At 47.6% G+C, this 72,089-nt stretch overlaps 1 protein-coding gene and 1 long non-coding RNA gene across 6 annotated transcripts; one reads left to right on the plus strand and one right to left on the minus strand.

The window, feature by feature from the left end:
• Positions 1 to 22,830: 22,830 nt before the first annotated feature.
• Positions 22,831 to 25,304, plus strand: LOC123186734 (uncharacterized). Its single transcript, XM_044598444.1, has 3 exons — positions 22,831 to 23,436; positions 24,042 to 24,277; positions 24,414 to 25,304. Exons 1-3 carry the CDS (start codon positions 22,881 to 22,883, stop codon positions 25,095 to 25,097), a joined length of 1,476 nt encoding a protein of 491 aa, XP_044454379.1. The 5' UTR covers positions 22,831 to 22,880; the 3' UTR covers positions 25,098 to 25,304.
• A 1,646-nt stretch (positions 25,305 to 26,950) lies between these two features.
• On the minus strand, positions 26,951 to 36,473 carry LOC123191204 (uncharacterized). 5 transcript variants are annotated; one of them, XR_006496762.1, is made up of 11 exons: positions 36,121 to 36,466; positions 35,802 to 36,046; positions 35,526 to 35,689; positions 34,589 to 35,402; positions 34,042 to 34,152; positions 33,838 to 33,957; positions 33,111 to 33,466; positions 31,536 to 31,615; positions 30,967 to 31,403; positions 28,385 to 28,498; positions 26,951 to 27,376 (listed from the first exon to the last, which is right to left on the minus strand). It is a non-coding gene; the product is annotated as an uncharacterized lncRNA (long non-coding RNA). The 5 variants fall into 5 exon arrangements; XR_006496764.1 differs by lacking the exon at positions 31,536 to 31,615; XR_006496765.1 differs by having other exon boundaries at positions 30,967 to 33,466; positions 35,820 to 36,046; positions 36,121 to 36,473.
• Positions 36,474 to 72,089: the final 35,616 nt, after the last annotated feature.

Raw genomic sequence — 72,089 nt, forward strand, 5'->3', positions numbered from 1 at the left:
ACGTCAGAGGAGGAGGCTAGTTAAAGAGTTCGCTCTTCAGAAGATGGCCGATGCATTCCGGAACTTCAAGAAAAATTTAACCCGTGACTATGTCAACAAGGGCAAGACTCCGGATTTCAATGGACAATATGAGAAACTGAAAGATGATTGGCCAGAATTTGTGAGGCAAAAGCAATCGGACCATTTCAAGGAAATATCGAAAAAAAATAAGGATAATGCGGCTAAGAAAAAGTACCATCATATTATGGGGCCAGGAGGATACCGCCTTGCGGACCCTAGGTGGCAGAAGATGGAGGAGGACCTGAGGGTGCGAGGAATCCCTCTAGGTACAGAGGGATGGGACCCAAGGGCCAAAAGCTGGTGGTACGGGCATGGGGGATCGCTAGACCCGGAGACAGGGGTGTGTGTTCACCGGCATCGACGCTTTGCTCCGACCCAAGCCCTTATTGACGCAATGACCCAAGCTCAAGCGGGCTTGATCAAGTTCAATAAAGAGAAAGACGCACTGACTTTAGCCCTCGGGAATGATGAACACGGAGGACGTGTACGAGGCAAAGGCAAAGTTTCGTGGAAAGTAGGGTTTTCCCAAGACAATGACCCGTACGGTTACAGAAGCCGTAAGAGAAAGACGGACCGGGATGCAGATCTTATGACGAAGTTTGCATCGGAACTCCATGAGTTGAAGCAGAGCGTGCATGAACTATTGAAAGAAAAATCGGCTGCAGGGCCGCATGAAGATCATGAAGCGGATTGCGGAAGCCAGCAGCGGAGAAGCAGCGTGGCTTCCACGGATGCCCCGCCTGGTGCTAGTGCACCGATGATCGAGATTCGTGCACCGGAGCCTCACTACCCCGTGGATGATGTAAAGAAGATGAAAGACTGTGATCTGCATTATCCCGTGGGGAACATTTCCACGAAGGTAGCTAGCGGCAGTGCTTTACCCTGTAAACCTGGAGCACTCCACCACAACAACCCCATTCCATATGGCTATGCTTGTGTCACGGTGGAAGACATAGTCCAAGGGTTTGAGGACCTGGAGATTGACAAACCTACACCCGAAGGGGATAGCAGACTTGGAGATGTCAAGCGCCAGTTCATTCTATGGAAAAAGAAGTACATAGTGTTTCCAGACGAGGCGCCAAGGCTAGCAAGTCCACCCCCCTCCGATGGTGGTGGTGGTGGTGGCGGTGGTGGCGGTGGTGGTGGTCGTGGTGGTTCACCTACACCTCCTTCACGCCATTCGACGCCGTCCTCCGATCCACAACCTCCGGCGGGTACGACGCCCCCCAATCCTCCTTCGGCGGGTACGACGCCCCCCAATCCACCTCCGGCAAAGAAGCAGAAGCAGGCGGACAGCAAGGAAACCTGCTCCTGGACTATTAACCCGGACCCTTATGTACCTAAGACCACAAGGGTACCGGAGCCATCGCTGAAGCCTCTCCTCCCAAGGCCTGGGGAACTTAGTGAAGCTGACCTCACATTGGCCGCGTCTACTGATTATGAGAAATGGAAGGCGGATATGAAGGCGAAAAAAGTGCCTGAGCCCAAGCAAGTATTCACTGAGAAGCAAAAGAAGTGGGCTAAGGATTTTTTGACGACACCGTCCCAAGCCGAGCTGAATATGCCTGACGACTATGGACATGAACTTCGTAGGCAAGCAAAAATATTGAAGGAGGAAGAAAGTAAAAAAAGCGGGAAACAAGTTGACCAGCTCGGGATGCAGAAGAAACAATCGATCCCCCCGCTCATAGTGAAAGCCGGTCCGGAAGAGGACCCCGAGATCATAGCAGCTGCGGCAGCACTTGGATTGACTGTAGCGGCTGCCATGAAACAAGCGTCCGAGATGGGTTTGACTGTTCGTGCCTTCTTAGGCCTTGAGGAGGCGCCTGTAGGTGAGATAGCATTCCAATATGTGCTGAAGGGGCCTCTCGTCGAGCCTGAGAAGGAAAATAGTCTACCAACACAAATGCGAAATCTGCTACGTTGGTACAAGCAATTCATAACATGGGCCGACAAAGAATATGTTTATGCGGATGTTACACATGAGCATCACATCAAACGGTACTCTGTAGAAGTTCATATGAGTGAATTATTCCAGCTGTTCAATCTGCGCGCCCTCGACAAATCTATGTTGAGTTGCTACGTTCTGTAAGTGATTTATTTCTACCTCATCTCGTTCTTCATTGCCTGCACTATATATATATATATATATATATATATATATTGTCCTAACTATATTGTTGCGTACGCTATTATGCAGATTGAAGATTTGGGAATGCAAAATAAGAAACATCCATGATGTTGGGTTCATTGACCCACATATCGTTAATGGACATGTGTTAGAACATCACCCCAAAGACATGGAGAAAGACCTGTACAAGTTTCTTAAAAAGCATCAACTCAAAAGTCATATTCTATTTCCTTACCATTTTGGGTGAGTGTTTCTCTCTTGTGCCCATTCTATTTTGTTTACTCCATGCATGGTATGTCTAATCGATGAGTTATGCATGACTGTGCATGTAACGTGTCCGCAGGTTCCACTGGATTCTGCTAAATATTGAACTTCACACCTCCACAGTTCTAATCATGGACTCTAAGGATTCGGATCCAAAGCGTTGGGCCGACATGAGAAAAATGCTGCAAAAGTAATTATTTTCAATCATTTGAGCTCTATATCGATCGGTCTCTTCATTTCCTAATATCAACTAACTAATAAATCCCTTATTCATTTAATTTTCTTTGCCCTGTAGGGTTTGGAGACGGTTCTCAGAAGAAACTGTCGGTGAATTCAAACATGAGCTAGATTTCAGAAAGTTAGTTAATGTGGATCAGCAGCCATCGGGGACCGATCTATGTGGATACTATGTTTGTGAGAACATCCGGAGACAAACCACTGAGCGGAAGGCATCAGCTAGCGTGCGGAACGCGACGGATAACTTGCGGAGGAGGCTTAGTCCAGAAGCTCGCTTCCGACCAATTCAAGAAGAATTAGCAGGATTTTTCATGAGGGAAGTCATCAATCCTAAAGGACAACACTATACCGAGGACGAAGAAATTTATATGCATACCCGAGGTTGAAACTTGTTCGAAGTTGTATATGGTCATCCATCCTAATTGTGTATGGAAACTTGTTCGAAGTTGTATATGGTCACCCGAGATTGAATATATATTATATATTCCTCTTGAATTCTTCTTGTTTGAAATTTCATATGCATGTATATAGAAGCGTAGAATATGTGTACTGAAACTTCATCCAAAATAAAATAAAACACAACATAAAATATAAAACAAATAAAACACTACAAATTAAAAAGAAACCAGGTTTAGGGGGGCTAAAACCCTAAACATGCGGAGGAGGCCTTTAGTCCCGGTTGGCCACGAGAGCCGGGACTAAAGGTCCTCGGCCCCGACGGACCACGGGCGCCCACGTGGCGGGCCTTTGGTCCCGGTCAGCCACAAGAACCGGGACTAAAGGCTTTTGTCGCGGTCCGTAAGAGCCGCGTCTAAAGGGGGGGGGGTCTTTAGTCGCGCTTATTTAGTCCCGGTTGCACAGCCGGGACTAAAGGCTGTTGCGAACCGGGACTAAAGGGCTTTTTTCTACCAGTGTGCCGTGCTGTCCGCGACTAAGCTGCACACTGCTATGACTCCTGCTCGCCCAAGATACACCCTTGGACTGAATTATGTGTAAACTTTCATCCGACATACACTTGCTTGTATTCAGAAAAATTTTGTAGCTATATATATATGAGATGTTGAGTTTTTTTAGATATATATGAGATGTTGAGATGAACACATATGACATAGGAGATATATATGAGAATTTTTCAAATGAATATTGTAAATCATTTATTCATTGTGTGAGAAGGAGATGTTAAGATTCTTGTAGATGAATACATACGAGATGTTTAGATGAACACATATGAGATGTTTAGTGTATACCGATATTTTAGATGAATTCATATATGTTTACTGTTTGAACTTTGTAAGGATGGTTTGCCTTCTCGACGATGCCTATGACACACAACACAAGGCCTACATGATGCACGAGAAGGGGGTGGTAATAATGAGTAATCTAAATATTTTACAATTTTGCCTTTAGTTGAAATTGACATGCCCTAAGAATTGTCATTACTCGTTTTTTGAAGAAGCTTAAACCTCTGAAGATTCGGCATCACGGGGTCTCTGGTGCTGCCATGCCCTATGATGAGCGATACACACCCTACATCCAGCAGGCAGGACTCCTCCCGTGGATTCAGTTGGTCAGTCGGTCCACGCGAACATCAACGCTCCACTGGTGTCCTCTCTTGATGATCGGTGGAGGCCGGAGACACACAGTTTCCATCTTCGGACTGGGGAGATGACCGTGACGCTCCAGGATGTCTCCTTGATCACCGATCTTCCTATCGACGGGAGGCCTCTCTGTATGAGCACCGATTCTGATGGGTGGCGCCAGCAGATGATTGCTCTTATCGGTATGGCTCATACCGGGGCTGAGGCTGATTTAGAGGAGGGACAAGAGAAGAAGAAGAAGGAAAGGAAAGCAGCCTGAGCTGCTTTCACGTGGATTCAAGCAAACTTTGCGCATTGCCCTGCGGATGCCACTGATGATGTGATCCAGACACATGCTCGTGTCTATATGTGGTACGTTATATCGAGGACTTTGTTTCCTGACGCCACAGGCAAGAACCCTCCATGGATGTTGCTGAAGGCGTTGACCGTCTTCAATAGCAGATGGAGCTGGGGTTCATCAACTCTTGCTTACTTGTGCCCACAGGTAGTTGGTTTGTTTTGTTATCAATTCATTTCTTCATTAGCAATGCAACCTTGCTGTCAAGTTAACATTGTTTTCTTTTATATGCAACCGGACGATGTGTGCCGCAGGATCACAGATAGTGCATGCATTGGTGGTAATCTGCTTCTACTTTCTGTATGGAGCCAGGAGTGTCTACGTGTTGGAGGCCTGAAGAGCGTCAAGTTTAATTCTTGGGATGAAGATGATGATTTACGGCACCCACTTGGGCTTCCAAGTGGGATGTGGTATCCGATATGACGAACAATGTCAATCTCATGTACCAAAAGTACATCGCTGAGTTGGACATGATTACGCCTGAGCAGGTAACAAGGACATTACATCAGTCATTTCTCATGCTTGCCTGAAAACTTGTCATCAATGTTGTGTTGTTTTCCTATTTCATAGGTGGAATGCCAATCATATGGCGCCAATGACACAGTAGGGTTCACCGATGAGTTTGTCCTCAACCCGATGTGCTTGCGGGGTAGGGATCTCTGGCTTATGTTGTGCCCACTGATATGCAACTGGGCGGTTGAGCTTCATTTGCCACATTGCGTGTATCGTCAGTTTGGTCTGTTCCAGCCTCACCCATCGGCCTCTACCACCACCGCGGCCTCTACCACCACCACGGCCTCTACCACCACCTCCATGTGAAGGAAATATGCCCTAGAGGCAATAATAAAGTTATTATTTATTTCCTTATATCATGATAAATGTTTATTATTCATGCTAGAATTGTATTAACCAGAAACATAATACATGTGTGAATACATAGACAAACTTAGTGTCACTAGTATGCCTCTACTTGACTAGCTCGTTAATCAAAGATGGTTATGTTTCCTAACCATGAACAAGGTGTTGTTATTTGACTAACAAGGTCACATCATTAGTTGACTGATCTGATTGACATGACCCATTTCATTAGCTTAGCACCCGATCATTTAGTATGTTGCTATTGCTTTCTTCATGACTTATACATGTTCCTATGACTATGAGATTATGCAACTCCCGTTTACCGGAGGAACACTTTGTGTGCTACCCAACGTCACAACGTAACTGGGTGATTATAAAGGAGCTCTACAGGTGTCTCCAAAGGTAGATGTTGGGTTGGCGTATTTCGAGATTAGGATTTGTCACTCCGATTGTCGGAGAGGTATCTCTGGGCCCTCTTGGTAATGCACATCACATAAGCCTTGCAAGCATTGCAACTAATGAGTTAGTTACGAGATGATGTATTACAGAACGAGTAAAGAGACTTGCCGGTAACGAGATTGAACTAGGTATTGGATACCGACGATCGAATCTCGGGCAAGTAACATACCGATGACAACGGGAACAACGTATGTTGTTATGCGGTCTGACCGATAAAGATCTTCGTAGAATATGTAGGAGCCAATATGGGCATCCAGTCCCGCTATTGGTTATTGGCCGGAGATTTGTCTCAGTCATGTCTACATTGTTCACGAACCGTAGGGTCCACACGCTTAACGTTACGATGACAGTTATTATGAGTTTATGCATTTTGATGTACCTAAGTTAGTTTGGAGTCCCGGATGTGATCACGGACATGACGAGGAGTCTCGAAATGGTCGAGACATAAAGATTGATATATTGGACGGCTAGATTCGGACACCGGAAGTGTTCCGGATGATTTCGGAGAAAACCGGACTGCTGGAGGGGTTACCGGAACCCCCCGAGGAAGTAATGGGCCTTATTGGGCCTTAGGGGAGAGAGAGGGCTGCGGCCTAGGAGGTGGCGCCCCCCCCCCAAGGGGAGTCCGAATTGGACTAGGGAGGGGCGGGGGGCGCGACCCCTCTTTCCCTCGCCCTCTCCCTCTCTTTCCTTCCCCCTTAGGTTTCCTAATTGGATTAGGAAAGGGGAGTCCTATTCCCACTAGGAGGAGGACTCCCCCTCCCTTGGCGCGCCACATAGGGCCGGCCGGCCTCCTGCTTGCTCCTTTATATACGGGGGCAGGGGGCACCCTAGGACACACAAGTTGATCCACATGATCATTCCTTAGCCGTGTGCGGTGCCCCCTGCCACCATATTCCACCTTGATAATATCGTTGTAGTGCTTAGGCGAAGCCCTGCGTCAGTAGAACATCATCATCGTCACCACGCCATTGTGCTGACGGAACTCATCCCCGAAGCTTTGCTGGATCGGAGCCCGGGGAGCGTCATCGAGCTGTACGTGTGCTAAGAACTCGGAGGTGCCGGAGTAACGGTGCTTGGATCGGTCGGATCGGGAAGACGTACGACTACTTCCTCTACGTTGTGTCAATGCTTCCGCAGTCGGTCTGCGTGGGTACGTAGACAACAGTCTCCCCTCTCGTTGCTGTGCATCACCATGATCTTGCGTGTGCGTAGGAAATTTTTTGAAATTACTACATTCCCCAACAGTGGTATCAGAGCCTAGGTTTTATGGTTTGATGTTATATGCACGAGTAGAACACAAGTGATTTGTGGGCGATATAAGTCATACAGCCTACCAGCATGTCATACTTTGGTTCGGTGGTATTGTTGGATGAAGCGGCCCGGACCGACATTACGCGTACGCTTACGCGAGACCGGTTCTCCCGACGTGCTTTGCACATAGGTGGCTGGCGGGTGTCAGTTTCTCCAACTTTAGTTGAACCAAGTGTGGCTACGCCCCGTCCTTGCGAAGGTTAAAAAGGAGTCTATTTGACAAACTATCGTTGTGGTTTTGATGTGTAGGTGAGATTGGTTCTTACTTAAGCCCGTAGCAGCCACGTAAAACTTGCAACAACAAAGTAGAGGACGTCTAACTTGTTTTTGCAGGGCATGTTGTGATGTGATATGGCCAAGACATGATGCTAAATTTTATTGTATGAGATGATCATGTTTTGTAACCGAGTTATTGGCAACTGGCAGGAGCCATATGGTTGTCGCTTTATTGTATGCAATGCAATCGCGATGTAATGCTTTACTTTATCACTAAGCGGTAGCGATAGTCGTGGAAGCATAAGATTGGCGAGATGACAACGATGCTACGATGGAGATCAACGTGTCGCGCCGGTGACGATGGTGATCATGACGGTGCTTCGGAGATGGAGATCACAAGCACAAGATGATGATGGCCATATCATATCACTTATATTGATTGCATGTGATGTTTATCTTTTTATGCATCTTATCTTGCTTTGATTGACGGTAGCATTATAAGATGATCTCTCACTAAATTATCAAGAAGTGTTCTCCCTGAGTATGCACTGTTGCCAAAGTTCGTCGTGCCCAGACACCACATGATGATCGGGTGTGATAAGCTCTACGTCCATCTACAACGGGTGCAAGCCAGTTTTGCACACGCAGAATACTTAGGTTAAACTTGACGAGCCTAGCATATGCAGATATGGCCTCGGAACACGGAGACCGAAAGTTCGAGCGTGAATCATATAGTAGATATGATCAACATAGCGATGTTCACCATTGAAAACTACTCCATCTCACGTGATGATCGGTTATGGTTTAGTTGATTTGGATCACGTGATCACTTAAAGGATTAGAGGGATGTCTATCTAAGTGGGAGTTCTTAAGTAATTTGATTAATTGAACTTAAACTTATCATGAACTTAGTACCTGATAGTATCTTGCTTGTTTATGTTGATTGTAGATAGATGGCTCGTGCTGTTGTTCCGTTGAATTTTAATGCGTTCCTTGAGAAAGCGAAGTTGAAACATGATGGTAGCAATTACACGGACTGGGTCCGTAACTTGAGGATTATCCTCATTGCTGCTCAGAAGAATTACGTCTTGGAAGCACCGCTGGGTGCCAGGCCTGCTGCTGGAGCAACACCAGATGTTATGAATGTCTAGCAGAGCAAAGCTGATGACTACTCGATAGTTCAGTGTGCCATGCTTTACGGCTTAGAATCAGGACTTCAATGACGTTTTGAACGTCATGGAGCATATGAGATGTTCCAGGAGTTGAAGTTAATATTTCAAGCAAATGCCCGGATTGAGAGATATGAAGTCTCCAATAAGTTCTATAGCTGCAAGATGGAGGAGAACAGTTCTGTCAGTGAGCATATACTCAAAATGTATGGGTATAATAATCACTTGATTCAGATGGGAGTTAATCTTCCAGATGATTGCGTCATTGACAGAATTCTCCAATCACTGCCACCAAGCTACAAGAGCTTCGTGATGAACTATAATATGCAAGGGATGAACAAGACTATTCCCGAGCTCTTCGCAATGCTAAAAGCTGCGGAGGTAGAAATCAAAAAGGAGCATCAAGTGTTGATGGTCAGCAAGACCACTAGTTTCAAGAAAAAGGGCAAAGGGAAGAAGAAGGGGAACTTCAAGAAGAACAGCAAGCAAGTTGCTGCTTAAGAGAAGAAACCCAAGTCTGGACCTAAGCCTGAAACTGAGTGCTTCTACTGCAAGCAGACTGGTCACTGGAAGCGGAACTGCTCCAAGTATTTGGCAGATAAGAAGGATGGCAAGGTGAACAAAGGTATATGTGATATACATGTTATTGATGTGTACCTTACTAGAGCTCGCAGTAGCACCTGGGTATTTGATACTGGTTCTGTTGCTAATATTTGCAACTCGAAACAGGGACTACGGATTAAGCGAACACTGGCAAAGGACGAGGTGACGATGCGCGTGGGAAACGGTTCCAAAGTCGATGTGATCGCGGTCGGCACGCTACCTCTACATCTACCTTCGGGATTAATATTAGACCTAAATAATTGTTATTTGGTGCCAGCGTTGAGCATGAACATTATATCTGGATCTTGTTTGATGCGAGACGGTTATTCATTTAAATCAGAGAATAATGGTTGTTCTATTTATATGAGTAATATCTTTTATGGTCATGCACCTTTGAGGAGTGGTCTATTTTTGATGAATCTCGATAGTAGTAACACACATATTCATAATGTTGAAGCCAAAAGATGCAGAGTTGATAATGAAAGTGCAACTTATTTGTGGCACTGCCGTTTAGGTCATATCGGAATAAAGCGCATGAAGAAACTCCATACTGATGGACTTTTGGAACCACTTGATTATGAATCACTTGGTACTTGCGAACCGTGCCTCATGGGCAAGATGACTAAAACACCGTTCTCCGGTACTATGGAGAGAGCAACAGATTTGCTGGAAATCATACATACCGATGTATGTGGTCCGATTAATATTGATGCTCATGGCGGATATCGTTATTTTCTCACCTTCATAGATGACTTAAACAGATATGTGTATATCTACTTAATGAAACATAAGTCTGAAACATTTGAAAAGTTCAAAGAATTTTAGAGTGAAGTTGAAAATCATCGTAACAAGAAAATAAAGTTTCTACGATCTGATCGTGGAGGAGAATATTGGAGTTACGAGTTTGGTGTACATTTGAAAAATTGTGGAATAGTTTCGCAACTCATGCCACCCGGAAAACCATAGCGTAATGGTGTGTCCGAACGTCGTAATCGTACTTTACTAGATATGGTGCGATCTATGATGTCTCTTACTGATTTACCGCTATCGTTTTGGGGTTATGTCTTAGAGACGGCCGCATTCACGTTAAATAGGGCACCATCAAAATCCGTTGAGACGACGCCTTATGAACTATGGTTTGGCAAGAAACCAAAGTTGTTGTTTCTCAAAGTTGGGGGCTGCGATGCTTATGTGAAAAAGCTTCAACCTAATAAGCTCGAACCCAAATCGGAGAAATGTGTCTTCATAGGATACCCAAAGGAGACTGTTGGGTACACCTTCTATCACAGATCCGAAGGCAAGACATTCGTTGCTAAGAATGGATCCTTTCTAGAGAAGGAGTTTCTCTCGAAAGAAGTGAGTGGGAGGAAAGTAGAACTTGACGAGGTAATTGTACCTGCTCCCTTATTAGAAAGTAGTACATCATAGAAAATTGTACCTCGTAAATCAACCAGAAGGAGATCTGCACCAGAGTGGTATGGTAATCCTGTCCTGGAAATCATGCTGCTAGATCATGATGAACCTACGAACTATGAAGAAGCGATGGCGAGCCCAGATTCGGCAAAATGGCTTGAAGCCATGAACTCTGAGATGGGATCCATGTATGAGAACAAAGTATGGACTTTGGTTGACTTGCTCGATGATCGGCAAGCAATTGAGAATAAATGGATCTTCAAGAAGAAGACAGACGCTGATGGTAATGTTACTGTCTACAAAGCTCGACTTGTCGCAAAAGGTTTTCGACAAGTTCAAGGGGTTGACTACGATGAGACCTTCTCACCCGTAGCGATGCTTAAGTCTGTCCGAATCATGTTAGCAATTGCCGCATTTTATGATTATAAAATTTGGCAGATGGATGTCAAAACTGCATTCCTGAATGGATTTCTGGAAGAAGAGTTGTATATGATGCAACCGGAAGGTTTTGTCAATCCAAAGGGAGCTAACAAAGTGTGCAAGCTCCAGCGATCCAATTATGGACTGGTGCAAGCCTCTCGGAGTTGGAATAAACGCTTTGATAGTGTGATCAAAGCATTTGGTTTTATACAGACTTTCGGAGAAGCCTGTATTTACAAGAAAGTGAGTGGGAGCTCTGTAGCATTTCTGATATTATATGTGGATGACATATTGCTGATTGGAAATGATATAGAACTTCTGGATAGCATAAAGGGATACTTGAATAAGAGTTTTTCAATGAAAGACCTCGGTGAAGCTGCTTACATATTAGGCATAAAAATCTATAGAGATAGATCAAAACGCTTAATTGGACTTTCACAAAGCACATACCTTGACAAGATTTTGAAGAAGTTCAAAATGGATCAAGCAAAGAAAGGGTTCTTGCCTGTGTTACAAGGTGTGAAGTTGAGTCGGACTCAATGCCCGACCACTGCAGAAGATAGAGAGAAAATTAAAGATGTTCCCTATGCTTCAGCCATAGGCTCTATCATGTATGAAATGCTGTGTACCAGACCTGATGTGTGCCTTGCTATAAGTTTAGCAGGGAGGTACCAAAGTAATCCAGGAGTGGATCACTGGACAGCGGTCAAGAACATCCTGAAATACCTGAAAAGGACTAAGGATATGTTTCTCGTATATGGAGGTGACAAAGAACTCACCGTAAAAGGTTACACTGATGCAAGCTTTGACACCGATCCGGACGATTCTAAATCGCAAACCGGATACGTGTTTACATTAAACGGTGGAGCTGTCAGTTGGTGCAGTTCTAAACAAAGCGTCGTAGCGGGATCTACATGTGAAGCGGAGTACATAGCTGCTTCGGAAGCAGCAAACGAAGGTGTCTGGATGAAGGAGTTCATATCCGATCTAGGTGTCATACCTAGTGCATCGGGTCCAATGAAAATCTTTTGTGACAATACTGGTGCAATTGCCTTGGCAAAGGAATCCAGATTTCACAAGAGAACCAAGCACATCAAGAGACGCTTCAGTTCCATCCGGGATCTAGTCCAGGTGGGAGACATAGAGATTTGCAGGATACATACGGATCTGAATGTTGCAGACCCGTTGACTAAGCCTCTTCCACGAGCAAAACATGATCAGCACCAAGACTCCATGGGTGTTAGAATCATTACTGTGTAATCTAGATTATTGACTCTAGTGCAAGTGGGAGACTGAAGGAAATATGACCTAGAGGCAATAATAAAGTTATTATTTATTTCCTTATATCATGATAAATGTTTATTATTCATGCTAGAATTGTATTAACCGGAAACATAATACATGTGTGAATACATAGACAAACTTAGTGTCACTAGTATGCCTCTACTTGACTAGCTCGTTAATCAAAGATGGTTATGTTTCCTAACCATGAACAAGGTGTTGTTATTTGATTAACGAGGTCACATCATTAGTTGAATGATCTGATTGACATGACCCATTTCATTAGCTTAGCACCCGATCGTTTAGTATGTTGCTATTGCTTTCTTCATGACTTATACATGTTCCTATGACTATGAGATTATGCAACTCCCGTTTACCGGAGGAACACTTTGTGTGCTACCAAATGTCACAATGTAACTTGGTGATTATAAAGGAGCTCTACAGGTGTCTCCAAAGGTAGATGTTGGGTTGGCATATTTCGAGATTAGGATTTGTCACTCCGATTGTTGGAGAGGTATCTCTGGGCCCTCTCGGTAATGCACATCACATAAGCCTTGCAAGCATTGCAACTAATGAGTTAGTTACGAGATGATGTATTACAGAACGAGTAAAGAGACTTGCCGGTAACGAGATTGAACTAGGTATTGGATACCGACGATCGAATCTCGGGCAAGTAACATACCGATGACAAAGGGAACAATGTATGCTGTTATGCGGTCTGACCGATAAAGATCTTCGTAGAATATGTAGGAGCCAATATGGGCATCCAGGTCCCGCTATTGGTTATTGTCCGGAGATTTGTCTCAGTCATGTCTACATTGTTCTCGAACCGTAGGGTCCGCACGCTTAACGTTACGATGACAGTTATTATGAGTTTATGCATTTTGATGTACCGAAGTTAGTTCGGAGTCCCGGATGTGATCACGGACATGACGAGGAGTCTCGAAATGGTCAAGACATAAAGATTGATATATTGGACGGCTACATTCGGACACCAGAAGTGTTCCGGATGATTTCGGAGAAAACCGGAGTGCTGGAGGGGTTACCGGAACCCCCCGGGGAAGTAATGGGCCTTATTGGGCCTTAGGGGAGAGAGAGGGCTGCGGCCTAGGAGGTGGCGCGCCCCCCCAAGGGGAGTCCGAATTGGACTAGGGAGGGGGGGCGCGGCCCCTCTTTCCCTCTCCCTCTCCCTCTCTTTCCTTCCCCCTTAGGTTTCCTAATTGGATTAGGAAAGGGGAGTCCTACTCCCACTAGGAGGAGGACTCCCCCTCCCTTGGCGCGCCACATAGGGCCGGCCGGCCTCCCCCTTGCTCGTTTATATATGGGGGCAGGGGGCACCCTAGGACACACAAGTTGATCCACGTGATTGTTCCTTAGCCGTGTGCCGTGCCCCCTGCCACCATATTCCACCTCGATCATATCGTTGTAGTGCTTAGGCGAAGCCCTGCGTCGGTCGGACATCATCATCGTCATCACGTCGTTGTGCTGATGGAACTCATCCCCGAAGCTTTGCTAGATCGGAGCCCGGGGAGCATCATCGAGCTGTACATGTGCTAAGAACTCGGAGGTGCCGGAGTAACGGTGCTTGGATCGGTCGGATCGGGAAGACGTACGACTACTTCCTCTACGTTGTGTCAATGCTTCCGCAGTCGGTCTGCGTGGGTACGTAGACAACACTCTGCCCTCTCGTTGCTGTGCATCACCATGATCTTCCGTGTGCGTAGGAATTTTTTTGAAATTACTACGTTCCCCAACACCATGGCCTCTACCATTACCACGGCCAAGACCATCACCACGACCTCTACGACCACCATGACCTCTTCTAAGACCTAGTTGACTCCCTCTTTGTTCCCTAGTTCCTCGTTGGCTTGGTTGATTTGATAGGTTTGGCACTTGGGCACTTGTTTGGCTTGGTTGGCTACTATTTGGTTAACTTGGTTGGCTACCATTTGCTTGGCTTGTGCTTGCATTATTTTTCTTTGATCTCTTTCTTGGTTTGCTACAAGTTCTTGTGTTGTGTCCCCCATCATTGCACTCCCCACAATGGGATTGCTCACGAGGCTCTTGGAATTGGCTGGTGCCAGATTCTCGACCGCCACCACGGCCCCATCCGTCCATGTCACCTCTAAGACGCTTTGTCTTATGTCTTCCTCGTCTAATGACCTTCAATTCCGGGTCTGGTCATAGTTGAACTCCATGATACTCCGACCATTGTGATTGGTCCAAGTATGGCTGAAACCGGTTAGCCCCTGTATTATTTACCGTCGTGATTGAGAACTCGGACTCCCGCACGGTAAGAGGGTGATTGACATCCACATTCCTAGCACGAGATGCGTTTAACAAGTGCGAGCATGGGAGATGAAGCAACGATGGCCTCATGCAAGTGCAATCACACCGTGTTAGGGAGACCTTGAAAGCCCGGCCTCCGTGTTGGTGGACATTGTTTGTGGTTCCTCTAGGTGTTGGGTAACGTAGTAATTTCAAAAAAATTCCTACGCACACGCAAGATCATGGTGATGCATAGCAACGAGAGGGGAGAGTGTTGTTCACGTACCCCCGTAGACCGAAAGCGGAAGCGTTAGCACAACGCGGTTGATGTAGTCGAACGTCTTCACGATCCGACCGATCCAAGTACCGAACGCACGACACCTCCGAGTTCAGCACACATTCAGCTCGATGACGTCCTGCGAACTCCGATCCAGCAGAGCTTCACGGGAGAGTTCTGTCAGCACGACGGCGTGGTGACAGTGATGATGTTGCTATCGACGCAGGGCTTCGCCTAAGCACCGCTACAATATGACCGAGGTGGAATATGGTGGAGGAGGGCACCGTACACGGCTGGGAGAGATCAACTGATCAACTTGTGTGTCTAGAGGTGCCCCCTGCCCCTGTATATAAAGGAGCAAGGTGGGAGGCCGGCCGGCCCTCTATGGGCGCGCCAGGAGGAGTCCTCCTCCTCCTAGTAGGAGTAGGACTCCCCTTTCCTACTCCTATTGGAGTAGGAAAGGAAGGAGGAGAAGAAGAAGGAAGGAGAAGGAGGAGAAGGAGGAAAGGGGGGCCGGCCCCCTAGTCCAATTCGGTTTGGGCTAGGGGGGGGGCGCCCTGCCTCCTCTCTTCCACCACTTGGCCCATGAGGCCCATTACTTCTTCCTCGTATTCCCGTAACTCCCGGGTACCCCCGAAAATACCCGAATCACTCGGAACCTTTCCGATGTCCGAATATAGTCGTCCAATATATCGATCTTTACGTCTCGACCATTTCGAGACTCCTCGTCATTTCCCCAATCTCATCCGGGACTCCGAACTACCTTCGGTACATCAAATCACATAAACTCATAATACAATTGCACAACTTTAAGCGTGCGGACCCTACGGGTTCGAGAACTATGTAGACATGACCGAGACATGTCTCTAGTCAATAACCAATAGCGGAACCTGGATGCTCATATTGGCTCACACATATTCTACGAAGATCTTTATCGGTCAGACCGCAAAACAACATACGTTGTTCTCTTTGTCATCGGTATGTTACTTGCCCGAGATTCGATCGTCGGTATCTTAATACCTAGTTCAATCTCATTACCGGCAAGTCTCTTTACTCGTTCCATAATACATCATCCTGCAACTAACTTATTAGTTGCAATGCTTGCAAGGCTTAAGTGATGTGCATTACCGAGAGGGCCCAGAGATACCTCTCCGACAATCGGAGTGACAAATCCTAATCTCGAAATACGCCAACCCAACAAGTATCTTCGGAGACACCTGTAGAGCACTTTTATAATCACCCAGTTACGTTGTGACGTTTGGTAGCACACAAAGTGTTCCTCTGGTAAACGGGAGTTGCATAATCTCATAGTCATAGGAACATGTATAAGTTATGAAGAAAGCAATAGCAACAAACTAAACGATCAAGTGCTAAGCTAATGGAATGGGTCAAGTCAATCACATCATTCTCCTAATGATGTGATCCCGTTAATCAAATGATAACTCATGTCTATGGCTAGGAAACATAACCATCTTCGATTAACGAGTTAGTCAAGTAGAGGCATACTAGTGACACTCTGTTTGTCTATGTATTCACACATGTATTATGTTTCCGGTTAATACAATTCTAGCATGAATAATAAACATTTATCATGATATAAGGAAATAATAATAACTTTATTATTGCCTATAGGGCATATTTCCTTCAGTCTCCCACTTGCACTAGAGTCAATAATCTAGATTACACAGTAATGATTCTAACACCCATGGAGCCTTGGTGCTGATCATGTTTTGCTCCTGGAAGAGGCTTAGTCAGCGGGTCTGCAATATTCAGATCCGTATGTATCTTGCAAATTTCTATGTCTCCCACTTGGACTAAATCCCAAATGGAATTGAAGCGTCTCTTGATGTGCATGGTTCTCTTATGAAATCTGGATTCCTTTGCCAAGGCAATTGCACCAGTATTGTCACAAAAGATTTTCATTGGACCCGATGCACTAGGTATGACACCTAGATCGGATATGAACTCCTTCATCCAGACTCCTTCATTTGCTGCTTCCGAAGCAGCTATGTACTCCGCTTCACATGTAGATCCCGCCACGACGCTTTGTTTAGAACTACACCAACCGACAGCTCCACCGTTCAATATAAACACGTATCCGGTTTACGATTTAGAATCGTCCGTATTAGTGTCAAAGCTTGCATCAACGTAACCATTTACGATGAGCTCTTTGTCACCTCCATATATGAGAAACATATCCTTAGTCCTTTTCTGGTACTTCAGGATGTTCTTGACCGCTGTCCAATGATCCACTCCAGGATTACTTTGGTACGTCCCTGCTAGACTTATAGCAAGGCACATATCAGGTCTGGTACACAGCATTACATACATGATAGAGCCTATGGCTGAAGCATAGGGAACATCTTTCATTTTCTCTGTATCTTCTGCGGTGGTCGGACATTGAGTCTTACTCAACTTCACACCTTGTAACACAGGCAAGAACCCTTTCTTTGCCTGATCCATTTTGAACTTCTTCAAAACTTTGTCAAGGTATGTGCTTTGTGAAAGTCCAATTAAGCGTCTTGATCTATCTCTATAGATCTTAATGCCCAATATGTAAGCAGCTTCACCGAGGTCTTTCATTGAAAAACTTTTATTCAAATATCCCTTTATGCTACCCTGAAATTCTATATCATTCCCAATCAATAATATGTCATCCACATATAATATCAGAAATGCTACAGAGCTCCCACTCACTTTCTGGTAAATACAGGCTTCTCCAAAAGTCTGTACAAAACCAAATGCTTTGATCACACTATCAAAGTATTTATTCCAACTCCGAGAGGCTTGCACCAGTCCATAAATGGATCGCTGGAGCTTGCACACTTTGTTAGCTCCCTTTGGATCGACAAAACCTTCTGGTTGCATCATATACAACTCTTCTTCCAGAAATCCATTCAGGAATGCAGTTTTGGCATCCATTTGCCAAATTTCATAATCATAAAATGCGGCAATTGCTAACATGATTCGGACAGACTTAAGCATCGCTACGGGTGAGAAGGTCTCATCGTAATCAATCCCTTGAACTTGTCGAAAACATTTTGCAACAAGTCGAGCTTTGTAGACAGTAACATTACCGTCAGCGTCAGTCTTCTTCTTGAAGATCCATTTATTCTCAATTGCTTGCCGATCAACGGGCAAGTCAACCAAAGTCCACACTTTGTTCTCATACATGGATCCCATCTCAGATTTCATGGCTTCTAGCCATTTTGCGGAATCTGGGCTCACCATTGCTTCTTCATAGTTCATAGGTTCATCATGATCTAGTAGCATAACTTTCAGAACAGGATTACCATACCACTCCGGTGCGGATCTTATTCTGGTTGATCTACGAGGTTCGGTAGTAACTTGATCTGAAGTTTCAAGATCATTATCATTAGCTTCCTCACTAATTGGTGTAGGTATCACAGAAACCGGTTTCTATGATGTACTACTTTTCAATAAGGGAGCAGGTACAGTTACCTCATCAAGTTCTACTTTCCTCCCACTCACTTCTTTCGAGAGAAACCCCTTCTCTAGAAAGGATCCATTCTTAGCAATGAAAATCTTGCCTTCGGATCTGTGATAGAAGGTGTACCCAACAGTTTCCTTTGGGTATTCTATGAAGACACATTTCTCTGATTTGGGTTCAAGCTTATCAGGTTGAAGCTTTTTCACATAAGCATCGCAGCCCCAAACTTTCAGAAACGACAACTTTGATTTCTTGCCAAACCACAGTTCATAAGGCGTCGTCTCAACAGATTTCGATGGTGCCCTATTTAACGTGAATGCAGCCGTCTCTAAAGCATAACCCCAAAACGATAGCGGTAAATCTGTAAGAGACATCATAGATTGCACCATATCTAGTAAAGTACGATTACGACGTTCAGACACACCATTACGCTGTGGTGTTCCGGGTGGCGTGAGTTGCGAAACTATTCCGCATTGTTTCAAATGTAGGCCAAACTCGTAACTCAAATATTCTCCTCCACGATCAGATCATAGAAACTTTATTTTCTTGTTACGATGATTTTCAACTTCACTCTAAAATTCTTTGAACTTTTCAAATGTTTCAGACTTATGTTTCATCAAGTAGATATACCCATATCTGCTTAAATCATCTGTGAAGGTGAGAAAATAACGATATCCGCCACGAGCCTCAATATTCATCGGACCACATACATCTGTATGTATGATTTCCAACAAATCTGTTGCTCTCTCCATAGTACCGGAGAACGGCGTTTTGGTCATCTTGCCCATGAGGCACGGTTCGCAAGTACCAAGTGATTCATAATCAAGTGATTCCAAAAGTCCATCAGTATGGAGTTTCTTCATGCGCTTTACACCGATATGACCTAAACGGCAGTGCCACAAATAAATTGCACTATCATTATCAACTCAGCATCTTTTGGTTTCAACATTATGAATATGTGTATCACTACTATCGAGATTCATCAAAAATAGACCACTCTTCAAGGGTGCATGACCATAAAAGATATTACTCATATAAATAGAACAACCATTATTCTCTGATTTAAATGAATAACCGTCTCGCATCAAACAAGATCCAAATATAATGTTCATGCTCAACGCTGGCACCAAATAACAATTATTTAGGTCTAAAACTAATCCCGAAGGTAGATGTAGAGGTAGCGTGCCGACCGTGATCACATCGACTTTGGAACCATTTCCCACGCGCATCGTCACCTCGTCCTTTGCCAGTGTTCGCTTAATCCGTAGTCCCTGTTTCGAGTTGCAAATGTTAGCAACAGAACCAGTATCAAATACCCAGGTGCTACTGCGAGCTCTAGTAAGGTACACATCAATAACATGTATATCACATATACCTTTGTTCACCTTGCCATCCTTCTTATCCGCGAAATACTTGGGGCAGTTCCGCTTCCAGTGTCTAGTCTGCTTGCAGTAGAAGCACTCAGTTTCAGGCTTAGGTCCAGATTTGGGTTTCTTCTCCTGAGCAGTAACTTGCTTACTGTTCTTCTTGAAGTTCCCCTTCTTCTTCCCTTTGCCCTTTTTCTTGAAACTGGCGGTCTTGTTGACCATCAACACTTGATGCTCCTTCTTGATTTCTACATCCGCAGCCTTTAGCATTGCGAAGAGCTCGGGAATTGTCTTATCCATCCCTTGCATGTTATAGTTCATCACGAAGCTCTTGTAGCTTGGTGGCAGTGATTGAAGAACTCTGTCAATGACACTATCAACAGGAAGATTAACTCCCAGTTGAGTCAAGTGATTATGATACCCAGTCATTTTGAGTATATGTTCACTGACAGAACTATTCTCCTCCATCTTGCAGCTATAGAATTTATTGGAGACTTCATATCTCTCAATCCGGGCATTTGCTTGAAATATTAACTTCAACTCCTGGAACATCTCATATGCTCCATGACGTTCAAAACATCGTTGAAGTCCTGATTCTAAGCCGTAAAGCATGGCACACTGAACTATCGACTAGTCATCAACTTTGCTCTGCCAGACGTTCATAACATCTGGTGTTGCTCCAGCAGCAGGCTTGGCACCTAGCAGTGCTTCCAAGACGTAATTCTTCTGTGCAGCAATGAGGATAATCCTCAAGTTACGGACCCAGTCCGTGTAATTGCTACCATCATCTTTCAACTTTGCTTTCTCAAGGAACGCATTAAAATTCAATGGAACAACAGCACGGGCCATCTATATACAATCAAACATAGACAAGCAAGATACTATCAGGTACTAAGTTCATGATAAATTTAAGTTCAATTAATCATATTATTTAAGAACTCCCACTCATTCGTTGCAATGCTTGCAAGGCTTAAGTGATGTGCGTTACCGAGAGGGCACAGAGATACCTCTCCGACAATCGGAGTGACAAATCCTAATCTCGAAATACGCCAACCCAACGTGTACCTTTGGAGACACCTGTAGAGTTCCTTTATAATCACCCAGTTACGTTGTGACGTTTGGTAGCACACAAAGTGTTCCTCTGGCGAACGGGAGTTGCATAATCTCATAGTCATAGGAACATGTATAAGTCATGAAGAAAGCAATAGCAACATACTAAACGATCGTGTGCTAAGCTAACGGAATGGGTCAAGTCAATCACATCATTCTTCTAATGATGTGATCCCGTTAATCAAATGACAACTCATGTCTATGGCTAGGAAACATAACCATCTTTGATCAACAAGCTAGTCAAGTAGAGGCATACTAGTGACACTCTGTTTGTCTATCTATTCACACATGTATTATGTTTCCGGTTAATACAATTCTAGCATGAATAATAAACATTTATCATGAAATAAGGAAATAAATAATAACTTTATTATTGCCTCTAAGGCATATTTCCTTCACTACGCACACGTGACTTCACATGCTTCAAACCCGTGCCTCCGGAGGCAACATACCAATGCCTTCGTAGTATGCACACATGTGCATGCACGCACAAACCTATATATCGTCAACAAAGCATAGCTCTTAAGTAGACGTGACTGCACATTATTCAAACTTGTGCGTTATGAAACAAAGTAGCTTGCCTTTTGCACGACCTGCTAGGAGGTTCCCTCGCGCCGGAGGCGCCGTGTCACACCGCGATGGACAACGCGTCGCACGAACCAGCACGTTGCACGACCAACACACACTTCGACCTATGCCCCCCCCCCTTCAAGATGTTTATGTAAATTAAACGAGCCGAACGCGAGCAGGAGCTTCCCTCGCGCCGGAGGCGCCGTGTCACACCGCGATGGACAACACGCCGCACGAACCAGCACGCGGCACGACCAACACACACTTCGACCTATGCCCCCCATTCAAGATGTTTATAAAAATTAAACGAGCCGAAGGCGAGCAGGAGGTTCCCTCGCGCCGGAGGCGCCGTGTCACACTGCGATGGACAACACGCCGCATGAACCAGCACGCTGCACGATCAACACACGCTTTGACCTATGCCCCCCCCCCTTCAAGATGTTTATGAAAATTAAACGAGCCGAAGGCGAGCAGGAGGTTCCCTCGGGCCGGAGGCGCCGTGTCACACCGCGGTGGACAACGCGCCGCACGAACCAGCACGCTGCACGACCAACACACACTTTGACCTATGCCCCCCTTCAAGATTTTTATGAAAATTAAATGAGCCGAAGGCGAGCAGGAGGTTCCCTCGCGCCGGAGGCACCGTGTCACACCACGATGGACAACGCGCCGCACGAACCAGCACGCTGCACGAGCAACACGCACTTCGACCTATGCCCCCCTTCAAGTAGTTTATGAAAATTAAACGAGCCGAAGGTGAGCAGGAGGTTCCCTCGCGCCGGAGGCGCCGTGTCACACCGCGATGGACAACGCGCCGCGCGAACCAGCACGCTGCACGACCAACACACACTTTGGCCTATGCATCCCTTCAAGATGTTTATGAAAATTAAACGAGCCGAAGGCGAGCAGGAGGTTCCGTCGCGCCGGAGGCGCTTTTCTTCAATTTAGTAAAGTTATACACCCGTGCTTCTCCTAGTGTTCACCTGTGCCTATAAAGAAGTCACATGATTGAACAATTCTGAAGACTGCCGTTTTACATTAAAAAGTTGCTTTTTTCGTTACTTGAAAGGTCACATTTGATAGTGTTCGTAGTCCCCACCCGTAACTACTCCATAAATCTCAATTACCCCGAAATATAATGAAAACAAAAACGGAAATGAAAAAGGGAAATAGGAAACCAAGCGGTCGTTAACTAGTTGGTCTCGGAGACGCTTCCGAAGGAGCGCTCGTTAACTAGTTGCTATATTACGAATCGCAGCCGGCTTGTCTTGTATCTTGTAAAAAAAACGAATCGCAGCCGGGGAGAATAGTATTTGCGTCCGTTGTAATCGTAGATGGAAACGGATAGGCGATTCCATATCCGAGTTGGTAGTTATGTGCCCCACGCAACTCATCACCGGTGACGTGTTTATATACGCAGGCAGGCTTCGATTGCTAGACACAATACAAATCTTGGAGGAAGAAAATCGCGGGGCCCATGACTGCGCCGATGACCAGTATTCACGAGGAGGAGGACGAGATGGTCGGAGCTACTCAGGGGGAGAAGGAGATGGAGGAACTCTGCTGTGAGCAACAGATCGAGAACGAGGAGAAGAAGGAGGTGCTGACTCATGAGGATGATGAGGAGAGCGAGGTGTCTGATGATGATGATGGAGGCGAATCGAGCTCCATGATCTCCAAGCGCCAGATCAGGAAGCTCTGTGAGGAATTGCAAGCGACCTTGTCTTTGCTGAAGATAGACATCGAGCCAGCAGCCCCGCTAAGGGAAGACGACACCGGCGAGTGGCCGTTGCCGACAATCCACTCCATATTAGAGCAGTTCAAGGATCTGCGCCGCCGCACCTCCAGGCTGAGGGGGAAGCTGCTGCCTTTCGTGGAAAGGTACGAGGAGGAGCAGGCTAAGCGGCACACGTACGAGGGTCTCGACGAGGAAGAGAAGGCGAGGAGGATGATGGAGCGGGAAGAGGAGTTCTTCGACAGCTACCGCCAAGGCACCGAGTTCTCATCCCCCCGCGTCACATTCGAGCAGCAGAGTAAGTCGACGCTGCTAAACACCATAAATATATAGGCAACTACTCCATATATACTCCCTCCGTTCTTAAATATAAGTCTTTTTAAAGATTCCACTATAGAGACTACATTCGGATGTATATAGACGCCTTTTAGAGTATAAATTCACTCATTTTGCTCCTTTTGTTGTCTATAATAAAATCTCTTAAAAGACTTATATTTAGGAACGGAGGGAGTAGTAATTAATTAGAATGATTGTTCTCTGTTCTATACTACCTCCGTCCTGGTTTATTGGTCCCTTTAGTATTTTGTGCCAAACTTTGACTATAGATTTGACTAAGAAAATTATAACGCATGTCATAAAAAATTATGTCATTGGATTCGTATTTAAATATAGTTTTCAGTGATATTTTTTTTGTTACATGCATTCCATTTAATTAGTTAAATCTAAGGTCAAAATTGAGCACAAAATACAAAGGGGACCAACAAACCAGGATGGAGGTAGTAATACCTTTGCAACGTGGTAGTGGTATATGCAATCGACACTTCCACTGATTTTGTTTGTTTGTTTGAGAAACACAGACACTCAACAGTTTAATTGGATTGATTTGGTTAACTGATTGTGCAGCTACATTGAGCCCCATGTATTTCACGCATTGGACGCCCGGACTGCCCCTACCCTACAATGCTGAGACGGAAGGGGTCAGCATGCAGGTCTACTCTTTCAAGATCACCGAGATCATGTGCGATCTGCGTTGGCCGCTCCAAGTGTATGGCGTCGTCGCCGCACGAGACAACTCGGACCGCAAGCGCAACATCATCTTTGATCGGCCGAGGCACAACTGCCAGAAGCTCACCTCAGATGTATGTGCCCACTCTACTCTGTTCTGTTTTCAACCTTTTTGTTTCCTCGGTGTTGCGTGTGTCTTTGTTGATAGGTTGATCGGTTTAGCATTTGCGATTAAGGATGGGTAATGATGATGTTGTTGTTGCTTTGCAGGATCCCTTTTTGCGCTTGACCGGCCCGTCTCGGGCGATTATGGCTCTTAGCCCCGTTGACTTTGAGGTCCAGCTGAAACTTAAGGGTGCGACGCCGACAACAGACAGATCACTGATGAACCTTAGAGAACATTACATAGGCAGTACTAGTGCTGACGGTTTAGATACTCTCACCTTTGAAAACTGCCTTTGCACAGCGGAGTTAAGAGTGGAGGAACTTTCTAGTTCGGTCCAGGCCACTTTCGTGAGTGTCCGCGTCCGTGGAGGTCCATGGCCTTTTGAATACGGAGGTCGGATTGCTTGCTCCTCACCACCTCACGAAGTTGTGTGCGTGGATCCCAAAGGCATTGCACAAGTTGTTGATGATTCTTCATGCTTCCAAGTTGTGCTGCTCGATTCTCATGACTGTGTGTGTGGAAAAATGCCAGTTGGCAAATATGGTTTCCTCGATCTGTCAAGACGGCTTGTTTCTGTCGAACTACGGAAAGAGAACTCCCGGCAATTCAAAGATAGCCTGAAAGTTTTCTTTCAAGCCTATTCAGAATCTGGTGGCATTGCTGCACAAGCTCATGTCAAGATCAGGCCCAAGCCTTGCAACATAAGTCAGCACACTTGCGATCTTGGTGGCTCTAAGGTGGAGATTACTGTTGCTTGGTCAGCCATTGTTAGGACCGACCTATGTTAGTACAGTATATGTTAGCCTGAATGTTATGGAGTACGATATCCTTTGCCCAGTCACATCTATCTATTTCTGTTTTGCGAGTGTTTTTTTGTTTCTTCAATTAAGTATTTGTGTATCGGTCTGCTATGTAAATGGCCCAACTATTTGTGTATCAATCGACTATAAATTTTCAATTTAGGTTGTGTGAAGTATATTCTTTTTTTATTTTTACCACAGCTTCTAAGTTATGACGTGAAGTATTTTGTGAACACACCCACCCTGCTCACACACACACACACACACACACACACACACACACACACACATTATGTATGCGTAACACAAACACTTCCATATATAAATAAAATGTATCTTTGTATGAACAAGCCATGACGCAGAAAACCAATCTTCTCAACAGACCATCTAAATGATAACCAATCATTCAATCAACTTCGCCTCACTGAACATGCAAATCAGACTGAAGTTTTATCGTGCAGTAGAACAATTCCTCTTCTGAATGATCAAAGGGTTTCAGGGGGAGTGAGCCTGGCCGCCTTCCAGCAGCATCCTGTGGCTGCAGTACGAGCTCATCGTGCTCGAGGAGATTGTAGGATCTCTCTCACGACGCCCAAGGCCTGAGCTCGGGTTGTTCGATCCCTCCTCTCTCGAATACATATGTGTATTTGTTGTAACTATTCAGTTAGGGAAACTAGTAGAATGCCCGTGCGTTGCCACGGGCATTTGAAATATTTTGCTTAAGTTATATACATATAAATAATGCATGTTAAATTTTACTTGCGTAAAAAAGGTGACAATTAGATAATAATTGAAATCCACTTCACTTGCAATGCAAGTTGATAAAAAAAAAGTAATTTGACGATGTATACATAGAGAGCGATGATCGGAGCCGGCGGAGGTGACGCCGCCACCGCCATGACCGGAGGCGTGACTCCGGGGATCCATCACCGCCGATTGGCCACATCCTCTCCCGATCCGCCCTCCCGACGATACCGCCAGAGCAGCACCGAATCCGCCCTCCCGACTGCGGGCCTACAACCTAGATCCTCGCCGTCCCCCCCCCCCCCTCCCCCGGCGATCGCCCTGGAGGGAGCGAACAAAGGGGTAGGGGAGTGGGAGGTGGCAGCCCCGGAACCGTGTCAGTGGATTTTTTTTTGAACAACGACAGAATCCCTCTCCTTCTCACTCATATCCTACAAAATAAAAAATATATAGAGCTGTTGGGACGGTCCAACAACGTCTCCAGGCAGTCCATCTTCGGCAAGAGCAGAGCCGGGCTGCTGAAGAAGGCGCAGGAGCTCGCCATGCTCTGCGAGGCGGACCTTGGCGTCCTCATCTTCGGCAGCGCCGACAAGCAGATGGACTACTGCAGCCCCTCCACCATGTCCAATAGTTTTCCTTCATCAACGTGCGTACATCTCGATTCATCCCGGTTGCAAACTTATTTTGGATATTCTGTAATGCCCTGTCTAGCTAGGTGCCCCTCTGCGGATCTGACGTGCATACTTTTAGATTGTTCTATTTTTAGTACAAGAGTACATGTGTGTGGTGAACTGATAGATTCATTCCGGAAGATGAACTTATTAAAGTCACTTGAAATCCTTACAATCATCTAACGCCACGGGCCTTTTAATTTATTTTCTTGACTACACCTATAAATACATTGCATATATGTTTCTCGCTCCACCACTCTATCTATCACCCTCCATCTCTTTCACTCTTTCTCTCTCTCCCTCTCTCTCTCTCTCTCTCTCTCTCTCACACACACACACACTACCCCCTCTTCCTCGCTAAGTGTTGACATTCATTAACTACTGTATATCCTAGAAGCTAAAACATTCAAGGGAAACAATGTAATAGAATGAATAAAACAACAGATTAAATAATGGAACCTCTAAGTAACAACAATGATATCTACACACATAAGATTAGTACAAAACTCGATGGCTTCCATCACCAAACATCTTCGGGAAGTAGGTGATGACCAAAGTAAACCGAGACATGGCCTGCATTCTCCATTTCAAGATGGTCGGCATAAGAAGATCCATCCACATAATAGTACTTGACTCAAACACAAACTACATATCACGGACTTCAAAATCCACACTTTAACATTTCGTCAAATCGGTAAAACATAATTGATAGCAAAATGTTGTAGTTTCTCCTTTAAGACCCATCTCCTTGTGGTTCTCAACTTCCAGCGCAGCCACAAGGGCCTCAGCCCACTTGATCTGCTCTTTAATGCCCCCGCCTTCCAAGTGCTCCAACTCTGAAGAGCATTTGTACTGGTGTAAAACAACTGTTAGCTCTTCCATCTTGTTCCAATTAATCCAAAAATAGTATTTCATACCCAGAAGAAATAAAAAGCATGTCATAATTAGTAATCAATTACAGCAGAAAAGGATAAATAACAATAGAATTTTGAAAACAGAACCTCCACCTGCACAAGTAAATTTTACAACTGCAGTTCCTCTCCCACTCCTCACATTTGTTTACAAAATAATTCAGAATATACATTGCCAATCCAAAAATTTGAGTCCAAAAGAACTGGATCCTCCTACATCAGTGGCTAAGTTTCATGCATGCTGTCGAGATACTGACTTCCTCATTCTCATATTTAAGCAGATATCATGCAGAAGGGATACTTTGGTAGGGCCAAAATTGGTAGCATCAACTGGACAACAGAACCTTCTGTCCATTGATCCTACAGTACTACATATTGTTAACAATTACGGTTCAGTAAGAACAGTAGGTGTCAACGAAGAACTAACAATAAGTATATCTTGTATTCTTTAACGATGTTTCTCAAAGAATATTAAAATAGGTAAGATATTGATATTACAATTTTCATTCTCGACATTTGCATTTATTTGATGGTCTGCACAGACCGTCAGATTGTTGGAAAATGATTACCTACAAAAATGGTATACTCGTAATACTCAAGTTCTCACAAAATTCCACAGGCACACTACCAAACAAATGCAAACCAGGGAAATGTCGACATTTTAAAATACTGCAATCAGCAAGAATTTGTGTATTGTGCTGTATAGTTTAGCTCCACCAAAATCTAAATACTCTTAGATTACTCAAGGATGTAACTTATTAGCATTCTATGAATATCCGATATCAGCAACCGTCCATGATTTATTATGATTAACACATTTACAGGATGATGTGGCCAATGTGACATCTAATATTGAATATTGATGTTCTGCATAATTACTAAAAGAAAACAAGGAAACATTATGTATGTAGATAACTGAACCTGCGTATTATTATCTCTATATACTCACCAAACACCAAGCTGCATTGAGATCAGGGAGAGGTGCACGGGCGCCAGACACAACATTTCCGTTGTCGCCGGCCTTGCTCGCCGCTGCTTGAGCTTGATGAGCAGGGCCATCTTTCTGAATCAACGAAGATTGCACCACAAAGAAAATAGAAAATCATTGTATGAAAACAACAAATAGATTGAATGATCGAGCGATTCAAGCAAAGATTCAGACATGGGAAACATCTTAAATAATAAAGTGAGATGCTATTTACGGAAGTATTCCTTTATTAGTTCATCTGCATAGTAAATGTTCTACTATTTACGGAAGTATTCCTTTATTAGTTCATCTGTTCGCTGACAAAAAACAAAGCTTATGGATATACAAACGGTCTAAATGAACTAAGGAACAAGATAAGGTTCAGTGTAACCCACAAATAACTTAGTACCACATGTGGACACAGCCCCCTCCCACACGCTGCCCCTCCCGCCAGCGTAACCCTCTTTCCCTCCTCACCGCCACAGGAGAGGCTGTCGCCAGGGAAGCCCGAAGGGCAGCCGGGGATTGTGGCGCTGAAGCTTGTGCTGCTCCTGCCTGACGAAGGAGAACCCTGGATCTGGGGCCGCGGCCCCTCCGGGGAGCGGTGGGAATTGCGTGGTGGTTGATGGTCTGGTCGATTCGCAGACGGACCACCGGTGGATTAGGGGCCTTGGGGCCGTGGCGTGGCTGCCCAGGTAGCTAACGGCACCAGATCTGGTCACTGCTCGTCTTCCCTGTTCGGTGTGCTTCCTTCCCGCCGGATCTTGGCCACGCTGGAGGGCTGGCCAGTCCTCGGGCTCCGGGCGGGGCTTGGGGTGGGGATCTAGATCAGGAGAAATCCCTGGATGGCTTCGACCGGCCACGATGGCAACAACGCCCGAGGGCACTGGTTTATTTCCTGGAGATGTCGGCCAGGTCTGCACTACCTCTTCCCATCTCCCTGCCTCTCGGGTGAAAACCCTAACTACGGTGGGCGGCAAGGGAGCTCTGGGCACCGTGCCTTTATTGAAGGCCTTGAGATTTTTGTGGTGGTGAGCATGGTTTGTGTTCAGTGACAGCAGCAGATGGCATACCCATGTGCATCCAAGCTTGTGCTTTTCCTCCGCCGTGTTCTAGCCGTGGGCTGTGTGGCGTTCATCATGCTCTTGGAGAGCCTCAGCACATTTGATGTGTCCTGACCCGATCTAAATGACCACCCAGCGGCATCCATCCATGTTCCTGGGGATCTTTCTGATCTTCCGACGGATGCGGTGCCTTGCGATCCAGGAAAGGAGGTTGTGGCCTCCTTCGGAGATTGACTTGGATGGATGTGTCGTGCCAAGGGTCTTAGTGTTTGGTTATGGCATGCACTGACGGTGCATCTTCATTCCCTTTGTAGAGCCGGCATGCTTCTGTGTTCCTTGTTCAGTCGTCGTAGAGGACCTCGATGTCTTCAGCTATATGTTTATATGTATATCCTTCCTGCGTGAAGTGTTGACGCTTAGTAATCTACTTTCAAGTGCATCTATATGTTTCTTTTTTCTGTTGTTCTTGTGTTATGTTGGATGTTGCGGCCGTATCATGGTCAGTTAATGGCTTTGTTAATTCAAAGTCAGGCAAGGCTAGCTAGAGCCCTTATCAGGCTCGCTGCGTCTTTTCTCTAAAAATAACTTAGTACATACTGAAACAATAAAGCTTATTCAAACAATGAACAGACCTATTCATCCTATTAGCAATGATCAACATGTACTGATTGCTAACAATTATTCGAACTTTGCGGTGTTAACAATTAAAATAATTCCAATGGAGAACTTAAAGGTAGGTGGGTAGTTAATCAATTTAAGTACTAAAGAGAATTCTCCGTTTCTGTTTCCTAAAGGTCAATGTATAAAACGAAGTATCAATTAACCCGGTGTCACAGTTGCTCGTGTTCTGCTTATGTTGAGATGATGTGTTCGGACAAAAAATACCGGTGAGATAAACAACTATATGAATGAAGTGGTTTGCGATAGTTTGATAATTAGACAAAATTACTTAACCGGTATAATGAAGTATATACTCTGACTCCCATTTTATTAGCAGCATGTAAGTGCTTTTATCATGTGATAAAATGTCTTGTCAGGTACATGATTACCTGCGACATGATGAGAATTACAAAGGTTTGTTTGTCATGTGGTTGATTTGTCATCTGCGAATAACAGATCATCTGCTAACATCCCAACTTAGTGAATTTCAATCAAATAATCAGAAGTTGTAAATTATATATCCAGGTTGCAGTAAAAAATAGTTGCAAACAATATAATTTTTTTAGAGTAGCATGAGCTAATTATCTCCATTAATCAATAGAGCCTACCACATGCAAATTTGTTAAGTTGTGAGCCTGTTCGCAGATGGAGATGGCAACAGTGAATGTCCTCCTAATCCATCATGGACATAACAAAAGTACAAAACTCCAGCAAAATCCTAAATGTATTACCCTTCTAGACAAAGTGGCACACAAAATACCAATTACTGTGATCATGTGCAGAATAAGGAACACTGGGTATTGATATGTTGCATTGAGATCAAACCAGGATGACACTTACCCTTCTGGACAAGCTCACGTAGGCGATGTCGAGGACCCAGCCATGCCCTGGCCTGACTGTGCAGCCACGCCGGAGGACGAGCACACAGCCGATGCAGAGGCCAGTAACCCTGCCGAGCATCCTGGCCCAACCCATGTGCAGCAAAGTTGTCCTCTGTTGTAGCCACGGTGTCACCCTCCACCACAGCCGCACATGGGGCCAATCACGCCACATTACTGCCGAACGAACCCTCTGCAGCCGAGCCGCCACCCTTTGACTTAGCGTCTCCAGAGCGCACCAAAGTGACATGGCGCGACCCCTCCGCATTCAAGCCGTAGGAAATTGAGTTGCCCATTGGAAAATTGAGTTACTAAAGAAAGGAAGATGCCCAAAAAAGAGATAATCTATAGCATATAAACATCCATCAGAAGATCCTCATCACTGAAGTAGTATTCCGCCTACAATTTTGGAACATATAAACACGACATTAAAGTGCTAATTTGCAGCAAATAAAGACTTAAGACCAGGGCGTTATACTGCTGATAAGCAGTATAGAGTGAATTAATAGTTGTCCAACTAAATATGGGTACCTGAATCTGAAGGACCAAATTTTCAATCGACGCAATTACCATGTTTCATTTGTTTGTTTCGTAAAATCTGGATACTGTAACTATAGAAAGGAGGTAACAGAACATTAAAGGAAGCCCCTGTTCAGCAAGACTTTAGAATGTATCAACAACAGAAGGTACCATTAGCATTTTTCAGAGCAACAAACTTTCTGTTAGAGATATATATGATTATGGTAAGAAAAAAAATTCCATTTTACTACCCTGAATAAAGTTGGTGGTTCACTTTAACCCCTGATCTATTTTTCTGCTCCTTTTAGCCCCCAAACAAAATCATACCGGACGAAATACCCCCTGGCTGGTTTGTCTCCCCCTACTGCTGACGTGGCTCAAGTCAATGGTGGTTTTGACCTAGGTGGGGCCCCCTTGTCAGGCACGGCTGAGATAGAGCTGCAGCTTCGTTGGCCTCGCCGCTGCCCCCACTCGGCCCCGACGCCGGCCGGCCGCCGGAGCGTCACCCCCCGAGCCTAGGCCAGCCCTGCGCCTCCCTGACTCTCCTGTCTCTCTCTAATTCCTCTCTCGCGCAGGAGCTTCTTCCGTCGGTCATGGCGCCGCCGCCGTCGATTTGCTCCGTTCGGCGATCTCCGAGCGACGCCACTACCCGGGTCCGAACCCCCCTGTCCGGATCCATCCATTCCCGTCGTCCGCCGGCCTCCCCTGCCCGCCGACCGCAGTCGCCGTCGCCGTTAACAGTGCCATGGAGCCCTTCGCGCCGACGCTCGAACGCCAGGGCCGACCGCCTCGGAGCCACACGACGCCAGTCGTCCTTGCGGTGTCCTACTACATCCCCGCGTCCGGATCCGTGCCCCTGCGCCGCCCCTCGCCTGGATCCGGCAGGATCCGGCGAGTCCCGCCGCCGACGTCCCGCATCGCGCCCAGCCACATCCAGCTCCAGCACATGGCCACCTGACGAGGGGACCCACCTCCAGGTCAAATACCACCTTTGACCGTGCCCACATCAGCTTCCGGTCTGGGGAAACCACTCAGGGTTTTTTTGTCCGGCATGGGATTGTTTAGGGGGTAAAGGAACCAAAAAAAAGGTCAGGGGGTAAAGTGAACAACCAACTTTATTCAGGGTAGTAAAATGGACTTTTTTCTTATAGTAATAATATACAAATTTCTTGGGCAACATGACTAAATTAAGTTCATGATACCATCAGATCACAATATTCATGCTCTACAAACTTGAATATGCCACCCGACCTTGCAATCTCATGTAGAAAACAACTCAACTTGACAAATTCAAATTTGAAACATAACCAAAAGACAGCAGACACCATAACTATGTACCTAACAGATCTATTTATCAAGATATGGATTGTGGTGCATGGTATGCCATCAGTGAGGAATTTGGAAGGAAAATTAGCATGCGATGAGACATGTGTCAAATATCAATTAGCTAGAGCCAAGACCCACTGAATCTACATAAAATAAAATGATAAACCGAGGCACAATGATTAGAAAGGAAGCAAAAAATGATAATAGCACATCTTAGTTTAACAAAGCAATATCAACTGTTGTCTAGTGTCTTAAACCTACCACAAGAGAGAAGTGGTGGGGTTGCTTCTGTTGACATGACTTCTCCTTGTTACACCACATCCATTAAGCTCTTTTTCTTGGTAGACCACATGTATTAAATTCAAGGACTACTCGGAGTGAGATGTGTCGTGACATGAGCTTGTGACTTCATAAGCACGTCTTGGTTGATGTCTTTGCAAGCTGAGGAGAATTACGTTAGCAAATCCATAAGTGATCTTGATTCCCTCGCCAATGCATGTGCGAAGAATGCGACCATTACGAAAGTTGATTTAAACCAAGTTATGGCGAATCTCTTGTTTGTGCCTCTGTTTAAGTAGTTGCTCGTTGGAATATTAATAAGCCTTTTCAGCAGGAACCTAAGCAATGAAAAAACAGGGGAGGGACAAGATTTAGGTTGGTGATTTAAAGATGATTGGATGGGCCACAGAAACCGCTTGCACTAATAATATATTAAACACAATGCAGCAACCACTACTGAATGAGCTGTACTTTAACTGGTCGTATCCAAATCAATTGCATGTGCAGATAACAAGTGAAATTGAATATAATGTCTATTTCCTATCTACTTATAGCTGGGAAATCATCTGCAACATGTACAAAAATGACAGAATTCATTATTCCATTATGCAACTGAGATGTGTCAAATTGAATGAAACTATGTAAATCATCTTACAGCAGGTGCACCCCTTGTGCTTGTAAGAGGGAAAATCTGAATAAATTATCTTACAGCAGGTGCACCCCTTGTGCTTGTAAGAGGGAAAATTTGAGTTCCTGTGCCACTGCCCAGTATAACTGCCACAACCTCGTTTGGATCGGCATAATTCATCTGGAAGGCTGTTCAGAGAACCTGCAATTTTTTGCATTAAAAAGTCAGATATGCTGACGGTATCACCTCCCAACAAGCCAGGCAAGGATCATGAATTCGGAAAACCTCCTGTATGCCCTCTTGTGCATGATGTCGTCATCCCCGAGCTTCAGCCTCTCACACCTGCATCCTTTTTTCTATATGTATAAGCAGCTTTTTTTCTGACCTCAAGTGAACCTACAACAGGCAAGGAAAATACAGTACATCATGTAACTCTAATCTGACAAAACTCGAGTACTATAATACATGGTCTACTCATACGGGCGTCAATGCATCATATTATGCAACTTGGTTTCCAAAATTGAGTGAGATAAGGAAGAGGTCTACACATATAGCAAAATACTATATGCAATTACACATTTGCGTAAGAAAAACTAAAATTGTGTCATGATAGCTCACTGTTCTAAACAATATAACCAGAATGATTTGGCTTGGGGATTGAAGAAATGTAATCAGTGTAGTAGCCTACCATCTAACGCAAACGTACCAATCCTTAATCGGTTTCTTTTCCTAAAAAAATCATAGCATGAGAACAAACGAAATTGCACATGCCCTTCGGCTGGAACAAGCTTGCACGCAGGCGGCAGACCGCCATCCCGTTCAGAATACATACCTCAGACAGCTTACTCCGGTAGTTTGCCGATCCAGGAACCAGCTCCTCGCTGCCCGTAACATAGTCACGCCCTGACCTGCCCCAGGGTTCCGCGGCGGCGGCGGCGGCGTACATAGTTACAATCATCTAATGCCATGTAATGCCCCGTGAAGGCAAGGTAATTATACAAATTCCGAAAGATTCGTCAGGTGGCAACTTAAATACCAATGATGGCCGGATCTCCATTGCCTATGTAACTAAACCACGAGGTTAATAATCTGAACTTCTCTACCAAGCTAGATTATTTTGGTGGCGGGGTCTGACCTTCACGAGATCCAAAATTGTAACTTGGAACTAAACCACAAGGTTAATCGTTATGATTAAAAAAATAGATGAAGTGACCCCATGTTTATGCAGACCATGTATCATTTTAAAAAGAACTTCAAGAATGTTAAATAAATCTATATGCATGCTTGAAAAAGACATAGTGACTATTCTATGCAGAAAAGAAAAGTAGCAATTAGATGATACACCGATATCTATAGCACGTTCCTTCATTTGTTTGCACTACTTTAGCTTTGACTCGGTGATTTCAAGAAGTAGGGCATTCTACTTGCGAATATGGTAATTAAGATTGTTAACCTGCTCAATTTTTTCAACCTGTAATTAAGATACCTCTTTGCGTTCTCCTTGGTGATTAGTTGTTGCATCAATCCACCTCCAGTATTGCCTGATGCTAACACAAGCAACAATTTTCTCTTCAAGGCATTAGCACATGCGCATGAAAAACTACAGCTTTAGCTCCCGCCGAGTGTTGTGAAAGCACTACTTCTACCTGCAAAGATTTGAGATATTTATTATTAGATAGTGTTGATTTTAGAGATGAAGAAACCAACACCTAATATACCAGCTTGAGAAGATTGAAGAGCACACTTCGTGAAACAAGACATGAAATTACCGGATATTCATGGAAACGTAGTCAAATTATCCTAAAGGACACTTCCTCTAAGAGGTCAACCGTATCAAAGACAAACAAAATTCCTTTAGCTAGTAGCTGGCTTGTATCTTTATGTAATATGCTTCCATCGAAGCACACAAATAAATTCATGCATGAAGCTTGATCTGCAGAAAACAAAGTGTTGTAAGTTGAATTATTCCTAACTCACACCATCAGATCTTGGTCAATGAGTGCTGTAATTGCAATCTGAGTGAGAAATTATCCTAACACACTTACAGCCCTAGTTGTATCAACCTTGCGCGCATCTTCGGGGGGTTGAGTTCCGCTCCGACCACAACCGTGGACCAAGAAGGTCGAGCCCTCGGGGTGGGAGTCGATCTGGCGGCAACATCATCAGACGGTGGATCCACTGCAGTATCATGGGCGGACATGGCACAGGAGAACCAATAGCTGCTGCGACCACCCATTACGGGGCGGACATGGCACTCTGACCACAATATGATGCGAATTGATCTACAAAACTGATAGATCCAACGACATCACCACAATTTGCATTTGCGCAAGAGGGCGCAGCATGGGGATAAGAATCACATACCTTGTGGTGAAAAGAAGCAGACTTGCAGGCTTGGAGGAGGAGCAAAGCGTGTTGTCTTCTCTCCATCACGCGTATGAGCACTCCCCAATCACCCTCAGTGATCTTGTTGGTGGCTCCTCAACGGGGATCAGCGCCGGCTTAGGGGATCGGCGTCGGATCCTGAAGGGGATCGGCGGCGTCTCCTGGATCGTCCTCGCACGCGCATGGATCGGCGGCGGCGAAGGGATGGATCGACGGCGCGACTTGATCTGCGAGGGCGGCGTCGAACGGATCTGCTGTGCGAGTCGTGGGTGCGAATCGTTCTGGCTCGAGGGCACCCTGAGGCCTCGCTCGTTCGCTCCGTACGATTCGTTCGGCTTTTTTTTTCGCTGGTTTATTTTCGTTGGTTAATTGTGGTAGATCTTTTTTCGTTCGCGTGCATGTGTGCGGGTTGGGGCCTCAGCATGAGGTCTTTTCGGTTCGTGATGGCTAAGTCTGAGGTGGGAGGAGGTACAAAAAAAATCATGAAAGATGAGACGAAAAAAACTTGGGAGGTGGGAGTTGTCCCTGGTTAATTTACAAAATTTCGTAGATATTTTTAGGAGAAAAAACCCAGCGAAGGTGGGGCGAAAATTGACTGCCGAAAACTATCAACTGCTTCATTAAAAATAAAAGTAGAGATATTTCCACCCGGGGGCCGGCGGAACGCTCGGCCGGACGCGCGTGGACCGCTGGATCACGCATCATCCCACGCCCCAGGTAACAAGCACGACTCTTTTTGTTTATCCTTTGGGTGTTTCTCCTCCAACGCCACGCGCACAAAGACGTGGCTTCACGGGCCACACGCTACTCACGTCTGCCTTATCTCTTCATCCCTAATCTTCTCTCCTCCAGCCTGGTGAGCGCCTCCATTTCCCCGCAAAGCTCACTGTCAAGCACAACTCCCATCTCACACGGAGCCATGGCCATACATCGCGCGCTCCTCGATTCTATGAGCAGCGCTCATCCACGCTTCCCGTCGTGGACGGCGACCCCTCTCCCGAACTCTCCCTCCCGATCTGGTGTGCGGCGACAACACGGCGGCGGGGAGAAACTGTAGCCATAAGAATCGCGTGCTACAACGGCGGTGGCCACGAGCTGGAACGGCGCGCGCGAGATGCTACAACGGCGCGCCTGACGAGCTGGAATCTACGACCACCCACTTCGTGAACCGGCATGGTGTGCTACAACCGGTCGCAGAGGAGCTGCGACCCCGGTGTGGCGTGCTGCAACCTGCGTCGACAAGGGGCTACCACGAGCGCGCGGTGTGCGAGCATGAATCCCATGATGCTGGAACCAGCAAAAATTTTTTTTTGCTGGAAACGGCTTTCTTCCTCAGCTGCAACGAGGGCTCGGCGAGTGCTACAACCATGGCGGCAAGTGCTACGACCATGGCGGCCAGATGCTGGAACCCGCATAAATTTCTGCTTCCATTTTTTTTGCAATTTGCTACTAGCGCTGTTTTGGTTTGCTGGAACCAGCTTCGATTTTTGCTACAACTGTCACTTTTGCTTTGCTGGAAAGAACGTCCAATTTTGCATTTTTGCTACAAATGTGGTTTTGGTTTGCTGGAAGCGGCTTCAATTTTTGCTACCACTGTTGTTTTGATTTTTGTTAGAACATCGCCCGGTTTGCATTTTTGCTACCATTGTATTTGTTTTTGCTGGAACCAGCTTCGATTTTTGCTACAACTGCCACTTTTGCTTTGCTGGAAAGAACACCCAATTTTGCATTTTTGCTACAAATGTGGTTTTCATTTGCTGGAAGCGGCTTCAATTTTTGCTACCACTGTTGTTTTAATTTTTGTTAGAACATCGCCCGGTTTGCATTTTTGCTACCACTGTATTTGTTTTTGCTGGAACCAACACAAAAAAATTGCTGCTACCGTTGTTGGCGAGGGGAGGGGAGGTAGAACTGGCGAGGGGTGAGCGTTGGCGAGCCATGGTTTTTTGCTGCTGAATTTTTTGCTGGAAGTCTGAAACCATCGTTTAATTGTGCCGGAACAGAGAATTTTTGTTGCTTCAACCGAGTGGACATGGTGGGAACACCGAGGATGCCGCAAAACCAGGCTGACCGCGCGCTGGAACCCGTCCGTGTTCAAGCTACATGCTGCAGCCATGGCAAGCGGAGGCATGAGCGGCCGGCAAGCACGGCTGGTGATCGACGCCGGTGAGGGCGGCGGGTGGCAACGACGGGCAGGACGCCGGTGAGGGTTGGCGGCAGGCGTCGTGCATTCAAGGAGTTGCGCGAGATGCGGGACCAAAGGAAGGAGAAGCTCAGGGCAAACCGTTTTTCTGCCTAATCCAATGGCCCACCTGGATCACATTCGACGGGCTACGCTTGACCGGCCGAAATAGTTGGGCCGGTGCGCCGGCGCGTATTAGTCGCCATTCAGTTAATGAAGGAATCGATCTCTCCAACTTGGTATCAGACACCAGGCAACACCTTCCATGGCCAGGAACTCCACCTCCTACGCCACCTCCTCGGCCACCAGCTAGGCCACCTCGCCGGGGGTCCTCTCCTCCTCGGCACTAGCGCCGGCACCACGGATGCCGTCGGCGGCTCCTCTCCTCCTTTCATCTTTGGGACTACTCCCTCTCTCCACAACGGCCTTTCCCCCCTGCCAACTCTCAGTTCTCCCCCTGTTCTCCTCCACTGTGACGCCGCCACCACCTCCGGCTCCCCGTGCCTGCAACCCTATTTTCAACGACAACATCCAGAACCACATCAAGTTCCTCCTCAACCCCGACGAACACAATTATGACAAGTGGAAGTCATTCTTCCTGCTGGTCTTGATCCGCTACGCTGCCACCCAATTCATCGAGCAGCCCCTCCCACCCAATGCCACTACCCAGCACCGCGAGCTTGACGCCCACGCCTGCTATGGATCTACACCACCCTCGCTGACAACCTCGCCGATCATGTCGTCGGGGCTACCACCACGTATGACCTCTGGAACCGCCTCCGTGACTACTTCCCGGCAAATCATGTGGCCCGGTACATGATGCTCAATCGGTAGTACCGCAACCTCAAACATGGGGGGCCTCTCCGTCGCCGAGTACGCCCGCCACATGAAGCTTCTCACCGCCGGGCTTGCCGACATCGACCATGCCGTCACCGAGCACTAGTAGAAAAGAGGGCTTCGGTTCAGGCCGAGTCAGCCCATTAGTCCCGGTTCAGTCCAGGACCAGGACCCATGGGGCACTGGTCCCAGTTCGTGAGGCCAGGGGCCTGCCGGGCCACGTGGGGGCATTGGTCCCGGTTCGTCTGGCCTCTTTGGTCCCGGTTGGTGGGACGAACCGGGACCAATGGGTCTCGCTCCTGGCCCACCACCATTGGTACCGGTTGGTGGCACCAACCGGGACCATAGGCTGTCCTTTAGTCCCGGTTCATGCCACGAACCGGGACCGATGAGGTGCCTATATATACCCCTCGCCCGCGAGCAGAGCACTCCATTGCTCTGTTTTTCTCTGGCCGGCGAGGGGAGGGCATTGTGGTGCTCTAGCTCACCTCCTATGCACATGAGGTGTTCGATAAAATGCCCGAGCCACACTAGTTAAGCTTTCTCCTCTCGAAGCTTGACCTCAAAGCTCCATTTTCCTCGAGATTTGTCTAGGTTTAGCGGCCCGTCACGTCCCATTCCCGTCTTCACCGCCGTCGATCACCCGCACCGATCTCGTTGCCGGCACCACCGTGGTGAGCTTCTTGTTCTTATCTTCTTTCTGAATTTTTTTCTTATTTTAGATAGATACTTGTCTAATTTTCTTACTATTTTATTGCTTGTTATTATATAGTGCGATGGTTTTGGTATCCGCCCCCGTCGGCCCTCGTCCTGTCTATGATTCGGATGTGGTATATATTATCTTTATAACTATTGGTTCATTTATTGTTTATGAAAATTATGCCGACCAACGTGACATAGATTTTATTTATCTAGGAGGTATGTGAACCGGAAATTCCAACCGACCCTATTGTCGAGAGGTTAAATTTAGTTGAAGAAGAAAACAATTTCTTGAAGGAAAAAAAAATTGAGGAGGAGAAGATGATATTGGAGTTGCATGTTGCGGATGTCGTCGATGATCACAAGATCAAGATGGATGCAATGCGCTTGAAGATTAGAAATATTAGAAAATATGCCATTCATACCGAGGCTTGGTATCATTATGCTGTCGGATCAATTGTTACCTTGGTTGCGATTATGATCGCATTTGTTTTCGCATTGAAATGTTTTACATAGTTTCAATGTATGGTTTAATTAATTACATGCTCTAGAGAGATATATGTTGTTAGATGAGAACAATGTATGTACTTTGGTTTTAACGTGATGATGAACTTCTATTAATTTGGTCACTTAATTATCTATTCATGATGTTCTGTAATGGTTTTTGACACACTCAATTATATATAATGCACGCAGATGAACCGGCAATGGATGTACGGTGACAGAAACACCTCCGAGTACATTAAGGGCGTGCATGATTTTCTCGAAGTGGCTGAGGCAAACAAGCAGAATGGTTTTATGTGTTGTCCATGCCCTAAATGTGGGAATACGAAGTCTTACTCTGACCGGAAAATCCTTCACACCCACCTGCTTTACAAGGGTTTCATGCCACACTATAATGTTTGGACGAGGCACGGAGAAATAGGGGTTATGATGGAAGACGACGAAGAAGAAGAGGACGATGACAACTATGTGCCCCCTGAATACGGTGATGGTGCAATGGGGGAAGCTGCTGAAGATCAGAGGAACCAGACGATGTGCCCAATGATGCTGCAACGGGGGAACTTGCTGAAGATCAAGAGGAACCAGACGATGTGCCCGATGATGATGATCTCCGCCAGGTCATTGTCGATGTAAGGACGCAATGCGAAAGTCCAAAGGAGAAGTTGAAGTTCGATCACATGTTAGAGGATCACAGAAAAGGGTTGTACCCCAATTGCGAAGATGGAAACACAAAGCTCGGTACCATACTGGAATTGCTGCAGTGGAAGACAGAGAATGCTGTGCCTGACAAAGGATTTGAGAAGCTACTGAAAATATTGAAGAAGAAGCTTCCAAAGGATAACGAATTGCCCGACAGAACATACGCAGCAAAGAAGGTCGTATGCCCTCTAGGATTGGAGGTGCAGAAGATACATGCATGCCCTAATGACTGCATCCTCTACCGCAGTGCGTACAAGGATCTGAACGCATGCCCAGTATGCGGTGCATTGCGGTATAAGATCAGACGAGATGACCCTGGTGATGTTGACGGCGAGCCCCCAGGAAGAGGGTTCCTGCGAAGGTGATGTGGTATGCTCCTATAATACCACGGTTGAAACATCTGTTTAGAAATGAAGAGCATGCCAAGTTGATGCGATGGCACAGTGAGGGCCGTAAGAAAGACGGGAAGTTGAGAGCACCCGCTGACGGGTTGCAGTGGAGAAAAATCGAGAGATAGTACTGGGCTGAGTTTGCAGGTGACCCAAGGAACGCATGGTTTGGTTTAAGCGCGGATGGCATTAATCCTTTCGGGGAGCAGAACAGGAATCACAACACCTGGCCCGTGACTCTATGTATGTATAACCTTCCTCCTTGGATGTGCATGAAGCGGAAGTTCATTATGATGCCAGTTCTCATCCAAGGCCCTAGGCAACCCGGCAACAACATTGATGTGTACCTAAGGCCATTAGTTGAAGAACTTTTACAGCCGCGGAATGAAAACGGTGTACGTACGTGGGATGATCACAAACAGGAGGAATTTAACCTGCACGCATTGTTGTTTGTAACCATCAACGATTGGCCCGCTCTTAGTAACCTTTCAGGACAGACAAATAAGGGATACCACGCATGCACGCACTGTTTAGATGAAACTGAAAGTATATACCTGGACAAATGTAGGAAGAATGTGTACCTGGGCCATCGTCGATTTCTTCCGACCAACCATCAATGTCGAAAGAAAGGCAAGCATTTCAAAGGCGAGGCAGATCACCGGAAGAAGCCCGCCATGCGTACCGGTGATAACGTACTTGCTATGGTCAATGATTTACACCTAATCTTTGGAAAGGGTCCCGACGGACTAGCTGTTCCGAATGACGCTGAGGGACGCGCACCCATGTGGAAGAAGAAATCTATATTCTTTGACCTACCCTATTGGAAAGACCTAGAGGTCCGCTCTTCAATCGACGTGATGCACGTGACGAAGAACCTTTGCGTGAACCTGCTAGGCTTCTTGTGCGTGTATGGGAAGACAAAAGATACACCTGAGGCACGGGAGGACCTGCAACATTTGCACGAAAAAGATGGCATGCCTCCGAAGCAGTATGAAGGTCCTGCCAGCTATGCTCTTACGAAAGAAGAGAAAGAAATCCTATTTGAATGCCTGCTCAGTATGAAGGTCCTGACTGGCTTGTCGTCGAATATAAAGGGAATAATAAATATGCCAGAGAAAAAGTTCCAGAACCTAAAGTCTCATGACTACCACGTGATTATGACGCAACTGCTTCCGGTTGCATTGAGGGGGCTTCTACCGGAAAACGTCCGATTAGCCATTGTGAAGCTATGTGCATTCCTCAATGCAATCTCTCAGAAGGTGATCAATCCAGAAATCGTACCAAGGCTAAGGAGTGATGTGGCGCAATGTCTTGTCAGTTTCGAGCTGGTGTTCCCACCATCCTTCTTCAATATCATGACGCACGTCCTAGTTCATCTAGTCAACGAGATTGTCATTCTGGGGCCCGTATTTCTTCACAATATGTTCCCCTTTGAGAGGTTCATGGGAGTCCTAAAGAAATATGTCCGTAACCGCGCTAGGCCAGAAGGAAGCATCTCCATGGGCCATCAAACAGAGGATGTCATTGGGTTTTTTGTTGACTTCATTCCTGGCCTTAAGAAGGCGGGTCTCTGTCGGTGTCAAAACCGGCGGATCTCGGGTAGGGGGTCCCGAACTGTGCATCTAGGCGGATGGTAACAGGAGACAAGGGACACAATGTTTTACCCAGGTTCGGGCCCTCTTGATGGAGGTAAAACCCTACGTCCTGCTCGATTAATATTGATGATATGGGTAGTAGAAGAGTAGATCTACTACGAGATCAAGGAGGCTAAACCCTAGAAGCTAGCCTATGTTATGATTGTTGTATGTTGTCCTACGGACTAAGACCCTCCGGTTTATATATACACCGGAGAGGGTTAGGGTTACACAAAATCGGTTACAATGGTTGGAGATCTAAATATCCGCATCGCCAAGCTTGCCTTCCACGCCAAGGAAAGTCCCTCCCGGACACGGGACGAAGTCTTCAATCTTGTATCTTCATAGTCCAGGAGTCCGGCTGAAGGTATAGTCCGGCCATCCGGACACCCCCTAATCCAGGACTCCCTCAGTAGCCCCCGAACCAGGCTTCAATGACGACGAGTCCGGCGCGCAGATTGTCTTCGGCATTGCAAGGCGGGTTGTCTTCCAGATTTCGTGTACCTGTTGAATAATGTCCTATTTTTTGCGAATGCAGCGCTCCTTGGCTTCTACGCCCAATAATGGCCGCCTTCCACGTGTTAAACGAATACGAAAAGTCTGGGTGTTTTTACATTCACACCCCTAGCCGCGTAAATGAGCCGCCTATTTAAAGGGATGGGGATTTAGATCCAAACCACATCTTCTCCCCTCCGCGAGTATTCATCAGAGCGCATCCAACAAAGGTCCATTCCACCATGGCCAGCCGTTGCAACTCCTCCTCTCGCCCTTCCAGTCCTAAGCCCGGAGACTGAGAGAGGTGTTCCATCCCGCATAGCAAGCTAGTATCGCTTCAGACCAAGGGATTCCTCCCCCGGCCTATATGGTCCCGGTTCGAGCCGGACTCGCCACCTATAATGGCGGAGAGCAAGCGGAGAGCGCCCCCAATCCCTCCAAAGGAGAGCGGGTATGCCTTGTGCCTTATTTAATAAGAGGGCTCGGATTTCCAATCCATCCATTTCTCCGGGGGCTCCTGGAGTTCTATGGTCTCCAATTGCACAATCTCACGCCTGCCTCCATATTGCACATCGCGGGCTTCGTAGCCCTCTGCGAGCTGTTTTTGGGTGTTGAGGCTCATTTCGCACTGTGGAAGAGGCTATTCTGCCTGGTGCCCTGCTCTCAGGAGGGGTCACTGTATCAAGTGGGCGGAGCCGAAGTGTGGCGCATCGCCGGGACTGGATATTTATCCGGAACCCCAAAGAAGGCGTCCGAGAACTGGCCTTCAGAATGGTTTTATATCGAGGACGTCCCGCTGCCGGATCCTATTCGGATTGGCCTCCCCGAGTTCAACAATGCTCCCCTGAAGAAGCGCCTAAGCTGGCGTCCACGGAGCCCTCAAAGGGAAAGTGACAAGGACGTCCTTTACCTGATGGGCCGGATAAGATTATTAGCTCATTCCGGACTAACCATGATCAGAGTCATGGCCATATGCATCATGCGGGGGGTGCAGCCGCTTCAATATAGAGGCCACCCTATGTGGGACTTCAACGGGGAGGACGACGCCACCCGTCACGGCCATAAGGGGCCGGACTCCGCTGCCGCTCTGATAAAGATCTTGCCCGCTTTGTACAAGGGAGAAGAGGAGGAATCCCTCCGCGTCAACCCTCAGGGTGGATTTACCATGTATAATCCTCCAAACTGGGTAAGTGGACACTTTTACTTGTCCGCCCGTTTTGTATCGCCATTATATAGTCTAATGACTTCAACGCAGGAACTGCGCCAGGCTGTTAAAGAAATAAACAGCCCCCCTCCACAACCCAAGGATCCAGGACGGTCCCTCGATCCGACCTCTCAAGAGGATCCAAACATATCTATGGAGCTAATTGATGGGGTGTTTCATCAATTGAGCAAGGACAACGCCTTGGTGGCCATTACGGCCGATTACCCCGGGCTACTCCCGGCCTCCCAGGTAACTGAGACCGAAATCCCAGCACTTCGAAAAGGGACTCGTCCTCACGTGTTTTCGATTACCGTATAACAACCACATTTTTCAGAGGAGGTCCTTGAGGCGGGAGACCGAGCCTGCGGCGATTAGCCAACGAGGGGCCACAAGGCCCCAGGGGCTGAAAAGGAGTGCGGTCCAGACTGAGACGCAGGCGCAAAGGTATAACGTGCCATCTCATCCCCTGGTGTTATTCCTTCAAGGTGTATTAATACTCGTGCTCTCTTTAGGACAAAGAGGCCTCGCCGGACTACATCCGGAGAGGCCGCCAATCGCGCCTCCACCAGCCAGGCTCCAAAGCCTGGTCCAGAGGCGGAGGCGAACACGAGGCGCGCACCGGATGCTGCGGAGAGGCTATCTGCCACCCATTCCGAGGTGGAGAGTGCCATGAACCACAGGCGCCGCCGGACAGTTCTTCGCGACGCTTGTTTCTCCCTGCAGGCATTGGATGCCTTCAATTCGGGAGACACGTACCTCTGTGCCGCTCAAGATGGTCTAGCCAGAGCCACGGAGCAGTATGTGAAAGACATACGGGTAAGAAAATTTGATGGTTATATATATATATATATATATATATATATATATATATATATATATATATATATATATCAGTAGCCCCCGAGACTTGAAACAGTTAGAATAACTGATTTAAGGATCATGTAATATGCATGTTGTGGGGATCGAGAAGAGGTGTCTACAGGGGGGTGATTAGACACTAAGTGCCAAAAGTTGCAGTTTTTAAAATTCTTAAGTTTAGGTGGAGTTTAGGCACAAGTTTAACAAACACAATACATATCAAGCAAGCATGCAATGAGTATAAGAGCAGCGGAAAGTAAAGCATGCAACTTGCAAGAATGTAAAGGGAAGGGTTTGGAGTATTCAAACGCAATTGGAGACACGGATGTTTTTGTCGTGGTTCCAATAGGTGGTGCCATCGTACTTCCACGTTGATGGAGACTTCAACCCACGGAGGGTAACGGTTGCGCGAGTCCACGTAGGGCTCCACCCACGAAGGGTCCACGAAGAAGCAACCTTGTCTATTCCATCATGGCCGTCGCCCACGAAGGACTTGCCTCACTAGCGGTAGATCTTCACGAAGTAGGCAATCTCCTTGCCCTTACAAACTCCTTGGTTCAACTCCACAATCTTGTCGGAAGCTCCCAAGTGACACCTAGCCAATCTAGGAGACACCACTCTCCAAGAAGTAACAAATGGTGTGTTGATGATGAACTCCTTGCTCTTGTGCTTCAAATGATAGTCTCCCCAACACTCAACTCTCTCTCACAGGATTTGGATTTGGTGGAAAGAAGATTTGAGTGGAAAGCAACTTGGGAAAGGCTAGAGATCAAGATTCATATGGTAGGAATGGAATATCTTGAGCTCAACACAAGTGTAGGTGGTTCTCTCTCAGAAAATGTGTATTGGAAGTGAAGATCTGTTCTGATGGCTCTCTCCACGAATGAAGAGTGGGTGGAGGGGTATATATATGTCGGGGGACTAATCCATGAACACCTATGGGACCGGCGGACCCAGCCCCTTTTGGTTCGGCAGGAGGGCGGAGATCACACGAAGAGCAGATCGAGGTGAAACACACGAGCAGTTTACCCAGGTTCGGGCCGCACGGATGCGTAAAACCCTACTCCTGCTTTGTGGTTTGTATTGAGTTCTTGCTCAGGAGCGCCGAGTGCTATAGTACACACGAGCAGCTAACGAGACCGAGCGTGAGTGTTTTCTCTGGCCGACCTCCCTTCTACGTTGCGCATGGGCCTCCTTCTATATGCTAAAGGGGTCACCGACAGGTGGCAACGTAGACAAGGGTAAAAATGGAAGAGTGTTGCGGTTGGTACAACCGCCTGCTACAGTGTATCATACCTAACCCTAACGGCAGGGGACAAGGGCATTAAATGCCCATCTGCGTCGCCCAAATAGTGCAAAAGGGACCGTCAGGGACGCCACCGCTCGCCACGATGGCAATCTTGTCAGCGCGGCTTGCCACTGTGTACCGCTGGCTGCACAGCCTCCCGCCACGTACGTCTGGAAGGGTCCCAGAGCGACACGTTGGTGGATGTGCTGGAGCGCAGGTACAGAGTGGAGGCTTGCCGCGGCAAGCGCCTTGCCGCGGTCGTTGTCTTGTCGCGTCTGGGAGCTTGTCGCTCACCGGGCCTTGCTGGGACGCGTGGCACGTCGCGGCAAGTTCCTTGAGATGCCTTGGTTGGCCTTCCCGGCAAGCTCCTCTTGCCGGGGTCTTGTCTCCTTGGCTTGGATACTTTGTTCTTGAATGGCTCCAAAGGAACCACGGAGGACCTTGGCGGTCACCCGGCAAGCCTTGCCGCGGAATGCTGCGACTGCCCGTGCACAAGTTTGGGGTACTAGGGTACCCCTACTCTAGTACACCGACAGGAGCCCCCGGGCCTCGGCCATACACGGTGCCGAGCGCTGTTGGGCCAGGCTCAAAACAGGGCACGGGCGCGCGCGGCCTGGGTTGCGCCGTATCTCTCCCCGTATCAACCGCGCCCTTCCCGAACGGCACGCGTTGAATGCGGCGTCGTGGGAGAGATCGTGGGTGGTTTCTTTATTCGGAAAGGCGGAACGTCCATCCCCTCCCTCTTTATAAGCAGGGGAAGCGGGGGTAGTGCGCCCATACGCCGGTTGCCATTCCAATCTCGGAAACCTCCGCCGCTCCTCCGTCTTCCCAAAGCCGAAAGAGAGCAGCGCCCTGCCCCCCATTGCCACCAGCACCACCAACGCCCTCGACCTCCTCCACCACTTCCGCCATGGCTCCGAAAGCCGACAAGGGGAAGGCTGTGAAGTCGACCGAGGCGCAGCGGCTTGCGGCGTTGCGAAAGGAGCGGGCAATCTTCCCCCCCAAGCTCGCCGCGAGGGAGCTGAGGGAGTACTACTACCTCTTCTGGTCGAGGAGACGCGAGCGCATCCGTGCACGAAGGTACTTCCAGCCTCCGCTTGGAAATGGCTCCAAATGGATATCCCTTCTTCGCCGTGTTCTTCTACTGCGGGCTCTGCCCACCTTTCTCAGAGTTTTTCTGCGATATCATGAACACCTATGGGTTCCGCCTCCTTGACTTCACCCCCAATGCTGTTTTGACCATGGCAGTTTTCGCACATCTCTGCGAAAACTTTGTCGGAGTCCATCCAAATGTAGCCCTTTTTCGCCACTTCTTTATGCCCCGAGTAGAGAGAGGAGAGCCCTTATCCGGCGGAATCACCTGGATCTCAAGGGCCGGCAAGAAGGACGCTTATCTGGAGGGGGAGTTCCGCGGCAAGTGGGAGGAATGGAGAGCAGACTGGTGCTGGATTGTCGAGGAGAACCCGCAGCCGTTTACCGCCCGGCGCCAAGCCCCAGCGACACGCGGCAGCAATTGGAGCGACGTGGCCCCGGAAGACGATAGGCTGAAGATTGCCATCACCCGGATCCAACGCCTCAGGCTTGCCGGGCTTACTGTAGGCGCTGTTGGCACAGATTTTCTTCGCCGCCGCATCGCCCCCCTGTAGGAACGGAGGAGACCCGCCTGGGAGTTCAAGAATGCGGCAGATATCATGAGGCTGCGTCCAGGCCTCAACTACAACTTCACTGTTCTGGAGCTTAACGCAATGCTCCAAGAGCTGTTCAAGTATGACCCCGAACATCCCGAAGTGTTCAGGTTGCCGAATGGTGTCGTTCCGCTGTGCAACAACTCCGCGCTCGACCGCATCCGTGCAATGATGCCGCTGTGCGATTCGCATGGAATTGTACCAACTTGGCAAGAGCCTGCAGACGATGTCGTGCAGGAGTTCTTTGACGGCTTGGTAGAAGTGCCGGTCCGCTCCGATGAAAAGAATGGCCTCACTCGCGACACCACCGATGCGGAGTTGATATGCATCGCCACCAGGCTGGAAGAGGCGGCGGCAGCCGCAGCTGCGGGCGAGTTTGGATTCACCGTGGAGGAGGCAGAAGCAGCAGAGGCGGCAAGCCGTGCCGAGCGAGAGGAGCTTGCCGGCAAGAAAGAGCTTGCTGGGCGTGACGTCGGGTCGAGCGAGCCCGCCGAGGATACGAGCGGCTCGTTGGAGATCAACTCCTCTTCCTCCTCATCATCAGACAGCTCGCCGCGAGCAGAGCCCCAGCCCCACCAAGAAGGCGTCTCCGCAAGGCCGGGGACGTAGCGGGGCGGCAGGCGAGTCGACAGTCGCCGCGCCGCGCGACACGCTCCACCGCGGCAAGCACTGTTGCCGCGGGAGCACCTCACACTGTTGCGGCAACTGGAGCGGGGTCCACCCGGACCACCGCTTCCGCTCCTGCCGCTTCTCACGCCGTGGCGGCAGCCGGAGCGGGGTCGTCTCAGACCACCGCCACTATTCCCGCCAAGCGGCCAAGGGAATCTACTTCTCCGCCTCCTCGCGCCGGACGTGAGCCGGACTTCGACTTCTCTGCGTTCAGCTCCGACGAGGAAGAAGAGGAGTAAGATTCTCTTGTTGCACTTGTAGTTCTTAAATTCTTGCTGTTTTGTCTTGTATCTCATTTGCTTTACTCTGAACCTATTCCTTTTTAGGACTCTGGCCCAGAGACCAGCAAAGAGAGCCAAGGTCCTGGTGATTATCATCGAGGACGAACCCACCGCGGCAGCAGGGGGGACGTCCGAGACAACCTTGCCGGACCCGGCAACTATTCTCCAGAGCAGCCCCCAGCGTAAGTATATGGTTCGCTTTCCGCTGTTAGCCGCGCATGGATACTCTTTCTTTGCTGACATCTGACTGTTGGTTTGTGTAGGAGCAGAGCAGCCCCACCAGGAGCGCCTGGAGGCCGCCCCCGAAACGCCAAGGGAGAGTCCTCCGGCAAGGGAGAGGTCTCCGGCAAGGGAGAGGTCTCCGGAAAGGAAGAGTTCTCCGGCAAGGGACAGCACCAGCAGCCCCCCGGCGGCGGAGACCACGACTGCAGAACCCGGTACAGGTAATCTTCTCGCTTCAAAACTTCCCTTGGGTTCTTCTTCTTTTGATCTTCTTTTTTTGGATATTTGCTTGACTTTTCTCCCTTTTCCGGCTATCAGACCCATCTGCTGCGGAGCCGATGGAGACCGAGGTTGCCGCTGACGACGTCGCTGCCACCGAAGAAGCAGCCGGTGCTGACGATCCCGCCGGCGCGGAGGCCGCCGAAGCTGCCGCCGCAGAAGCAGGCGAGGGGTCTGGCGGTCGCACTGACGGCCCTGAGGCCGCAGGAGCGCCAGGCGCTACGCCGACCGCCGATCCCTCCACCGCTGCCGCAGCGTCAGGCTACGAAGAGCCCCAGCCAGTCGTCTACTTGAAGGCCGGCGATGGCGTCTTCATCAACCTCCCTTGGGCGTCAAGTTCCAGGGCGCCGGTCGAAGGGGAGAGCTTTGACGGAGAGGTGCTCGCCTCCGTTTGGCTGGCGCTGGTTGACGCGCCGAGCAGCAGCAGCAGTGAGCCTGAGGAGGACCGGCTGCTGCGGAAGCTGGTGTCGCTCTACCATGCCCGGCAAGCCAAGCTGGAATCCCGCGAGGCGCTTGTCGTGAAGGCGGGAGTGGACATGGAAAAGCGCGCGGAGGAGCTCCGGGGTCACAACCAGGAAGCTCTCCGGTCCCTGGCAGAGGAGCGGGCGCAACTTGTCGAGGAGCAGAAGGCCTTCCTCCTTGAGAAGGCTAAAGTCGAAGAGCAACAACGGCTTGCTGCTGAAAAGCTGTCTGCGCAGGAGGGCGAGCTGGTGCAGCGGAAGGTCAACCTTGACAGCCACGAGAAGGAGCTTGCCGCGCGGGAGCGAACATTCGGCAGAGCCCTCAAGCAAGCAGAGGATGTTGCCGCAGCTGCCGAGGCCGCCAAGAAGGAGCTGGAGACGAAGGTGGCGCAGCTAGAGGCCGATCTCAAGGCGAGCGGTGAAGAGTTTGCTGCGCTCAAGCGTGAGCGGGAGAAGGACGCCCACAGCTACTCGGAGCTGCAGGCCCGTCTCGCCGAGAAGGGCCAGGAGCTTAGCGCCGCCAAGGACTCCAACACAGATCTTGAGTTGAAACTGACCACTTTGACCAAGACGCTGGACGGCGCCAAGGAGCAGGAGACGGCCCTGAAGGAGGAGGTCAAGGCCTGCAAGGCGCTGCTGGCGAGTGCTGCTGCCGCCTAGAACACTTTCAGGGAGAATGTGGAGCACTGGACGGAGGGTCTCGTGAATGTTGCCGCAGACATCGACAGGGAGCTGGCGCAGCTGGGGATGGAGGATCTCGTGTATCCCTCCGACGAGAACCGCCAACCCAGCGGCAAGCTCACCTTGTTCTTCAAAGGCGTGGCGACGGCCCTCCAGCGACTCCGGGAGAGGATCCCAAAGCAGCTGGCTGACAAGTCGCGCAAGATCTGCGCGGGAGCTCTTCAGAAGGTGTTGGTGAAGGTGGCCTTCCGCAACCCCGGCCTCAACCTCACCAACGTCCTTAGGACCTTGCCGCCGGATGCCGATTTGGAGGCGCTCAAGACCCTTGTCACACCTATTGTGGACAAGGTGAGCGGGATCAAGAGGGTTGAGGGCGATCGCGTAGACTAGGCCGCCCATTTTCTTCTTTTCTTGTCGCTGCTGGTCATGTTATGAGAACAATCTGTTAGAGCCGCGACAAGCTACCTTGTAATATAACTCTATTTCGGGTACTGATTACAACGTTATTTCCTTTACTTGATTCCTTCCTTTGTATGTTTTTGCCCTATGCTTTTAGGGAACTTGCCGGCGCAGGCACCTTAGCCGCGAGCGCTGAGTGCGGGATGTCAGCAGCCTACTGGCGGTGCCGCTACCGACAAGAAACCTTGTCGCAGCTAGTCGTAGCACACTTAAGTTGTTGAGCGGACTCGAAACAAAGTAAGGGCGCAACTAGCTACGAATTGGTTCCTCCGCGCACGGGTTTTCCATACAAAGCAAGGTCGTTCAAGGAAGATAACTTAAATTTTTTTTAAAAATCTGATTGCTCAAACTTTGGCAACTTAGCTTTTCTTTCGTTTGCTTCCCGGTAAGGCGAAACTTTCTTGAACGACGCCTGGTCCATACCATTATCTTCTCCTCCCCCCCCCCCCCGGCAAACTTGTGGGCGAGGGACCCCTCCTTTGCTTGAGAAAAATGAAAGAGGAGAAAAATAAAGATATGAAGCCTTATGGCTCGTTGTTGCTTACCGGGGGTAAGTGCTGCACAAAGTGTCAGACAACACATGCGAAGAGTAGAAAGCATGAAATTGACAAGGTGCGCGGAGCACATGATCTTTATGCACGGGATCTGCGCCCGGCTTTGTACAAAGGATTATATGCAACAGCGGCAAGACTTGTACAAAAGGTGGTTGCCGGAACGGGTTCCGGCAACCGCGCCTTACGGGTAAAACTTACGAAGATGCTCAATGTTCCAGGAGTTGCTCACTGGAATGCCATCTTCGGTCTCAAGGCGGACAACGCCAGGCCTAGTGACTCGTTTCACCCGGTAAGGGCCTTCCCACTTCGGCGTCAACTTGTTGGAATTCTTGGTGGACTGAACACGCCGAAGAACAAGGTCGCCTTCCTCGAGACTTCTGGCGTTAACTTTGCGGCTATGGTAGCATCGCAAAGCTTGCCGGTAGCGAGCAGCTCGTACAGCAGAACAAGGTCGCCTTCCTCGAGACTTCTGGCGTTAACTTTGCGGCTATGGTAGCATCGCAAAGCTTGCTGGTAGCGAGCAGCTCGTACAGCAGCCCGAAGACGGTCTTCCTCAAGGAGCAGCGCCGTCATCTTGTCGCAGCTGCTCTTGCTCAAGCTCATCATAAGCGAGCACTTGAGGTGACCCGTATACGAGTTCCGTGGGGAGAACTGCCTCTGCTCCATAGACTAGAGCGAAAGGTGTCTGGCCAGTGGCTCGATTTGGCGTCGTCCTGATCGACCAAAGAACCACCGGCAGCTCCTCAATCCAGTTTCTTCCGCACTTGTGCAGTCTGTCGAAAGTCCTGGTCTTGAGCCCACGCAGCACTTCAGCATTTGCCCTCTCCGCTTGACCGTTGCTTCTCGGGTGAGCAACAGAAGCGAAGCAGACCTTGGCTCCAAGATCTTGGACGTACTGCATGAAGGTGCGGCTCGTGAATTGCGTACCGTTGTCGGTGATTATCCTATTAGGGATCCCGAAGCGGCAAACAATCGACCTGAAGAACTTGACTGCTGACTGTGCTGTCACCTTCCTCACTGCTTCCACTTCCGGCCACTTTGTGAACTTGTCGATTGCAATGTACAAGTACTCAAAGCCCCCGACTGCTCGGGGAAAGGGGCCGAGGATGTCGAGCCCCCAGACCAAAAATGGCCAGGATAAAGGGATCGTCTGGAGAGCTTGAGCTGGCTGGTGTATCTGCTTGGAATGGAACTGGCACGCTTCACACTTGGTTACTTGTGCAGTTGCATCCTGGAGGGCTGTCGGCCAAAAGAAACCTTGCCTGAATGCTTTGCCGGCAAGTGCTCTCGCACCAATGTGGTGACCACATATGCCTCCATGTATCTCTGCCAACAGCTTTTGTCCATCTTCCCGGTGAATACACTTCAATTTCACACCGTTGAGTTTTCTTCTGTACAGTGTGTTATCGACAAACTGGTACATACTTGACTGTCGGGCTACTCTTTCCGCTTCTTCTTGCTCTTCGGGAAGTTCTCCTGTCTGAAGGAAACGGACAATCTGCTGTGCCCATGCTGAAGCTTGTGGCTCGACAACAAGGACTAAAGGCAGATTTGCTGTTGCAGGAACATCTGCTTCTACGGCGAGAACCTGCGGCTCAGCCGGAGCTTGACGTTCCTCGGCAAGCTTGCCAGAGCAAAACTTGTCGGGAGCGTCTGCTTCAACGGAACAAACCCTAGGGCTTGCCGGAGCAGACTGCTCCTCAGTACTCTTGGTGTTGATCTTGGGGACGTTCTTGGCGGCGGCTTTGGGAAGCTCTGCCGGAAAATAGTCACCAGAAATCAACTTCCTCTTCTTGCTCTGTCCAGTTGACGGTGTTACGGACGGTTGAGTCAGCTTGAGCACAAAGATCCCTGGTTCCACAGGTAACTTAAGTGCGGCGCACTGTGACAGGCCATCGGCAATGTCGTTCTGAGCTCTTGGAACATGCTCCATTTGTAGGCCGTCAAAGTGCTCTTCTAGGTTTCTCACTTCGTCAACGTAGGCTTCCATCAACGGACTCTGATAACTCTTGTTCACTTGGCGGACGACAAGCTGCGAGTCACCCCTGACAATGAGCTTCTTGATCCCAAGGTCTTCCGCGATCCTGAGACCGGTAAGCAAGCCTTCATACTCTGCAGTATTGTTTGTTGGTTGCTCCTTGGGAAAGTGCATCTGGACTACGTACTTGAGGTGCTCTCCGGTGGGTGCGACAAGCAGCACGCCAGCGCCGGCGCCTTGCAGCGAGAAGGCACCATCAAAGTACATCAGCCGTACTCTTTGCTTGCTTCCTTGACGGGGATGCTTGTTTCTGGAATTTCTTCATCTGGTGTTGGCGTCCACTCTGCTATGAATTCTGCCAATGCTCTGCTTTGGATAGTTGAAGTACTCTCAAACTTGAGGCCAAAGCTTGACAGTTCCAGTGCCCACTCAACAATTCTGCCTGGTGCTTCTGGATTCTGTAGTATCCTCTTCAGCGGAAAGCGAGTGACAACTGTGATCTCATGTGCTTGGAAGTAATGGCGCAGCTTTCTCGAGGCCATGAGAAGGCCGAAAAGCACTTTCTGCACACCAGAGTACCTTGACCTAGCCCCTGCAGAAGGGAACTGACAAAGTAAACTGGGCGCTGCACCATTCTCTTCTGCATCTCCTTGCGCACCTGCGCAGACCCATCTTTGTCGGGGCCAGATCTTGTCGGGAAAGCCCCCTGCTTGTCGCTGGATGCGCCTGCCGTGGTTGCTGGCTCGTCATCTGCCTCCCTCTCTGCCACTAACACAGCACTAACCACTTGATTGGTTGCCGCTATATACAGCAGCAACTTCTCTTGTGGCTTAGGTGCGACAAGTGTTGGAGTGGGGGACAAGTATCTCTTCAAGTCCTGCAGCGCAGCCTTCGCTTCCGGAGTCCATTTCATTGGACCTGCCTTTTTCAAAATTTTGAAAAACGGCAGGGCGCGCTCAACAGACCTAGAGATAAACCTGCTGAGAGCAGCCACGCAACCGGCAAGTCTTCGCACATCCTTGACGCGCTTTGGTGCTTCGATCTGCTCAATGGCCTTGATCTTGTCGGGATTGGCTTCAATTCCCCGCTGAGACACGAAGAACCCGAGGAGCTTGCCGGAGGGGACTCCAAACACACACTTCTCGGGGTTGAGCTTGAGGTTGATCTTGCGCAGATTTGCAAAGGTCTCGTCTAAATCTTGAATCAGGGTTGCCTTGTCCTTGCTCTTGACTACTATGTCATCCATGTAGGCTTCCACATTTCTGTGTATTTGTGGCTCAAGAGAGACATGGACTACCCTTGCAAATGTTGAACCAGCATTCTTTAAACCGAAAGGCATCCGTATGAAACAATACGTGCCACATGGAGTGATGAATGCGGTCTTCTCCTCATCCTCTTCTGCCATGAAGATTTGATGGTATCCTGAGTATGCGTCAAGAAATGAAAGCAAGTCACATCCGGCCGTGGAGTCAACAATCTGGTCAATGCGCGGCAAGGGAAATGGGTCTTTGGGACAAGCTTTATTAACATCTGTAAAGTCGATACAAAGCCTCCATTTCCCGTTTGCCTTGCGCACGACTACAGGATTGGCCAACCACGTAGGATGGAGCACTCCTCTGACAAGGCCTGCTGCTTCCAATTTCTTGATCTCTTCTGCGATGAATTCTTGGCGCTCCACTGCTTGCTTCCCGACCTTCTGCTTGACGGGCCCCGCATGAGGACAAACGGCAAGATGGTGCTCAATTACTTTCCTCGGAACACCGGGGATGTCAGACGGTTGCCATGCAAACACGTCGACGTTCGCCCGCAGGAAATCAATGAGCGCACTTTCCTATTTAGGGTTAAGAGTGGCGCTGATGGTAAAGGTACCACCAGTGCCGTCCTCCTTGGCGGACACCTTCTTGGTCTCTGGCGGAGCTGCCATTGCCTTCTTACACTTGCCGGTGGAGCTCGATGGTGCGTCCTCGACGGTAGCGCAGCACTCCGAAGAGGTGCGCTTGCCGGGGTGGGCATCAGAACTCTTGCCGGACTTGGTCTTCTTCTTCCCCCCGGGAGCTTCAACGGCAGGTGATTTCTGATCTGTTGCGGCTGCCGCTTTTCGGTAGATCTTGTCGGCGCAGATAAGAGCATCTTTCTTGTCGCCAGGGACAGAGATGACGCTTATCGGGCCTGGCATCTTCAGCATGTTGTATGCGTAGTGAGAGGCTGCCATGAACTTGGCGAGTGTTGGACGGCCGAGTATTCCATTGTAAGACAATGGAAAATCGGCAACGTCAAAAGTGACCCTCTTAGTCCTGAAGTTCAACTCGCTGCCAACGTGACCTTCCCCTTCGGCTTGCTCCTTCCCGGGTTGATTCCTTGGAATGTGCTGGTCTCTTCAAGCTCGCTGTCAGGGATCTGGAGTTTCTGGAGTACAGCGGAGGCGATCAGGTTCAAGCCGGCCCCGCCGTCAACTAGCATCTTAGTGAAATTGAGGTTGCGGATAGTTGGTGAAACCAACATCGGCAAGCACCCGATCGCAGTTGTCCGATCAGGGTGGTCCTCAATATCAAAGATGATAGGCGTGCTGGACCATTTCAGAAGCTTGCGTGACTCGACAGGTGGTTCCGCCGCATTGACTTCCCGCACCCACTGCTTGAGTTGGCGGTGTGAAGTATGCAGAGAAGCACCGCCGTCAACGCACAAGACCTCCGTGGCTTTCTGGAACTCCTGCTCACTGGTCTCGACATCATCCATGTCTTCGTCGTCGTCGTCATCTTCATCCTTGTCGCGGCCGCGGGGAGGTCTGTCTCCTTGCCGCTGCTTGGCTTTGCCGCGGCGTCCTCCCCGGCCGGCGCTCTTCTTACCGGATTCTCCAGCGCCTCCTTGGGCCCTCTCCTTGTCGCATCGCTCGTATTCAGCTTTTTGCTGCTGGACAAGCTGCTCGACTTTCTTGCAGCTCTGGAGGTCATGGCCCTTGGTGCGGTGGATCTTGCAGTACTGCTTGTCGGTGCCGTCCTGCTTGTCGGTGACCGCCACAGCCTGGCAGTTGGTGCATGCGGCAATCTCCTTGCCGGAGCTACCAGCTTTGGCTTTCTTGGCGCCACCGTCGTTGCCGGACTGCAAGACGACTAACACATCTTTGCCTTTCTTCTTCCTGTTGTTCCGCCGCCGGTTTTTCTTTGCCGAGGCAGTATCCTCGCTGTCAGATCCTCCTGCTCCTATATTCTCTTCGGGGAGTTTCCTACCTTCCTCAGCACGTGCACACTTGTCGGCCAGGGCATACAGCTCACTGACGTCTCTGATCTTGCACATCGCCATCTTCTCCCGCTTCCTGCGGTTACGCACATTCTGATGGAACGCGCTGATGACCGTGGCAGGGTGGACATCTGGGATGTTGTGCTGTACACAGCTGAATCTCTGAATGTACTTGCGCAGGGGCTCTCCTTCCTTCTAGGCAACCAGATGAAGGTCACTCTCTTGGCCATGAGGTTTGTGGCCGCCCGTAAAGGCGCCGACAAACTGATGGCATAGGTCTGCCCAGGAGGATATGGAGTTGTCCGGCAAATGCATGAGCCAGGACCTGACGTTGGGCTTGAGTAACAGCGGGAAGTAGTTGGCAAGGATCTTGTCGTCCCGCCCCCCGGCAGCTTGCACCGCGATTGTGTAGATGCTGAGGAACTCCGACGGATGCGACTTGCCATCGTACTTCTCTGGTTCATCTGGTTTGAAATTCTTCTTGCTGGGCCACTGGACTTGCCGCAGCTCGCGAGTAAACGCAGGGCAACCTACCGCGTACGGCAAGTCACCTGGTTCCCCTGGCGCATGCATGTCGACAGAGGGCCCAGCGCGCTGGTCTGATTGACGCCGCGCTTCTCTTCGGCGCTCGATGTGAGTATGAGCATCTTCTTGCTGTCGTTCGTGAAGAACTTGGCGCTGATCGCGACGAGCTCGAGGATCTGATGACGCGGTGGAGTCGCTGTCGGGGTGCATCTGGCGAGTCGGCGATCTTGGCCTTCGGGGCAGAGAGTGCATGGTAGTTGCACCCCCACCGGTCTTGTCGCCACCGGCCCGTGCCTGGCTGACTTGCCGCGGCTGCGAAGTACTCGGCTGCCATGGATTGTCGCCGTTGGCGAAGCCGACGAGACTCTGAATGGTGGCCCTCCAGTCGTCGATCTTGTCTGCCGCTGGAGGGTAGTCTAGGAGCAGTTGAGCTCGCGCCAAAGCTTCTGCTGAAGTGGCGGGTGGCGGCAGCGAACGGTGTGAGGAGCGGGATATGCTCGGACTTCTAACCATGTTAGAAGGAGCAGTATCTCGTCCAGGCGACTGTGCCCCGCTCGCGCTAGCATGTTGGCGTGCATGCTGGTCTTGAGCACTCCGAGATCCACCAGCTCGATCTTGGTCCAGCAAACGTATGATACCGTGAGTATCATGACGCTACCGGTCCTGCGCCTCCTGGGATGGGCGCGGTGCATGTACGGACGCCGAGGTCTTGGAGTGCGCCCGGTCGTTGTGGGAGCCGACTGCGTCGCCGATGGGCAACGCAACCTTGTCCTTGGACCTGGCAGCACCGTGAGCTCCCTCGTCGACGCCCGTTCTTCCGCCGGTGTCTACCCCACCAGCCGTTTGCTCCGGCGATGGTGGGTTCGGCGCGGACGGAGCAGCCGCCTCCGAAGCCTTCTTCTTCGGCGGCATGTCGATGAAGACGATGAAGATTTAGCTCGTGCGAACGCCGGATCAGGTTCACACAACCTCGACGCTCCCCCTACCTAGCGCGCCAAAGATGTCGGGGGACTAATCCACGAACACCTATGGGACCGGCGGACCCAGCCCCTTTTGGTTTGGTAGGGGGGCGGAGATCGCACGAAGAGCAGATCGAGGTGAAGCACACGAGTAGTTTACCCAGGTTCGGGCCGCACGGATGCGTAAAACCCTACTCCTGCTTTGTGGTTTGTATTGAGTTCTTGCTCGGGAGCGCCGAGTGCTACAGTACACACCAGCAGCTAACGAGACCGAGCGTGAGTGTGTTCTCTGGCCAACCTCCCTTCTACGTTGCGCATGGGCCTCCTTTTATATGCTAAAGGGGTCACCGACAGGTGGCAACGTAGACAAGGGTAAAAATGGAAGAGTGTTGCGGTTGGTACAACCGCCTGCTATAGTGTATCATACCTAACCCTGACGGCAGGGGACAAGGGCATTAAATGCCCGTCTGCGTCGCCTAAATAGTGCAAAAGGGACCGTCAGGGACGCCACCGCTCGCCACGATGGCAATCTTGTCAGCGCCGCTTGCCACTGTGTACCGCTGGCTGCACAGCCTCCCGCCACGTACGCCTGGAAGGGTCCCAGAGCGACACGTTGGTGGATGTGCTGGAGCGCAGGTACAGAGTGGAGGCTTGCCGCGGCAAGCGCCTTGCCGCGGTCGTTGTCTTGTCGCGTCCGGGAGCTTGTCGCTCATCGGGCCTTGCCGGGACGCGTGGCACGTCGCGGCAAGTTCCTTGAGATGCCTTGGTTGGCCTTCCCGGCAAGCTCCTCTTGCCGGGGTCTTGTCTCCTTGGCTTGGATACTTTGTTCTTGAATGGCTCCAAAGGAACCACGGAGGACCTTGGCGGTCACCCGGCAAGCCTTGTCGCGGAATGCTGCGACTGCCCGTGCACAAGTTCGGGGTACTAGGGTACCCCTACTCTAGTACACCGACAATATAGCCTCCACACAAAATCTAACCGTTACGCACAATCTGCCAAACTCGGTGGGACCGAATCGTTAAACTCGGTCGGACTGATTCAGCAAACCTAGTGACCGTTAGGATTTTCGGTGGGACTGAGATGCAACTCGGTAGGACCGATATGGTTAGGGTTAGGGCATAACGTAATCTCGGTGCGACCGATTACACAAACTCGGTGGGACCGATTTTGGTAATAAGCTAACCAGAGAGTTGGTCAGGCAAACTCGGTGATACCGATTACACAAGCTTGGTGGGACCGATTTGGTAATAAGCTAACTAGAGGATTTGCATTGTAATCTCGGTAGTACCGATTGCTCAAACTCGGTGAGACCGATTTTGGCAATGGTCATACACAGTGAGATTGCAATCCCATCTCGGTGAGACCGAGATCCCTATCGGTGAAACCGATTTGCTAGGGTTTGTGGCAGTGGCTATGACATGTGAAACTCGGTGGCTCCGGATAGAAAGAATCGGTGGGGCCGAGTTTGACTTTTGGTTTAGGTCATATGTGGATATGGAAGGGTAGTTGAGGATTTTGGAGCATATCACTAAGCACATGAAGCAAGAGGCTCATTAAGCAACACCTCATCCCTCCTTGATAGTATTGGCTTTTCCTATAGACTCAATGTGATCTTGGATCACTAAAATAGAAAATGTAGAGTCTTGATCTTGAAGCTTGAGCCAATCCTTTGTCCTTTGCATCTTGAAGGGGTTCCACATCCTTTAGTCCATGCCACTCCATTGTTGAACTTATCTGAAACATACTAGGTAAAAGTGTTAGTCCAACAAGAGATATGTTGACATTAATTACCAAAACCACCCAGGGAGCACTTGTGCTTTCAATCTCCCCCTTTTTGGTAATTGATGACAACATACATCAAAGCTTTAAATAAAGATATAGAGAATGGCAAGTAAAGTTTTGGACAGACATGTAACATGCATAGGCACCCCCTACATGTATGCAATCATGTGAATATGGAATATAGGAGCATGTGAATGCATAAACATGATAGAGTAAGCAATGTGTTACATGTATCTTGGCTATATGCATCAGAGCAAATGATGTGAATATGAGAAATGTACCTTCATGCTCATGAGTCCTTCTTGCAAATAGTATGTACATCAGCAAGAACTTCTCATTCACATGATTGTGATGCATATACTTACCTTGTGGTCTTGAGTTGGCTTAGGATGGGATGAATCCGCGCAAACAAGGTTAGATAACACAGATACACCTACCAATCAGAGCAAACAAAGAGAAACCACAAGAGAACCAAGACTGGGATGACATGTAGAGTGAGTACTAGGTACTACATTTGATATAGACATGTCCCCAAAGGTAAAGATATGCAATAAAATCAGAGATTTCCTTTCCTTAGATGTCTTGCTCCCCCTGAATCTAACATGAGATATTGGGAGAGGAGAGGGAACAGAAATCAGAGCAAATCAGAGCAATAGAAAATAAGCAGACAATAGAGCTTGGGCTAAAGCAAGCAACCAAACATGTCTTTCCCCTCTTAAAGACATGTGACATCTCTCCTCTTGAACACCAAGCATCTGGGGTCATTGATGATATTACTTTCTCTCCCCCTGAATATTCTCTTTTTCTCCCCCTATAGGAAACATTAAGCTTTGATGTGATCTCTCTCCCCATTTGACATCAATTTCCAAGAAGGGTCTTCTGGATATGTGATACAAATGGGTTGGTCCTTGAGTCACAGAGCAAAGCAACATGTGTAACATGATGCTGGTAGAGGACAAGAATCATTGAGTGGAGCTGGAGCAAATAGAAATCAGGAATAAGTGGCAAGTTGGTTTTCCTGTGATGAAATTGGTGACTCCGAGTTGTGTGCTTCGGTTGCACCGAAAGATTTCGGTTAGACCGAAGAGAACAAACCGGTGTGACCGAGTTCATCAGAGTGAAACCACTTGTCACCTCAGCTCACTAGGTGAGTAGAATCTCACAAGGATTTGCAATGAATTATCTGAAAGATTTGCAATGAATTGGATGCAGAAAATGCAGAACAAAAAGGAAAGAGAAGATATGGTTGGGTGATGAAGTAAGATATTTCACAAATTAGTTTATCAAGTTTAATTTATGTACAATACAATTAACTTGATTTTTGTTTTAGGTGGTGGATGTTGCAATTCAGCTCATGCATCATGATGAACCAATTGACACAAGGGACGGGCAAGTGGTTTACATTGAGAGGGTGGCCAGCGCCGCTAAGCTCAAAAGAGATGGTAGGATACATGAGTGCTACGAGGACGCTTTGGCAGGCATTCCTCAAACAGCACAAGGCACCAACAACCTGAATCATGATATGGTATTTTAACCACGACGTAGAACAGATTTTTTTATTACTATACACGCTGATCTAATTACCTGTGCACTCCAGGTTTTCCTACCTACAAACAGTTTAAACGTTCACTGTTTCCTTGTGGGCGTAAACCCCAGAAGGAAGGAGATTCAGGTTCTTGATTCACTTTTCCACTGTATGGTACCCAGAGAAGTACATAACATGGTGAGAATTTCAACATATTTAAGTATAACAAAAGGATTTAACATCGTATGTAAGTATTAGTCATAGGCAACTTCTCATCCCATTGGGCTTGCAGGTACGTGGGATGGAAGCACATCTGAGAACAGCGATGCGAGTCAATGGGATAGAAAGCAATGCATGGAAAGACATTAACATGACGCAATGACCAGTAAATCTTTATTAAAGTGCCAAATGCACAATGAGACATCAGTCAACAATATTAGCTTTTGTTTTTGTTTTAGATTGTTAATACGTGAAATGCTGATTTAACAAAATAAAATGTTTCAGTTCTTGTTGTGCACTGTACATGCTGAAGAACATCGAATTATTTACGGGAGAAAAACTGAGGCTGCAATATGACCAAGTACTTAGAGTAACACCTAAAATTCTGCCATTTTCTGAAACTAATGGAAGGATACTAACATATCGTCGCATGCGGGCGCCTACATCAACAAATTCAGAAGAGAGCTACCTATTGTGCTTGTCGATTCACCCTACAACAAAATGAAATACACGGAAAGGTTCAAGCAGTACCATGCTAGGATATCAGATGCAGCTACGGTTGAAGACGATGAAGATGCAAGCTGTTAGTACAGCAATGGTTCATTCTTACATGTGGAGTGTACACTTGGCCATAAAGCGATAGAGTAGGGTGTGGTTGGGTTTTAGTCCCGAAGAAGGTTTCCTAGCCGTGTTCTTAGTCCATTGCGGATGAGTCAAGTTGTAAAACTTCAATAATATTGCTTACAATACTTTGCTTGAAACAAATTTGGTCTCTACCGGAGCTCATAGAAATCTATATTTGCTTTCTACAACCATGTGACAGAACAGTGTCTGGAAAAGGTTCGGACCAATTACAGTGCACGAGAAACCCTAGAAGAATAATGGATTATGATATGTTTCTTTTCATACGAGAGAGAAAGGTACGAGCATGAGCATAGCCTCACAACAGAAGAAAAATACTGCATGAATGAACACGCAATCCCAGCTATCCCAGGAAATGGCACAACCAATGTCTCGTAGGCATGCCGCAAAGCCAATAAAAGAGAACATAGGATAGCAAGAGTAAAGCACGTACCATAGGGGGACTTTGCAGGTGTTGCAACGACCATGGTGTGGCATGGTATTGCGTGCGCTAAATCCAAGGGATCTCCGGGTTTGTACACACCTTCTGGAGCACACAGTGGGGTGGCCATGGTACATCCATCCTGCCTTAGGGAATCACATAGCATGTTGTGTCGTAACCCTGCAAAAGAGAGGATAAATTACTACTTGTACTCACCTTGTCAAATTTGTTCAGCTAACAAACGTTGCACATAACTAAACACAGAAGAATGAAATGCAACATATTCAAGAATCGAAATCTCATTCCTTTCTATCTGCTTTCTGCGAGGATCATTACTCTCTTTTTAACAAGGCTAAAACATCATAATAAGAATTTACACTAATCTTCAAATGGTGGTTATCCCATGTGAATCTAAAAAAATTATAAAGCAGATGCCAAGTCTGTTGATCCCAGTGCAGCAATTGCACAATCAGCAACGAGCATCGGAAATATTGAGCAACATAAGCTATGAATTGTCTATAGTACATTTTAGAATCAATAGATTATCATCTCTCCTTATCTCCAAATCCAACGTGTGACCTATCAGCCAATCTGAAAGAATAGAGTTTGATTGAAATATATAAGAATACATATGCAACAATCGAACATTCGTAGATCTTGCCCTGATATGGATGAGGTTGGACGAATGGGACTGGCCGTCAAGGCCGGTCGGCTTCATCCAGTCACGCAGTACCCCACCAGCAGTGAGAACATGATTCATCTAGAGGCCCAACCACCTTACCTTCGGACGAGATGCACGACCAGATCAAGCTGCGGCCATGGCGAAGAGGTGAGTCTAAGGACGCAAACAACCACGTGGGGAGTGGTAAAGAGGTAGAGACTCACCTCGTGGCTATGCGAAACCGCATAGAGGAATGGGAGGTGGGATGGCGCCGAATCTCTGCCGGTGGCTGCCGTGGGGGGAGGGGGGTAGTCATCGTCCTCTCGTGTTCATCGGTGAAGAGGAGGTGCAAGAGCATGAGGGAATTCGGGTGGAGGGAGGGAGGGGCCGCGACGCGCGGCAAGATCCTATTGCGGGGATAAAACCCTACTGTCGGTGAGGGATCTTGTCGTGGCCCCTCCCCGCCGGTGAGGATCTTGCCGCAACATCTTACCGCAGTGAAGGGAGTAAAACCCTAGCGAATGGGATAAAAAATTGAACCGAGAATAGCCCTGAACTTCGTACCGAAAATACCCTCGAAATATTTGGGAGGGAAAATCTGATCAGTTCGAAATATTTTCTCTCTCGAAAATGCCCCTCGGGGTCTGGTATAATTCACGTGACATCAGCGTATTGCCTCGGATCTGGACCGTCGTATTCGCTCCGACGGACGGTCATATCGTCCGGATGCACTGTAAAATGACTAATGCAAAGCAAACACGTGTCAATCCATAAGAAGCCACGCTCAAGCTCCAAACTCATGGCAAGAGGGAGCTTAAGCCACCTTAATTTTGTTATATATTTGGAATGATAAATAAACCAGAGATGGTCTCGGAACTGATTAATCAAGTTGAGATGACATGGAATGAGCAGGTGCTAGTAGAGCATTTCCTGCCCATGGATGCTGAAGTTATACGTAGAATACCTTTGGCCACCAAGAAATTTGATGATGAATGTGCCTGGTTTTGGGAGAAGTCTGGAGAGTTCAGAGTGCGTTCGGCGTATGTTGATCAATGTTTTAAATAGCAGGCTATGGTAAATAGCGGCGACCCTTAAAAACAGCTATAGCTGGGCTATAGCGGGCTATAGCGAGGCTATAGCGGCAAATTGTACATGAAATCATTTAGCGGCAACATACTCAAACAGCTATAGCGGGGCTATAGCCGGCTGTTTAAAACTATGATGTTGATCAGTACACATAACTGATGGGAGGCATGGCTAGATGGGCGTTCAGGGCACTCCAACCCGAGCCTTAAAGAAAAAGCATGGACTCAAATGTGGAAGTATAGTATACCGTCGAAGGTAAAGACCTTTGCGTGGCGGCTGGCACGACAAAGCTTGCCCACAGGAGACGTGGCACATAGAAATATGTCAACTGAAAATACCTGTGCCATCTGTGAAGTTAGAGAAGATTCTTACAGAGATTCGCTGCTTGAATGTAGGATGGCACCAAGTGTTTGGATGCTTGTGGATGAAGAGCTCCATGATCAGATCAAGCTGTGTGGTGATAGTCCAATGCTAAAAATTGGTTATTTGCACAGGAAGAGTCGCTTCATGGAAGAAACTATGTGAAGGTGATTGTCACAATGTGCTACCGCGAGTTTTATTGAAATTTTCCTAAGGGAGATGGGGGGCATGGAGCGTCCGGGAGCTGTTGGAGTTGGTCATCCTGTGATGCCGTCGAGGTGGATTCCACCAACTGAAGGAGCAGCCAAAGCAAATGCAATTTCGTTTCAGAATAACAGGTGTGCTGCAACTGCGATATTCAGAACTGAAGATGGAGTCTTTTAGGTGCTTTGGTCCAGGTGATCTAGAGAGAATTCCTTATTTGACCCTTTCTTAAAATTTGCTTTCTTTTTTATCCAAGAATCTTGTTTTTTTCCTTTTTGACACTTCAACTTCATTTTGTTCCTTACGTGACACTTCCATCTATTTTTCCATCCAGCTTTGTTAACTGGCACGTACAAAGACAGTTTTTGCCCCTGGTGGTAGTATGTCAGAAAAAAAAGGAGAAGGGGCATGAACACGAATGGATGTAAGTGTTGCAAGAAAGCCCACTTTCAAATATTCATATCCACCACAGGCCACCAGTCGTGTTGCAGCTCCATCCGGGAGAGCCTGGCATGGCGTGTATCCGCGAGAGCCACGTCAGCGCCCAGCAGCAGCCGACAGCGCAAACACACACGCACGAGTACTCCTACACAACAAGCATGCACACATACCCAGCAAGCACGCGCGCATCCAAACGGCAGCAAGCACCCACAGGCATCAGGGACGCAGCACGGCAGCAAGTACTGGGCTTCCCGTGTCCCCAACGTGTCACCGTGTCGGCGCCGTGGCGATATCGCCATTTTTTCTTTATCTTTAAGTCAAAAAACATGATACTACACAGATATTACATCGGAAGTGTCGGACGTATTGTATATGCGGACGTGCTAATCACACAAGTACGTGCAAAGCTAGCACAAGAAGCAAGGAAGCTAGCAACTTTAGATTTTGCATGTTGGAACAGTCCACGCTATTCTAGCCGGCACCTCACGTGCGTACGCGATCGGAGTAGCTCTTACTCGATTGGATCAATTCAATCTCGGCAGGTAGTGACTCATTGATTCGTGTGTGTGCGCGTAGTTTAGATGATTATTTAGATTTGATGGAGACATTTTTTGGAACGAGTCGCTAGAGATACAAGTTATCAGAAGCTTGTGCTCTTGGCTTCTTGCAAATTATAGCCAGTCAATTTGTAACAAAATGGCATGAGTGTATGCCACAACCGAGGCGCAAACACAACTAAGGGATATCACTTGTTGACATGCCGCGGTTTAATTTTTCACCCGTAACAGTAATCTGTACAAATTTATGCGCTACAGTAGAGGCTGAATGGGTCGTCATTGTTCTGCTCCTAATGTAGTAATTATGATTAGTCCCGTGCAACATTTTTTTGTATTTAGACATCTGGTACTATTTTTTGTTTGTTTATTCAACCATGACAAAATATATATAACGTTACCTCTGTGTTTACATGTAAATAATCTGGTTACATACTACACAAGAGGTAAAATGGTCTTTTTAGGTCAGACTTAACACCGTTACTAGCTAAAACTAATGGAAATGTCACATAAGGAACAAAATAAAATTTTAAATGTCAAAAAGGGAAGAAACAAGTTTTTTGGGTCAAAAAGGGAAACAAATTTTAAGAAAGAGTCAAATAAAGAATTCTCTCGGTGATCTATGGTGTGATAGACCCATCATGTGCATAAGCTATATTTTATAGGGCGGCATTGTTCTTAGCGTGGGATATTAATGTTCAGCGTGCAGATGTGGCATCAGATTGCATGGATGTTGTATGTGCTATGGAGAAAGGGAGCATAGGCGGGAATTCCATGATCATTAAGGAGGTTGCTAGTTTGAGTGCTGAACTAGGAGATTTCAAGTTTAAATTTGGAGACTTTTTAGGTGCATCATACTCCTGTAAATAGTGGGTAGTATATAATTGATCCAACGGTCATTATTGATCTCTGATTTTTTCTCTTGAGGACATTTTGGTAATTGGCTGTTACGGTAGATTAGTCCTTTTTAATAATAATTTTATTGATTAATAATATGAGTAATTGCAATGACTAATAACATAAGTAATCACACCTGGAAAAAAGAATTGTCCCTATCTTTAGTTCGTAGGTTTCCCTTCTCATTCTCACAGAGTTCTACATTTTCTGCCGCCGCCTAGCTGCCCGGCATCCGTCGCCTGAGTCGCACAGGGGTGGCCGCTCCTTCTCCCGCCCTGCCGTGGCTGCCGCAGTATCTTGGACGGGGCCCCAAGATCTTCAACGGCGCAGCCGCCCCGCGCCGCCCGGCGGCCCTCTCTCAGTCGCACGATGTTCAGACGGCGCCGGAGATCGGTTCCTCCGCGGGACGTGGTGGAGATCCCTCCATGAGTACGTTGCCTCTGATGCTCCAGAACGCCATAGCTACATGCATGAAAAGGGCTGCTGGATCTGTGTGCGTGTGGATGCTGGCTGTGCACGTAGTAGGAATTCCAAAAGGTCTGCTGGATTTGTGTCCGTGTGGATGCTGGATTAGTAGTGTGTGTGAGGTTTCTAGATCTTCTCATTTTCCCTACCATCGAATAGTAGTGTGTATGACAACAGAAATAAATTATGATGGCGTCCAAGGGTTTGTACTGTGACTGTAATGTTTTGCCATCACCTCAGATTATGAGTTTGATATTGTGGGAAACGTGTTACTTCTTAGAAGAACTTAATAAGGTTATTTGAAAACCTAGATTTCTCAGAACCTGAATTTTTGGACAGAGATGATAAAGTTGCTTTGGTGTCTATGCAGTTCAGGATAAGTATGCATATGTATATTTTACGAAGCATTCGAGCCAACACACACCTGGAAGCTGTGATGCGATTTACATTCATATCACACAGGAATGAATGTAAATCGCATCATCTTATTCGACGTGGCCTTCTCCCCTGAAGTATGCAACTCTGACGCTAGAGAGTATAGTTTGGTCTCTAATTCTGATATTTGTTGATCCTTCTCCTTCAAAAGCAAGGCCGCAGTAGCCAATGCATCTTCGTGACAACTGTCCATAGCCATTCCGAAGTAGTTGACGATCTGCTCAGTGTAATTGTTGAGGAGGTCTTCCTGAATGAACAACTTGCAACCCTGCATACATTAATAACATGGGGAAAAGTACAAGTCAATGATAAAACACTACTATCATGCATATTGCATTTTAGTGCTGCGTGAGTACTTAAGAACTAAATGCAGTGACAGGTCCAAAATAAAACATTTCGACCATTGAACATTTTTTTTAATATACGATGAACATTCCTTAAATACACATTGAACATTTTCGTGATATACAGTGAACAACTTGCAAATCCAAATTGAACATTTTTGTGATATACGCTGAACAGTTTTAAAATACACACTGAACATTTTTGTAATAAAAAAACGAACGAAAAAACGAAGAACCGAACGAATAGCACTCGCTGCAGCCAACTGGGCGGCAAATAGGATCTGCCTAGCCTATGTGCCGCTCTCTGCGGCAGATTGCCGCCCGCACGCACAGGAGGATACCTGACTGGGCCGGCCCCTGAAAGTGGCGCCGGTGTAGAGAAATCCTGTAGCACTGCAAAAAATAAAACAGAGACCTCAAGAGTAATCCAACTCGGGATCTCAGAGTACAGAGGTTCGTGAGAATACCAGTTCAGCTAACAAGCGATAATGATACAAAGCAGCACTAAAGCTTTAAGGACATGTTCGAGCACAGACCGGAATATGTATAAAATTTCCAACGCAAATGATTTAAAAAACGTGAATGCTTTATGAAACGGCATCACTTTTAAAATTTGTTACCAAATTAAAAAATTAAAATTCCAACGCAAACATTGTTTCAAAATTGGAACATTTCTAAAATTCCAAAAAATCTAATACGAGATTTCTTTAAAACTGACCAACAATTTTTCCAACTCTTAAACAATTTAGAATACAAAAATATGTTTCGTAATTGCTGAACAATTTCTGAAAAAGTGGTACATTTTTTCAAACTCCCAATAAGAATTGTAGACATGGTCATTGTTTTCAAATTTCCAAACAATTTTTGAAAGGGAACCACTTTTGGAAATCCTGGAAAAAAGATAGCAAATAGTTTAATGAAAAATATTACGAACAAATGTTGAAGAACACAATTTTTTTTAAATCCATAAATAATATTTGAAACATGCGAAAAAAATACTAAGGTTTTTTGAAATTTGGAACATTTCTACAAATTGGAAACAATTTTTTTGAAATTTATGAACATTTGTTTTGGAGAAGTACAACTTTTTTCAAGCTCCCAAAAAGTTTTGAAGACGCAAACATTTGTTCAATATTGCATACAGGTTTTTAACAGAAACATTTTCGTAAAATCTTGATAAAAAATTTGTGAAATTTTAAAGAAAAAATATGAACAATATTTGAAATTCCTGAACAATATTTGAAAAATGCGAACATTTTCAGAATTTATGTACAAAATTTGAAAATTCAAGTGTGTTTTTAAATTTTTAACATATTTTGAAAACTTGATCATTTTTATCCAATAATAAACTAGAAGAATGAAACGAAAGCCAAAAAAAATTAACAGTAAATGAAAATGAAAAAGGAAACAGAAAAGAAAAAGAAAAATGAAAATGAAAATGAGAGAACGAAAAAAAAAGAATGGACAGAACAAGAAAAAATTATTAAGGAAAACCAGTTCAGGGCCTTTTAGAAGGTTCCCAAAACTGGTTGAAACAGGTGCTACGCTACGCTTAAATAGGCCGGCCCATCCCAGACCGTTAGCCTCACTGGAACTGTGTGTGTGGTCGACAGTTTGCCGCAGCGAGCGGCAGATAGGATTTTCCTTTGGTTATCAGCCGCCATCGTTGATCCCCATTGGGTCTCTCCCAATTCTTCGCCGCAACCGCTGCCTTGCTGTCGTGCCGGCCTTGGGCAGCCTACCCCGTGCCGCCTCGTAGCAGCCAGCCAGCCATGCCACGCCCGCTCGCTGTCGCGCATGCGGGAGGCCTGCGCAATTGCCGCCTCCGCCCGTGAGAGGATGTCGTGGTCGCTGCCTTGGAGCCTTGTCGCCGCCCCAGTAGTCGGGCGCAACCTTGCTGTGGTGTCAACACATCCGTGCATTCTCTATTGATCTTGAACTTGTATGAAACTGATGTTACATAAAGCATAATTCTGTTAATCCATCTCTCCTGGAACCCCAGTTTTTGCATCATTCTCTCCAAGAATTGCCATTCCACGCGGTCATAAGCCTTACTCATATCTAGCTTCACCGCCGCATAGCCCTCCTTACCCCCTCTCTTATTTTTCATATAGTGTGTGCACTCGTATGCCAAGAGGATGTTGTCCATGATCAATCTACCAGGTACGAAAGCACTTTGATTTGGAGAAATAATCTCTGGAATGATTGACTTTAACCTGTTGACACATTCCGAAATCACAAAATACTCTGCAATCTTTCCTTTGATCTCATCCAGATCGTAACCCTCTCTCCTGACAATCTCTTCCTCGTCCTCACGGCGGCCACAACTAGCCCGTGGATGTAGCGGCCCAGGTGCACATCGGAAATCCCAGGCGGCCACTCGATGTCCCCCCTCGATGTCAACCTCTCCCTACCCCTCTTCTATGGAGACGAGAAGGTCATGGTCGGGGACACAAGATCCGGTTGCTATAGTGAGGCTGGTGGCGGCCGGATTGTCACCATGGAGAAAGCAATAGGCGAAGTGGTGGCACGGGTGAGTGGCAGCAAGGACAACTTCTTCAACATGATGTGATGTCTCGACTACATTCAACAGGCAACACAATCCATCCATCCTCCCTCACCTCATTACGTCCACCCTATTTCTCAGCTATGAAAACCGTAGTTTTTGTTCTATAATTATGTGTGCTTGGCTGCTTGCTTGATGATGTGTGTGTGTGTGTGTGTGTCGCCAAGTCAACAGTGGCCGGCTGATGCGCTCTCTGGCACGCTGCCAGTCGAAGGGGTGAGATGGAGCTATGGATGCTAGCAACTAACAAGGTTTTGCAGAACGCAGGTGAGGGGTCGCATCCCCATATCCATCCCAATTTATGTCTATAATTCAGGATCATGTCCTGATTCCTTAAAGGCCTTGTGATTGTTGGTTTCTTTTTTCTTCCAAATGAAAATAGCAAGGTGACTATCCTAACTATAAAAATTTTACCAGCAGGATCATCAAAACACCAAGGCTTCAATTTTTAGACTATGTTCATTTTGTGTGCCAAGCTCGAAATTTGAAGATAGAACATGCTCTATTTATTTAAGCGTGTATGAATGTTCAATTGTTCATGCATGAAATTACATAACCAAGTATTGC

The sequence above is a fragment of the Triticum aestivum genome, chromosome 2A (assembly GCF_018294505.1).
Source record: "Triticum aestivum cultivar Chinese Spring chromosome 2A, IWGSC CS RefSeq v2.1, whole genome shotgun sequence".
In the NCBI taxonomy this organism is placed as follows: Eukaryota; Viridiplantae; Streptophyta; class Magnoliopsida; order Poales; family Poaceae; genus Triticum; species Triticum aestivum.

Bases quoted from the DNA above. Each gene is read 5' to 3' on its own strand.
- LOC123186734 (XM_044598444.1), top strand. From the start codon at position 22,881: ATGACTGCGCCGATGACCAGTATTCACGAGGAGGAGGACGAGATGGTC. The intron at 23,437-24,041 runs GTAAGTCGACGC...CTGATTGTGCAG, and splicing joins CGTCACATTCGAGCAGCAGA to CTACATTGAGCCCCATGTAT. The intron at 24,278-24,413 runs GTATGTGCCCAC...GTTGCTTTGCAG, and splicing joins GCCAGAAGCTCACCTCAGAT to GATCCCTTTTTGCGCTTGAC.